General features: G+C 36.0%; 1 protein-coding gene across 1 annotated transcript; it reads left to right on the top strand.

Moving 5' to 3' along the window:
- Positions 1 to 20,138: 20,138 nt before the first annotated feature.
- LOC111043476 (tubulin alpha-4 chain-like) lies at positions 20,139 to 36,028 on the top strand. The gene is made up of 7 exons (XM_039435031.1): positions 20,139 to 20,374; positions 21,397 to 21,625; positions 23,730 to 24,031; positions 24,974 to 25,103; positions 27,995 to 28,251; positions 31,968 to 32,165; positions 34,552 to 36,028. The coding sequence occupies exons 1-7, from the start codon at positions 20,372 to 20,374 to the stop codon at positions 34,780 to 34,782; spliced, it is 1,350 nt and encodes a 449-aa protein (XP_039290965.1). The 5' UTR covers positions 20,139 to 20,371; the 3' UTR covers positions 34,783 to 36,028.
- The last annotated feature ends 30,539 nt before the right edge of the window (positions 36,029 to 66,567 follow it).

Here is a 66,567-nt window from a genome sequence, read left to right as displayed (position 1 = left end):
AAATTAATTATTTAATCATCGAGTAATATATTATTTTTCTGACGATAAAATACAATAATTAATTTCAACAAGAATGACAATATTAATCTGACTATGAAGATTTATTATCCTATCATCAAATAATTATTAATTTTCTTTACGGTTAAAATACAGTAGACTGAATTAATTTTAACAAGAATGAACAAAAATTGATATCACATCATCTGTATATTACAACAGCTATCATATGTAGAAGGCAGTGTCAAGGCAGAGAATTATCAACATTGTACTTCTATCCTTCTCAACTGCCATTATAACGTGGACCTCACAATACATCACCCCTATTCTAACATCCCTTATGATCAAAATTTCCAGGGACACCTTACTTGTCTTGAAAACCGAGTCCTCCTAATCTAAGTGTATAGCCAACCTGTCATGTCATTTCCTCCTACTCCTTAACAACAGAATCCTCCTCCTACCCCTCCTCATACTATTCTCCCTTCTCCTCCTTGTCCTTCTACTCCTCCTCCCCCACCTCTTCCACCTACACTTCCTCTTTCTCTCTCACCTCCTTCACAAACTCCTACTCCTTCACAACAGCTTCTACCTTCACCTGCTCCTCTTCCTCCTTCTCACCCTCCTCGCCCTCTTTTTACTCCTCCTCCCCCTCATCCTCCTCCTTCTCCTATAAATCATTCTTCTCCACCTCCTCCTCCTCCTCATCCTCCTCCTTCTCCTTTAAATCATTCTTCTCCACCTCCTCCTCCTCATCTTCCTCCTCCTTCTTCGTCTTTCTCTTCCTTCTTCTGTCACCTCCTCAACCAACTCCTACTCATTCAAAAAAGCCTCCTCCCTCACTTCCTTCCTCCTTTTCCTCCTTCTCCTTCTTCTCCTCCTCCTTTTCATCCTCCTCATCCTCTTCATCCACCTCCACCTCCTCCTCATTCTCCTGATCCTCTTCCTCTTTCTCCTCCCCCTTCTACTTCTCCTCTTCCGTTTCCTTCTCCTCTACCTTCTTTTCCTCCGCCTCCTCCTTATTCTTCTTCTTCTCATCCTCCTCCTCCTCCTTCTACGCCTTATCATCCTCCTCACACCCCAATACTTCTCCCATTCTTACCCCTCCACCAACTCCTCCACCATCACCTCCTTCAATCCTCCTCCTCCTTCTCCTTATTCTTCTTCTTCTCATCCTCCTCTTCCCCCTCCTACTCCTCATCTTCTTCCTCACACCCCAATACTCCTCCCATTCTTCCCCCTTCATCGACTCCTCCACCATCACCTCCTTCTCATCTTCATCCTTATTCTTTTTTCACCTCCTTAAACCTCTAACCAGTCACGATCAACCCTCATGGAGGCTCACCCTTGCTATAAAGTGAGTTTCATTTAAAATTGTCATCATCTCGACCAATTCAACATCACCTTGCTTCCATTCATCCATGCTGACAGTAAGGAGTGAATACCACTAGACTATAGGGACCCTATCGATCAAAACCCTGTTAAAATGCTATATCCGCATGCTTCCATGTTGGCTTGCTCTGAGGTGTCTCTCAGGTTCTTTTACCTTGTTCCCACCCTAACATTTCTCTCTCCACCAACTTTATCACTTCTTTTTCTTCATCTCTATCTTTTCTCTGCCTTTCTCCATATCGTTTTTCTTATTCTCTTCCTGCTTACATCAACATCCTCATACTAAACATTGACATTCTCTCCTCTAACATTCCTACCAAACCCATTTTTTTCATCTTGACCTTGACCTTTGAACTTTGGGAATTCTGGCGCAAAGTGCGATAAAAGTGGAAAATTATATGAATAAAATGAATGAATAAATGAATAAAATGTTTATTTCCCAAAAAAACTAAAACAACAACATCAATTACACAAAATATTGTATAAATTACAATATTACATACAATAGTTAGTTACAAAAATTCTTATGTGTCCTCTACTTGTTTAGATTTTTCTGTGTGGAAATTGACCTACTCCACTATGGCGTACCATGTTCTAGAGTAGGTTTTGTTAGTTTTTTTGTGCGTATTATTAATTGGTTAGTGTTTAGTAAGTCATTAGGTGGTTAGTTGTTATTTGAAATAATGTTTTCTATGTTCTGCCTTCCTTTGCTCATCAACCAATTGTGTACTATTGTTTTGAACTTCCTAGGATGATTAATCTATTTAAAGTTTGCAGGGAGTAGATTATATAATTTAATTCATCTATAATATATCCATAATATAATTGGATCCATCACATCAAACTCATTGAACAGCTGGTCTGATGAATAGCGTGGAGGCTTCTGGTTGATGACCCTCATGATCAGCTTCTGTACCCTGAGGAGCGGTTCGATGTGCAAGAAGCTTGCACCCCCCATCCCACAATCCCATACAGCATGAGGTACCGTGCTAGAGAGAAGTAGATAACCCTTAGACATCCCTTGTCGACCAGTGTCCTCAGAATCCTGAATCTGTAGATGGTCTTCCTCAGTCTCCCGCATAGTTCATTGAGATGATGATCCCAGCGCAGAAAAGAGTCCATAGTAACTCCCAGGTGACTGTTTCCTGTGAACTGTGTATGAAGTGTTATTCCGTTGATTCTCGATTACAATCTCATCTCCTGTTGGCTATCTACTTACTTTCTTTCTTCGTTCAACCTCAAATCATAAAGTAATCGAAAGTAAAACACTTTTCACTTGCATGAGGCCTCAGTTTCTCCTTCTTCTCCCAATTTGATTTGTTTTCCATTCTCTCTCCTTGAATTACTTTGATCACTCTTGATTAACTCGTAATTTACCGTGTATTTCGATTTTGCAGTAACTCTGCATTTGGCTAGTTCGTGGGCAAATGAAATGATTATATCCACTGTGATCACTCCACATCAATACCTCTCTCTCTATTTTGCTACATCTCGCTCACTCTCTTTTTCTCCGTTCTCTACTTTCAATCACATCCTTCCTATTCATTCCTCCCTATGTGTTCTACATTCCTCTTTTCCTATGAAGTTGTATTCCCTCTTTGTACTCAATTTTTTACGTATCTCCCTCTCCATTCAACTTTCAAATTATAGCTCATTCTCTGATCACATCTCTCTTCTCAACCTGTTTTCCTCCTCTTTCATTGCTGATTTCATCTTTCTATTCACGCTTAAATCCTCTCCATCCTCTTTTCCTATTATACACTTCTCCTGTTCCACATCCTCCTCATATTTTCAACTTTTTCTCACTCTTCCATCCTTCAAGAAGAACTATCGTTCTTTCCTCAAGAAGGACTCGAGTTGAACTACTTGAGTTCACTTCCTTCTCACTCTCCTAATTCTCTTTCTCCTCAATAATCTGTTCATTCTTTAATCGCTTCTCCTCCTCGTCTACCTTTTCTTCCTTCTCCTTCTCCTCCTACTCCTTTTCCTCTTCCTCACCCTCCTCCTTCACCTCCGTCACCTCTTTCAAGTGTATCTGTTCTGTTATTTCCTCCTACTTCTTACCAACAGCGTACTCATTTTCCCCTTTCCTTCTATTTCTCCTTCTCCCCCTCCTTCTTCTCCTCCTTCTCCAACCACTTTCCACCCTACTCCTCCCAACATCCTCCTCCACCACCACCTACTCGCTGAGTCACGCGCCCTGGTCCATTCAGTCACGTACGACGTGGCCTATTTGAGTCCAGATTTCCCTCTCTTTCTGTTGCCATTCTGGTCCAGATTTCCCTCTCTTTCTGCTGCCATTCGGAACAAATGACTGTTACCTGTATTGTGCGTTACGATTTGTGCTTCCGGTCATCCACTTTTAAGAGGTCATTTTTGAGAGGAAGTGATATTGTTACAGAAAGTATTGTGAGAGAGGGATCGTTATGCTACCGTTCGCTAGATATTTATCATACGTCATACTTGACATGTGTTACTGTTCCTTGTTCAAATCATCAGGAAATTCATGATTTTAGAGACTTATTTTTACCTTCAAAATTATTGTTTCTAAGAATTCTATAAGTCAATTTTATTTTATTTATTCATTCAACTAGTAGTTCTGTGAACAGTAGACCTCGCGCAGTTATAACGACGTCCCAAACCATAAGCACATCCACACTGATACACTAACTTTTTTTGATCAGATCATGCTTACACAAGATTTAATTATCATTTTATGAAGCTTTCCGGAATTTAGCGCGAGAAAACCAGAAGACATCTAGGCGCCCAGACGAGCTGTTATAAATTCTTTGCATCCTATTCAATAGTGCATAAAAATTGTATTCAATGAGGCATGCAATTTATAGTCCACACAGATGCTAATATTGTTTTGCATGCGTCATAGCATGCAATTTATAGTCAACTCGACAGTTGATTTATGATGAATCATTCTATAGTCTGATTTTCACTCTAATATTGACGTCTGAAGGAGGCTCCTTTTTCCTTTTATATTATCCTTGAAATGCAAAATTTCCAAAAACCTTGTATATACGTCGACGCGCAATTTAAAAAGGAACATACCTGTCAAATTTCATGAAAATCTATCACCGCGTTTCGCCGTAAATGCGCAACATATAAACATAAAATTCAAACATTTAAACATTCAAACATTCAAACATTCAAACATTCAAACATTCAAACATTCAAACATTCAACATTCAATATTCAAACATTCAAACATTCAAAAATTCAAACATTCAAACATTCAAACATTCAAACATTCAAACATTCAAACATTCAAACATTCAAACACTCAAACATCCAAACACTCAAACGTTCAAACATTTAAACATTCAAACATTTAAACATTAAGAGAAATGCCAAAACGTCTACTTGAATCTCACTTCGCTCGGTCAACAATGACAGAACAACTCAATCATAAAATGATTGGAAACTGAAAAAAGGCTTATAGCCGCCCTTACTATTCCATTCCTGAATTTTGATTGCATGCATTATTAGTACAAGGAAGGACTTCAGGAGTCTATAGAGAAAATCAATATTGATTTAAAGAAATGAATGTCATCGTCCCTTGTTTCAAGGATATCTTCACATTTGGCTACGCTACGCTGAAATACGTATTCGGAAGAAGTAGCCGTGCAACCTCCCAATATTGAAAGCTACGCCACGCTGATGTGAACGGGACAAATTCGTAGATTAGATTTAACATTGGTAAATACGACGTATTTCAGCGTAACATAGCGTAGCCAAATGTGAAGATACGTGAAATTATCAGAAAATCTATATGAGCCTCATTTTGAACACTATATGTTTCAAAGGAATCTAATTTGAAAGTCCTATAATAGAGGGAAAGGAGTCGCACATTAAAGTGTGCTAAGAAAAAAAATTATTTATTTTTTCTTATTGATAGAGCAGTTTAAGATAATTGAGTTGACTGAATGAGCTTTGTGCTTATTTCATATGTCAAGTGTGCAGTAGCCTTTTTCCTATATCTCATGACGTATATATCTCACACAAAAAAAAGTATGAGAAAAATACTGAGAAAACAATGAAACCAATGACGTGAAATGATCGTTCAAGTTTTCAAGTATATTTGAGTTTTAAGTTTTTAAATACACTGGAGATGTCACTATAGGTGTTGAAAATGTTATGCTCTTCCCCCCAAAAAACTTAAGCCACTGTAGACAACTAACATCTTCGCATTCTCATATCTGTTCAATTTTTAGTGTACTAATAGCCTGACAAGCAATACACCTATCACCTAACTCCAATGTCAAGTGACCCATTTTTTAAACTATAACCAGAAAATGTTTTGATAATTTGAGAAGAAAAATATTCTCGACGAAACGTCCACTTAACAAACTAAAGTGAACTTTACAGCCAGCAACAAATTGAGAAATTAGACCACCCACCAGATAGCCAGTGTTGTGATCTATCCAAAATCCAGACATTCGGACTAATACAACATTTATCTGTGTTGTGTGACGTCATCAGCATTTACCCTCTCACTCTGATCAGTACATTGGACTATCCCCCCTCTCACTCTGATCAGTACATCAGACTATCTCCCTCTCACTCTAGATGCTGCAAAGTGTCACAGAAAATGAAATTTTGTGCAGTTGTTCCTAACAGTGAGTGTAGCTGCTAAAAGCTTAATGAAGTTGGGAGGAACGTTGTCAAGATGTAAGAAAAGAAAAAGTAAGATGAAGAAGAAAAGGTTAGGAAAAAGAAGAAAGTTATGATTTTATGATAGAATTAATAATATGTAGAAACAGATGAATGAATAAAGAGAACAAAAATCTGGTGTGGCGCAAATCACACAACTTTCCTTGCCGTTATGAAAATTGATCACCTGACGCTAGTGTACTCGCGCATCTCAAGTCTACTATTCAAAGATATGAGACAGCTGGTGATAGGTCAATAACGCTGGAAACACACGAGGTCTGCTATCTCTTCGTAGTGAATGATTTAATAGAACCAACAGTTGCCAACAGTTTGCAATTTAATAATCACATTTTCTCGGATTTAAAGCTTATTTTCAATTTCAGGTGGAAATGTTACTGGACATTGCAGAGATTTTCATGCTCAATCTTTTCCACTTGAAATTTTATGTTTGAATTGTATATGGATGCTGATAATTGAGAATCTAAAATCAAACTTTGCATAGATGGGGCAAAGCTCCTGGAATTTCTACAGATATAGGACTTGTTGCAGTTGATAAAGCATATCAATGACTATTCCAGGTATGAATTTGATCAAAATCGTTGGAGCCGTTTTCGAGAAAATCGCGAAAAACCCTGTTTTTGACAATATCTTCGCCATTTTAGCCGCCATCTTGGATTGCATTTGATCGATATTGTTCGTGTCGGATCCTTATAGTGTAAGGACCTCAAGTTTCAAATTTCCACACACTGAAATTTTTGTAGAAAATCGCGAAAAACCCTATTTTAGCTGCCACCTTGAATCGCATTTGATCGAAATTGTTCGTGTTGGATCCTTATAGTGTAAGGACCTTAAGTTCCAAATTTCAAGTCATTCCGTTAATTGGGAGATGAGATATCGTGTATACAGATGCACATACACTCATACACACACACACACACAACACACACACACATACAGACCAATACCCAAAAACCACTTTTTCGGACTCAGGGTACCCTTGAAACGTATAGAAATTTAGAAATTGGGGTACCTTAATTTTTTTCGGAAATCAATACATTTCTTACCCATGGTAAAAGGGCAAGGAAAGTAAAAAAGTGTGTAAACAGTGAAAGAGGATACGACGGAACATTATGAAGGAGCAAGAGATTGGTATAGGAGATTCAAAGTATCTAAATCAATACTGAATTGATAGTGGTAATGATAGTAAGGAGATGACAATAATAGGCAGAAGATGATATATTTCATGCTGTGTTCTCCCTTTCACCCTTTTAGTATTGGAGAAGAGCTCTCTCACTTCTAGAGCTCACTTGCTGTATGGAATTCGAGGCATGCACAGAACATGAACGGGGCATGTTCTCCCGCAAAAGTTAGTGAGTGTATTTCGAGTGACTAATTTCTCATCTGTATGTTCACCAGTTTATAACTCGGTCCTCCCAGTCTGTAAGAGTTACCCCCTCTTCCAGATAGTAACTGGATAGAATTTGTGTATAGCATAATTATTCTATCAGTAATTTTATGTGAAAGTAAAGGATGTGAATACTATTAGACAAAAAAATCTGGTGTGGTACACTCACACAACTTTCCTTGCTCATATTTGAAACTACGATCAAACTTCTGTATATGTGTAAATATAATTATTGTTTTCAGAGTACTTTTCCCTTAGTGTAAATTGTGAAATTCGATTATTTTTTCTAGTCGTAATTTTTTTAAAGTCGTCAAAACAGCTGTTCTACAGATGAAATAAATCGACTATGTGTTATTTTTATGAACTGCGCTACCTACCTACCTCATGCACGAGAAGGAGGTTACTAAGACCATTTCTCAAGGATGGGGTGGACCCCCCATTAGTTTGCCAGAGAGGAGAATCATGCCAGTTGATAGAGCTGATAAAAAGCTATCCATTTAATAAATTTGAAGAAAATCGTTAGAGCGGTTTTCGAGAAAACCGTGAAAAGCATGGTTTTTTAGTGATTATCCGCCGTTTTTCTCAAAAATATTACGGAGCTCCTGCAATTTTCCCAGAAATGAGACTCATGTCAGTTGATAGGGCTTGCAAATAGCTATCCATGGTATAAATTTGAAGAAAATCGTTTGAGCCGTTTTCGAGAAAACCGTGAAAAACATTGTTTTTTAGTATTTATCCGCCATTTTTTCCGCCATTTTGGACTGAATTTTATTGAATTTCTTGTTGTCGGATCCTCGTCGTATAAGGACCTTAAGATTAGAATTTCAAGTCAATCGGTTAATTAGGAATGGAGATATCGTGTTCACAGACATACACACATACACACACACACACACACACATACACACACACAGAACAATACCCAAAAACCATGTTTTTGGACTCAGGGGACCTTGAAACGTATAGAAAACTTGAAATAAGCGTACCTTAATTTTTTTTTGGAAAATAATACTTTCCTTACCTATGGTAATAGGACAAGGAAAGTAAAAATACTAAGATAAATTAATAACAATGGAAAGAATGTGAGTATGACAGGTGAGAGATAGGCAAACTATCATCTTCTACATGAACCTATTAGGAGGGTAATGTTATGATAGGATAGTTCTTCTTACAAGAAAACAACAATATTATACGATGATAGGACAAAATCATTACATTTCGTTGTGGTAATTGAACAACCTAGGAGACCGCCGAAAACCTGTATGGGTATCATCTCCAAGGATATGAGGACGACGAATTTAGAGCCTGAATTGATCCAACAACTCTCAGAATGGCGGAAAAGGAATAGGAAAGCTGACCCCAAGAGAAAATTGGACATAGGCTCGGGAAAAGAAGGAGATGATAGGATAAGACATGATCGAAATGAAGGGCATAAAGAAGTTTAAAGATGGAGAGAAATGATGTAGGAGCACGTTCACGATGGATATAAAGAGGTTATTGCAAAAAAATAAGCAAGGAAGACAGTAAGAGGGGAAAAATGAAACAAACCAAAGAGAAACCAAAGAATAGGATTGAAACAAGTTGAGGACATTGATAGAGAACAGATGTATTAGGTAAAACAGAGAAGAAAGAAAGAAAGAAGAAAACAGAGAAAAGGACCGACATCAGACGTTGCCACAGACGTCGAGATGAAAAATCGCGACGCGATGTCGTAGGGTGGGGGGAGGTTCATCGAGAGGAGGTGCAGGAAGATGAGGAGGATTAGGAGAAGGAGGAGGAGGAGGCATCTCAAGCGTCTGTTGACAACTGCTAAAAGCTTTTTCAGATATTTTCAAGAAGAGTGAGTGAGCTAAACTTATGCTCTGGACTGTGACGTCACGGGAGATGAGAGTGAGTGACATAGAAGGGAAGAGAGAGAGGTTGAGAGAGAGTGATAGGGATAGACTGTGAGAGAGAGAGTGAAAGAAAGAGTAATAGGGAGAGACTGTGTGAGGGAGTGTGAGGAGGAGTGATAGGGAGAGACTGTGAGAGAGAGAGTGAAAGAAAGAGTAATAGGGAGAGACTGTTAGAGAGAGAGAGAGTGACAGACGAAATAAGTAAGAGAGAGCCAGTGTGAAGGAGTGACATTGTGAGGATGAGAGAGAAGTGGAGATTGTGAGGAATTCCAGAGAGAGTGAGTAATAAAAGAGAGAGAGTTAGAGTGAGAGTGGAAATAGGAGAAAGATTAGCAGATAGTGAGAATGAGAGATTGGATTAGCTTTTCAAGAGTGAGAAAGAGAGTGAGTGAGTGAGTAAGGGTAACTCTCCTAGAGCTAGAGTGCTAGAGCAACGACATCACCACACACTAACACACAAACGTCAGAGACGCAAACACAGGTACGCACAAACACACGCACGTTTGTGTGACAGTAGCCTCATTTTAACTTGTGGTGGCTTTTAGTTGGGTTGAGAGGATGAGGAAGAAGAGGAAAAAGGAGGAAGAGAAAGAGAGGATGAAGGGAAAAAGGTGAACGAGGAAGGTGATTGAGAAGGAAGAGATGATGTAGGAGCAGGGGGTGGAAGAGATTGAGGGAGAGGAAGAAAAGGAGTAGAAGGAGTAGAAGGAGAATAAAATAGAATAGAAAAGCTGCCTTTATTTTCACCTAAGAAGGTGAAGGAGTAGGGAGAGTGGTGGAGGAGGATGAGGAGGAAGAGAACAAGGATGATGAGGAGGTGATGAAAAGAGGGGGTGGGGCAGGAGAAAATAAGTGTGTGAAGTGTGTAAGGTAAGAACTACACTTAAGAGGGTGAGATGTGAGATTGTAGGGGCATTTTTGAAAGTAGGTGGAGAAGCCTAGGAAGTAGCATGTGTGGATGACAGTGAGAGAAGGAGGAAAGAAGAAGAAGGAGGAAAAGAAGAAGAAGAAGAGGAAGAAGAAGAAGAAGAAGAAGAAGAAGAAGAAAAATAAAAAAAACAAGGAGACGAACATGATGATGATGGAAGAAAAAGAAAGAAAAAGGTGTTGAAGCAATGAAAAGATTGAATGGAAGTTTAAAATAAATATTTAGACTGGAAAAGTCTTCAGTTGAATGTGGGTGCTTTAAAGACTAGTGGAATCATTAAATCAGATCTCCCCTTCATCTGAATTGGTGGAAATTTTGTTCATCATTTAATCATTCATCCACTTTTGATAAGGAGAGATGATACAGAGAATGCGAATAAGAAGTGATTGAAAATATTGTAACAGTCTCTTTTAACATGAAAAATAAGTATCCAACGAAAATGAACTTCATTGGGAGAAAAATCAATTGAGAATCTGGAAGAATAATTTCAACAATAGGTAAATAGGTAAATAGGTAAATAGGTAAATAAATCACGGTACCATAGAACAAGACAGACAACAAGAAGAACAAGATGTACACCATTGTCTCGTGGTGATTAGACCCTCAACCTGACATTTACAGCTCCATTGAGATCACCACATATCTACTCTATCCAACACACATACACCCAAATTCCTCATCAAGCTACCTACAGTAAAATTCACTCCAATCTGACAGTATTCCCTATGAATAACAACAATACTTTCAATTCAACCAATTCTGACAGAATAAAGTGAATACTACTGTATCTAAGACTCTTTTCAAACAGTCAGTAACCCTTATAAATAGCATCAACGCTTCCCATTTAACCAATACTGACATAATATACTGAGACTTCTTTCTGTCAACATTCCTTATATGAACATCATAATCATCTCTGCTCCCCATTTAAATAATGCTGACAGTTTAAAGTGAATCTCATCCTAAAGCCCGCATATTTTGCACTGACAACCTCAGCTACAGCCAATAATGCAGGATTGTCAGAGAAATTCTCTTCTGTCAGCACTGGTTAAATGGAAAGCATTGATGTCTCATCTATGACGAATGCTGTCAGATTAAAGTGAATCGGCTCTACCGTAGAGTACCAGTGTATAGTGGCCTTATACTACTTCATTCACAGACAGCCTGCTTTGTTATCAGCCGCTGTTAAGACCGTCTACACCGTGTGTACCTTACATGTCTGTGTTTTGGGATGAAATGTGTTCATATACCGTCTGCAGTCTGCACATTGCATGTATTCCGGGATGAAAGATTCATGCCGCTGTTATGATGTGTTGAGACCGTCTGCTCGTTGCATGTATTCTGGGATGAAGGGTTATAGGTACCTTGACATATTTGGGTCTTATGCCATTGTTTTATGACGTGGATGTGATGACGGTATGTCCTTGTACACCTAATAATTGTGTTCCGATGGACGAGATGATTAATTTAGGGAAGAGGATTTGAATTCGATGAGTGATTATAAGATTTGTGAATTTTGATAAAATTAAAGTTATATGAAGCTTGAAAATCTTGTAGAACATGATTCTGGGAATAAACCCACTCCACATTCAATCAATTAGAACGTGAAGTCCACGTTATAATGGCAGCACTTGATTGATAATAGTGTTGCTATCCATGTCTATCATACGGCAAAGCAGATAGCGGGTCGTTGTCAAACGAGGCCACCGACAGAAGAGGCCTACTACAGTCGAGGTCTGCGACATTTGAGGCCAGCGATCGTAGAGGACTCCTGAAAAAGAGTCCTCAATTGTCGCCTGCGCCAGGCGACAAGAGAGGACTAATAGATTTTTTTACAGGCCCGACTGTTGAGACCTGGGACCGTGGAGGACTGAAATTCAGTCCTCTACGGTCGCAGGCCTCGACTGTCACGCCCCCCAGATAGCGCCATCGTTTTCTAGCTCTGTAACATCGCCAGTTGATGTTTTATTCATTGTAGAAATATAATCAATTTATAAAATATTCAATCTCAATTATTAAACCTTATTATTCCACAATCATTGATACATAGATTTTATTGAAGATTAAAATATACTGTAATTGATCATTTGAACCATGCATTAAGAATAGATAAACATCTCACAATAATCAGTGTACATTATAGATAAATAATGAGAGTCTTAACTTACATAGTCACTATTTGACCTCACTTCAATAAATAAGATCAACCTCTTTGAATTCAGCATGACTTACCTGGAACAAAAAACAAACCAAAACATCAGTTGAAATTGTCATAAACCAGGCAAGAATGATTAGGAAATTATAAATTTATAAATGTAAATCACACTACTTTCAAAAGTAACATGATTTCACTAGCTACTTCACCTATATCTTGATTTTACCTCAAAATTAAAACTTTCACAATATCATAAATTGTATGAAAACTCCTAGAGATTATTATTTTGTTGATGTAACATACACTCTTGAGTTTGTGCCTGATAATGTGGAGAAGAGTGATAGAAAATAGATGCTAGGTCGAATTGAAAATAAAACATATCAGATTGGAGTTGAGACACTCTAGACTAGACAGACTAGCCAAATGTAATCATTGTTTTCGATAATACCGTTTATGAAGGGATCATTGCAAGCACATTCCCTGCATTTGACTCATACTAAGAATAAAACCAGCCTCAGTCATATTATACAGTCACAAACAGTCGGTGAGGATTAAATCGTAGTGGAGGGTGCAAATGACATGTACGTGACACATTAGTAATAATGAAGTGTGACTAGACATATTCCATCTCCTTCCAAACATGTTCCATCCTTTATAATGTGGATGTTTCAAATGTTGAAGGGAGAGACGAGCTAACGATACAGTGTGGTGAACAGAAGTATAAACAAAAACAGTGTGTTCAAACTTTATACAAATTGATATACTTTCAATCTCATTGACGAAGTATTTCTAGGATAGAATCAATGAATTATCGAGTATTCATAATCCAAGATACACGCCTCTGAATTTCCCAAGATTTTAATAGATCTTTTTTTGAAGTTTTTCCAACTTCTTCAAAGGTTTTCAAGGTATCATCACAACCATACTAGTAGTTCTGTGAACAGTAGACCTCACGCAGTATTCTAATCCACAAGTACCTGATTGAAACTATAGACCTTATGGAAATACAGCAATAGACTGGCTTCTCCACACATCTGTGTAATCACTTGTCAGCTGATTTATGATGAATAATTCTCTAGTCTGATTTTTACTCTAATAATGGCGTATGAAGGAGGCTCCTTATTCCTTCCATATTATCCTTGAAATGCAAAATTTCCAAAAAACCTTGTATATACGTTGACGCGAAATTTAAGAAGGAACATACCTGTCAAATTTCATGAAAATCTATTACCGCGTTTCGCCGTAAATGCGCAACATAAAAACATATAAACATTTAAACATTAAGAGAAATGCCAAAACGTCGACTTGAATCTTAGACCTCACTTCGCTCGGTCAATTATATTATTCATCAATAATTCAATAATAATAACTTGATAATACTGAGGGTGATGCCCACATAAGCTCTTGGGCTTGTGCGTGGATAATGAATGAGAGGATTGATGATGAGAGAAGACCACTACTTTTTAGGTAGCTGGTACCGACGATATATTATCGTCTCGTCCGAAAGACGGGGTGGCCGTATTTATGTGACTGTGGTGTGTTCAAAAACTTTTGCCCCAGTCGAGATTCGAACTCGGGCTCTCTTGATTATTATTAGACCGGCGCGTTATCAATTATATTTTAAACAATCATACAGCTAATTTCTCACACTTCAGCATCCAATTTCCTTTGTTATCAACCTTTTCTTTGAGGAAATCCTTAGAGGGTATTTTATTCTGATTATTTGAAGTTCTGTTTCACAGTACAATTATCCCAGAGATTCCCTGATTGCAGAAACCTATAATAATTGTTGTCTTCTACTTAAATTCCCAGGAAAACTAGATGATATTCCTGGTTATCTTCACAACAACCACTATTTTGATGATATTCCTGGTTATCTCCCCAACTACTGTACCACTGTCTACCCTTCCAGTCTACATTACGCGACAGATGGCTTACTTAGCAGGGGCTTAATCCCGAAAGGTGGGGCTCCAAACCTGTGCTGCCCGGGGGTAGGTTAGTTTTGATAGCCCGAGGCTGAATTCAACCCTCAAAATCTTCAACCCTCAATCTAGTTTCAATACAAATTCGAACAGAAGGTACACCTTTCAAGTGAGCTCTTCCGAAAGATATCCGTCGAGGTTTGAAAGTAGTAAGCGTGCCAGAGGGCTTTAGAAATTTTAACCATGCGCCACCGGTGTATATATATTTACCCTCTCCTACAAACCTTCTCCTTTTTAGAGTATATCCAACCTTCCCTGGAACCCTCTAGGGTAGACCTACCCAACCCTAGAACCCTCCAGAGTAGATCCTCCCTCCTGAGCGAGAAGGAGAGGGTGACAGGAGAACAATATTCATTGTTCTTGGGCACAAACTCGGTTGAACAAAGCATGGTTTCCTGCTTACCTGTCTGGAACAGCTTATGACGGGTTCGACAATTGATTTAATTTCTTGTAGATTGAACACATGTCATGGACTACGCTATTCACCTTTGATGTAGCCTCAATCAGTTAACAAGGGGGTAAAGAGTGAGGATCGGAGCTTATGCAATTAGAGAGGAGTTGCATGCATACATCAATAAATTAGAATCTTACATGAGACACAGATAATTATCTTTTTTTTTCTTCATTGTTATGATATCACCTAGTTATAAGGTGATGATTTTCCCTCTTCTTTCATTGTAATTTTTCAAAATTCATCTTTTCTGTACTCTTACTATGTATAATGAACTATTGTAATTGTGTTGTTTTGGAAGCAATTTTTGGGAGAAATCCTGTATGCTTCCATGTTTTTCATAAATGAATAAATGAATGATATTTCAATTTTTTTATGATATTTTAAATATATTTTAATATTATAAACATGATATTTTCACAATTATCAATGACGATTGTCTCAACATATTGTATGTTTTATGGCAATAAACGATGATTTTATTTGATTTGATATAAGTGAACACAGATGACACTAAAAATAAGTCTGTGAGGTGATAGAGACTATTTTTTTCTTCTTTGGTCAACATTTGTTGGGCTGGTTGGCAGCAACTCTCCTCGCCTCTCTGTCATCCGCCATCTTTTTGAGGGAAGAATATGAGACTAATTAGCTATTCTATTTTGACTTGAATTGATATGTTGAAGAAATATATTGAATAATATGTTGTGTTATCTAAATTTGGGAGAGGAACGGCACAAGGTTTCCTTATTTTTCCTCTCCCTATCATTTTGATAATGTACTCATTGTATAAATGAATGAAGAATGAAGAATTACTTAAGAACAAGGTGAAAATAATTAATATGATATTGTCGGTTTCATTGTGATTCATTTGACCATGGTTATTAACTTTTCATGGTTAGGATTCCACATCAATTAAAATTGATGATCTCATTTAATCATTATTCATCAATTCTCTCACAATCCTTCATCAAAGATGAACAAATTTCCTATTGATGAATTTAGAATACTTATATGCAGTTTGTCGATACATTGCACTCTCAAAATGTAATTCCGACGAATTTGAGATTTATCTTACTCCTTAATGTGTAGAAACATGGTGTAGCGGCGAAAGTAATTTTATTTTTAACTAGCCGTCAGGCTCGCTTCGCTCGCCATATCCGTCTAGCCAGGGGGCTCCGCCCCCTGGACCCCCGACTGGATCGTCCAAGAATGAGATCAGCAGCTGCATTTTTCATTTGAGCATTTTTATCATATGTTAGGACAATCCAGTCGGGGGTCCAGACTAAACGTCTGGCTAAACGGATATGGCGAGCGAAGCGAGCCTGACGGCTAGTAACATAATATTCCCAGGAATAGCTCTGATTGAAGTAGCAGTGCCCAATCAATTTTTCCGCGATAAATGCATTTCAATCTTCAGCTGCCAACCTAACAAAGTCAACTCAACTTAATGCCAACCTGACAAAATTATTAATTTAGTTGCCAGTTAACAACAACTGTTTCGAAGAGGTACTATCTCTATCTAGATTATAGTTCTGTAGTAACATATGATATGGACATTTCAGTTATAATTAAGAGATTGGGAGAAGAAGAATATACATGCTAAAAGACGAACTTTAAACCCTTAGAGTTAAAATATTGCCAAAAGATTTCTTATTAGTGCGCCTCTAAAGGGCCAACTGGACATACCTAACAAATTTGAACGTTTTTGGTCCGGTAGATTTTTAGTTCTGCGAGTGAGTGAATGTGTGAGTGAGTGAGTCAGTCAGTCAGTCAGTCAGTCAGTCAGTGAGTGAGTGCCATTTCGCTTTTATATATAGATACATGCCTTACTTACGTCCTCACATACATTTCACATACGTCCAACACTCTAAATCTTGAAGCTGCCTTTGTCGCTTTATCACGATTCCACTTTTTGCCGTTGTTTTGCTACAATTACAGTGTAATATTTACACGTAACAACTACAAAAAGAGAAAAAAAAACTTGAGTACCAGAGTTAATCACACAGCAAACGATCGGCATCGCATCGCTGTAGTTACATAATACCATAGAATGAAGATAAGGTTTAATTTATTTATTTGTCTCAATTGATTAACCCAACTGAATTAACCTAAAAATTTATTAATGATTAACTAACCTATTTATTTGTCTCTGATACTACACGTTGCCAATGCTACTTTTTTCCAATATATCCGTCGCACGTATCTCAGGTAACGCATGCGCTCTGCGTGAAAACAAAAAATGAAATCTTCTATTTTGGTGTGAACGGACCTCAACTTGCGCTTGATGACGTCACGCAAGCTAGGCTACGGCGATGTAAAACGGCCTCTATAGTGTGGTCTACGTAATAATGACAGTATTTGATCTACTTTGGTTTTGCTATCCTTGTCTATCATTCCACAAAGCAGGTGATACTATCCTTTTCTAGCTCCGCAACGATGCCAATTATGTTTTTCACAGTTTAGAAATATAATTAATTAATGCAGAGAATCGGCATCGCTATTCTCCTATCTTTATCCGAAAGGTAAACCAAAGGGCAGATGGTCGCCGAGATTAGTGAAAACCTTTCTATTATTATTTGCTTGGAACGCGTGGCAGACGCGAGCCTACCTAACATAACCGCTCTGGATATGATTTCTCACGAAACAAACAATACACGTCTCCCTTTGACGCTGGATGGTTCCCTCTAACACCACACTCACTCTTTCTCTCTCTCTGACTTGGGGTGATTAGCTCTTATCCTCTCTCTCTGACTTGGGGTGATTCCCTCTTATCCTCTCTCTCTGACGTTGGGTGATTCCCTCTATTCCCTCTTGGAGTGATCTCATCACAACCTCTCACTCTGACTAAGGGTGATTCCCTATCTCCCTCTCTCTCACTCTGACAGGGAGGCAGATGGCTCTCGAACAATTGGACCCAGGTCTCGATCTCAGGTGACCACCCCAGACAGCAATTCACCCCAGCATTCATTTATTCACTATTCATTCCCTATATTGTTATCTGCACCTAGTCAAACGGTGTGCGATTCACAAATGAATTGCAAACGATAATAAAAGTTACGCTCAGTTGGGTTGCACTATGCATAGGAGAATAAATAGATATACGGGTACCGTATGTAAGGGTTTGATTATGATTAGATATAGGGGTAAAAATATAACTATAGAGTTATAATTTAACTATATACAGTCGAATCTCTGTATAACGAAGTCGATTATCCCGACAAAAAATTTGCTGCAGAGAGGTATTCGTTATTGAGAGGTTGTTCTGTCAAGAAAAATTCCACGATCTGATGGATCGTGTGAATCATATCACGGCGGTAAATAAATGAATATGAAACATACATTTATTTCCAGAAAGCTTGATTTGTACTATTAGTTGAGTGTAATCAAAGTAACTCAGTAGCAATATTTTTCAATTTCATTCACCAAAGTTATTTTACTAATTTTTACACTACTATGAAATTGAACACAAGAAACGGTAATTTTGTCAATAACTTCACTATAAATACTATAATAACTCAACTCTCCTATTCTTAATGTTTTATTTGAGAAAGTGAGTAATTTTCGGTTGAATTTTGCATTTGAATAAAACATCATGATCAATAAACGACTCACATCTATTTAAACAGTCGAACATGTTGTCTGGTACACTATTTTTCAGTTTTAATCCTTGCCTGATAATTTTGAAAGCTTCTAGAACTTCTTGATCTGACGGATTCTTCTCCTCAGGCTCGTCACAGCCATCATCATAGTCAGTTCAAAGAATTGAAATGTGTGACAAAATCAAGAATGGGAAAGTCCAGTCGTTCACCTGCCTGGTCTACAAATGACAAGTTCTTTGAATTCAATTTCCAACATGTGTTTCAACCTCTATTGATTGTCTACCACCCTATCTTCTTCCTACCTGAATTGCCATTATTTCTAGTCTATTGACCTTTCTGCTGAAACTAAACAATTCCTTGAAAATGACCGTCTGCTTCCTATACACACTACATTTTGTATGTTGGAGTCTAGAGAAAACTTTGTTGTTAAGAGGTCCGAAATTCGTTAAATAGAGGTAAATAAGCAACCAGAACTCTAAAATGTCATGGGACCAGGTAAAAATTCGTTGTGTAGAGGATTTCGTTAAGTGGAGGTTCGTTATAGAGAGGTTCGACTGTAGTATGTTTGGGGTGAGAGTTGATGTTTTTGACCGAATAAAAGATGTAAATAAACGACTATACTATATAATATTATATAATATACTATATTATAATATTATATATTACAACGACTAGTTGAAAACATTCAACTTGGAAATGACCTATGGTCGAAACTAGTCGTTAAAATATTTTAAATAATAAAGGGCACTTCAAGTTTCAATATTGCTTTATTAATTTATAAAAGTAGCTCATTCAAGAGAAGTATTTTCATAGTTGAAGGTATAATATGGTTTGGAGTGAACTAGGTATAGGGTTATGATTATAAATATAAATATTTATTGTGTAAATCGATGGGTAGTATGTTTAGCGATACGGCAGGATGTTTTTGGCCGGGTAAAAGTTGTGAATAAACGATTAGCAATGCAATTATAGAAGAGAAATTATTTTGTATTGATAAAAAAATTATGGTGGGGAAAGGATCAAAAAGAACTTTCAATAATGAAATTACCAACAATTTATTGTACCTTGAATAAGGTGTAATATCCCATTAAGAAGGTTTGTGCTATTATGCACAAAGAAATTTCAAGCTTTAGTTTGGCACAGTGAGAGTGTGGACCTATTGTGGTTATCCAGTTATAGAAAGTCAATAATTCAAATTTGTCAAAGTTACAGAATTCTACGCAAATGAATGATTTGATCTTAAAGGTTTATTCTCTTTGAACTTCCTCCAAGAGATAGAGATTTCAAGGTTTAGAGTTTGAAACTGAAGAAGGATATTGTAGAGAACAGAGATCAATGTCGAATTTCTGAAAAACTCAAATCTAAAATAGTGGATAATATAGTATATCAGATTCCTTATAGTAGTGAGTCTACTATAGTAGATTGAGTCAGGAGACTCATGTGATGATGTGATGAGTCTATTGTAATTGACAATTGACAGTAAATTACTAGAATTCGTAACTGGAAACATCGAACTTGAAAAAAATATAATATAAGAAACTGAGTTTGAATAAAGGTCACAGCCATCTCTATCATTAATTATCTGATTATCTAGAGTTTGCTGTGAAGATTTTGTATATTCTATTGATAAGATAAAATGAAGAAGAAGAAGAAAAAAACATCCAATTAACACCTCTCTATCAAAATTCAAACATATGATGATGACTTTCTAAATTCAAATCTACTTTGGAAACGTTGAAAAATTTTCTTATCAAAATTATCGACAAAATTTACAGCAATTCACAAATAACTATCTATCAAGGTTTCAAAATTCTTCATCCACTTACCTACAATTCAAGCTTGTTTTTTCCAAACTTAAAAAGATCCATCAAATTTTTAATATACACCAGAGATTTACTGCGTATCAATATGGTGAGTAGATAACACTTGTAAACAGATTTTGTTAGCTGTTAGATTATTCTCTTTTGATATTGAGAATAAATTATCAATGGATCAGAATTTGATCGTTGACGGCCAATGACAGTAGAGCTCGATGTTCATTGGTCAACAGCTAATGACCAAAAACAATAAAAGTTTTGTTGTAAAAGTGATGTGCTGGATATTCATATTGAATGAAAACAACAATAATAATCTTGATCCAATAGTTTAGTTTTATCTTATCTAAGAATGTTTCAGGTAATAATCTTCATTTGTTTTTGGAGAAAGTTCTGGTGACCATATTTAGAATACTAGTGTCTAGTCTCGGCCAATGACAGTAGAGCTCGACGTTCATTGGTCAACAGCTAATGACAAATCGTATGGCTTCGCTTACACTATAGGTGTCTCTGCTGCTCAATGTTTAAGCTTTTGGATTACTAGAGATTGATAATAGTCTAGCAACAAAACAATTTTCAAGTTTGTTTAAATTATTCGTTGGTATTATCGGAGATGGACGAAATCTAAATAGTTCTCGTTCCCAATTGATAATAGTGTAACAACGGAAACAATTAGCTAGTTTGTTTGAATTATTCGTTCGTATTATCGAGATCTGAAATAGTTCTCGTTGCTTTATGGTATTATTAACAATAATAATGTTCTAATAAATGAGTAAATTTGACAATATCAAGCTGATCTCATCCAACATAATACTTCAACTGAAGTAGTAATCATCCACTCATAATCATAATCATACACTTTTCAAGCTATAATATCACAAAGAAAAGAAGAATACACTGACAAAGTAAGAAACCATACAATCAAACAATATTACGCTTATGAATATTTAGAATTCTATCTGCTAACTCTATTACAATATTATAAATATTCAGAAATTCATCTGCTAACTATATTACAAGTAGTATAAATGTATAGAAATCTATCTGCCAATTATATTACAATTTTGAACATTTATAAATTCATCTACTAATCTATTTTCCAATTTCTATAAATTTCAGAGAGAATGTGTGTCAGTACATATAGGTCAGGCTGGAGTACAGATGGGCAATGCCATTTGGGACCTATTCTGTCTGGAGCATCAGATCGACCAAGATGGTAAACCAGCAAATCCAGAGTCGAAACCTCCATTCACAGAGGATCATGAACTGAACGCATTCTTCCAGAAGACTGCCAAGGATAAATTAGTTCCAAGGGCTATATTTGTTGATCTAGAGCCGAGTGTTATAGGTAATTGGACAATTTCTAGTATCATCGGAATTCTCAAACCAATTTATTGGAGAAGTAGTTGGATGGAATTTTAACGATTTAAGTATGACCTTGTGACTAGAAACGTAGGTTTAATGGTTATTTGTTGGGAGAGTAACCGCTAACTATCAATTAATTTCAATTTATTAAAAACACACAAAACAAGAAAGACAAAATAACAAGAATAACAGAACAAATAGAATAGTATAAAACGATACAAATATAAAAAACATGGGCTTTATGGTTGGGTGTGCTGGAGAAGAGAAATAAAAGAAGGAAGATACTTAAAGTATCAACTACTGAATTATTCAGTCTATATTTTTTGTGGACCTCACATTTCCTCATCAGAACAATCTTGTTTCAAAATGTATTCTAAGCTCAACTTCCTACTAACTTGTTTTCATTATCTCAAGAAAAGGTCGAAATAGGCACTTGATAAACTGAGATCTTGACAAACTGAGACCTTTTCCCTCCAGTATAATTTCTCTTCGTTATATTTCTTTACACTCTTCATGAATTTATATATCCAAGCTAATGCATTATTTGCTATTTCATTTAATTCATACTTCTCAACGGTATTTCAAGGAATAATCAAGGTTTAGGCACTTGAAGAAATTATATCTTGAGAAACTGAAACCCTACCCTTACAGTAGATTTCCCTCTCGTTATATTCTTGACTAGCCTATATTTGTTTATTATCTTTATTATCATTATCATCAAAGTTCATGCATGATTTCATTTACAAATTCATAATTCTCAACTCGTCTCAGTATCTCAAGAATTTGTCAATATAACCAATATATTGGTTATATAGAAGAACTTATATCTTGAGGATCTGAGACCCTTACAGTATATTTCCTCCTCGTTACATCTTCAATGATATTTGTCCATTCTGTCTATGAATTATATTAAAGCTCATGCATAATATTCTAATGCATTTACAACAAATTTATATTTTTCAACTTGTCCCAGTATTTCAGTAAATGGTCAAAATAGGTAATTATTGAAGAACTGAAAACATGACGAATAAATTGAGACCCTCACCTTACAATATATTTCCTCGCTTTTGAATTTTGAACAATACTTGTTCATACTCTCTATCAATTGAAGTGAAGAGCTATAAGACTTAACCAATTTCGGACAATGTGTAACCTTATCCAAATTTGGGAGAGGAATAGCACAAGGTTGCCTTATTTTTCCTCTACCCATCATTTTAATGACGTACTTATTGTATGCATAAATGGGGAATGAAGAATTATTATATCACAGTTTATGTATGATAAAATGCTATATCTACGTCAACCTTCAAAATTCAAAATTTTGAAATAATTATTATTCCTGGACCAAAATTCAAGTGACGAAGCAGTGTGTGATTACTTCAACATTAAGTTTTGGACAACATTAACATTTTATTGAAGTTTTTGGAGAGAAATAGTACAGGCTCAGCCTAGTTTTTCCTCCAGTGTCATAATTCTATATTAGGATTAGGCACTTGCTATGGTTGTCTCACACTGGCGCACAAGGAATCTTCCTTTTGCCGGTGTTTTTGCCTCACCTACTGTACTTATGCATGTGGACATAAATTGAATCTTCATTTTATAACTATTATTCATAATATAAAGGATATCATTTCGTTATTATATCTAATTAAATAAATGTATGTATCTTGGTTTAAGTGCAGTAGCATGAACTTATATTTATTTCTGTAAAGTTTTTTTGTATTTTGTTTTTGGCAAATAAAATTCATTCATTAATTCCATTCATAGTGTTTCATACAATAGATGAAATGAAATGGATGAATAAATATGCTATCATGTATCGTTTTTCAAATTGTAGGTATTGCTCATTGTGCGTTATGAGGGAAATGATGGGATGTAGTTCCTGGTGACCTCAAATATCTATCTTTTTAAAAAAGTTAATATTTCATTCACAAATTCATAGATTTTCTTCAAATTTTTCACTAGATTCAATCCGCACTGGTCCCCAAAAACGCCTCTTCAACCGCAACTGGTCAAACATGCATATTCTCAAAAAAATAAATATTCCATTCACAAATTTATCAATTTTTCTTGAATTTCTCCCTTAGATTCAATCCGCACTGGACCCCAAAAACGGCTCTTCAACAGCAACTGGTTACTCTCAGGCAGTGAAGACGCAGCCAACAATTTCGCTCGCGGCTTCCGCACAGTCGGCTCCAGCATGTTGCACCAACTTTGCAACAAGTTGCGGCGCATAACGGAGTGTTGCAACAGTTTGCAGGGGTTTGTTGTGTATCACAGCTTTGGTGGAGGGACGGGGTCGGGGTTGACTGCATCACTTATGGAGGAGTTAGCGGCAGAATTTGGGAAGAAAAGCAAGTATCAGTTTTCCGTGTATCCGGCGCCCACTGTGAGTTCAGAAATAATTCAAAATAATATTCATAATTACGAATTTCATAATTGATGAGAGTTTATCAATTTAATCGATGGATACTCTGGTACGTAGTATTTTGAAATATATTTATAGAGTCAGGAACAGATTGACATACTGTATTTGAAATAATTATTGAATTATCGAAGCAATCTTTCATTGACTGGATACGATATTTTTATAAATTCTTTTATAGTGAGGTTCGCATTATAAGTCAGCACCAGAATAAAATTGGTTCGCCATCCTTGTATGTCATTATACAAAGCAGATAGCTCTAGCATTTCCGAACTACGCACTGTTGTCAAATTGGAGAATATAATGTACCGGATATAAAAATAAAAAACTACAAGATATAAAAAATAAAAACTACCAGAATATCAAATCTCAATTCATCAACAACTCATGGATACCTATAATTATTATGTTCTTAGATAATAGAATATATTTGAGATGAAATTGATCATTGATTACAAGAATGAACAATCAAATACCGTATTGGTTTATCAGGAATGCCGGGATGAATAAAGCTATGCAACATAGAAGGCAAAAGTAGTGGCAGCAATGCTATCCCCATCATTCCCTCCAACTCTATACCACTAAGTAATTTAAATCATTTAATATTAAATGTCACTATTGGAAAAATACACTCAAATTTAGAATAATTTTGGAAATATGCTGGCAGACTCACAGTAGAAACAAGTCTAAATGAGGATTTCAAAATGGGAAGTACGTTTTAGAGAAAGTGTGTTCATAGTCTTCAGGATTCCTGAATGCAATAGAAAAGAGGTAGAACAACGTTCCAGTTTGGATCACCACTCGAACCCAACTGGCTCGAGGTTTTAGTACATAATTTTTATCAATTAATAAATTGAATAACTACAGAGAATTCAGCCATCAATGAATCCATAAATGATTTTACAGGTTTCAACATCTGTGGTAGAGCCCTATAATGCTCTGCTTACAACACACTTCTCAATAGCCAATTCAAATTGTGGATTCCTAGTGGATAACGAAGCCATCTACGATATTTGCAGGAAGAAGCTTGATATCGGTGGGTAATGAATTGATCAGAAACTTCACATTCTTTCTAAGAATATTCTAGTTACCAAAATATCTCATGCCTTCTTTTCTTTAAGTAAAAAATAAAACTGAAAAGTTCTGAAGGAGATTTATAACTATCAGTTGGTTTCACAGATATTCATAGGTACTACAAATATCTGTAATAATTTATCTTTATTTCATAAATAGACTTACAATGTTTATGCATCACTTTATTTCCCTATAGCGTAGGAACTACTAGTAGTTCTGTGAACAGTAGACCTCACGCAGTTTCCTCATCTACAAGTATCTGATATCACTTGTTTGAAATGTTCACAAACTCAGTTCACGTTTGAATTTGTATTCCATATGATAATAATCATCCAGTTCCGTGATAATCTTTCCATCTGATAAAAATATTTCTCAAATATTTGAAAATGGATTTTTTTTCAATCAAAAATATTATAATTTCTCCAGCATTATTCAGTTCATTTAATTATTTTTAATCACCTATTAAATTTGTTTCCTCAAATTAGTGAGACCATTGATACTGATAGGCACGCATCATAATACCATGAATAATTCAAAACAAATATTAAAACCATAGACCTTATAGAAATAGACACGGCTTCTCTAGACATCTGTGGAATGAATTCAATGAATAATTCACTTATCAGCTGATTTATTATGAATAATTTTATAGTCTGATTAATCCTATCTTCAGAGTAGATGATATATAAATAGTGATATCGGAGTATTGAGGAATTCCTTTTCTTTTCATATTATACTTAAAATGCAAAATTTCAAAAAACCTTGTGTATACATCGACGCGCAGTTGAAATGGGAATATTCTATCAAATCTCATCGAATTCTATCAATGCGTTTGGCCGTGAATGCGTTCCATACATACATACATACATACAGACAGACAAAAAGAATCCGAGTTAAAACAGACCTCACTACGCTCGGTCAACAAAAATAATTGGAGACTAAACGATTCTAGCTTAAGAACTCCAACGATTCTAAAAGAACTGGAAGTTGCATTCACTTGGATGCCTCTTAGAGTTATATATCTTTTAAATATAAAGTACTATTTCCAAAATAATACATTATAGGCGTCTCTTCATTCCCCTAAAACTTAGAAACCACTTATTACTTGTAGTAAATAACTCAGAAGATACTAAAATAAGCGAAAGTTGCATGTTCCATTCACTTTGAAGAGGAAATGCGATTAATTGATTTCAAATATTAAGTTCATTTCCTAAATAATAATATTATTTATACATCTATTATTTATTATTTATTATTATCTAATATCTATTATCTATTTATATCTATTATTTATTTATTTATAATATTATTTATTTATGATGCATAGTGGGTGTCACTTAATTTTCCTACAGCTAGGAACTCCAACGCATCTGAAATAGCTATTAGTTTGATAGCATTTTAGAGTATCTACCACTAAAATCTTTCCTAAATATTAATTAGACTACATATTTTCTAATTAATATATTGTAGAGTCTCTCTATATCCCTATAACTCAGAAACTAGGTACTACTGGTACTAAAGAACTCCGAAGATTCTGAAATAACCACAAGTTGCATTAACTTTGAAACATTTTAGAGTACAGTATCTACCACTAATATATCTTTTAAATATTGCTAATTAGACTGGATATTTCATAAATAAAACATTTTAGGGTCTCTCTATTTCTCTATAATTCAAAAACTACTTACTACTAGTACTAAAGAACTCCAAAAGTTCTGAAATAACCACAAGTTGCATTCACTTTTAAGCATTTCAGAGAAACTATCAATAATTTTAGAGCAGTGGCGTGCAGTTTTGACAAATGGTTTTCTGGGTTGGCGGCAACCGTTGGGAATTGCCCGTGCAACATTAAATATAACGCGTTATTTAGTTTTGACACCTGACCGTGCTGTCAACTTTCTCATTCTCTCACTCTGTTTTTCTGTCTCGTTTTCTCTCTATCTTTCTCTGTCTATTCGTATCACTGTATCACACTCTCTCCCACTTTCTTTCCTTCTTTCTTTCTTGAGGCGCCTCCTCAGTGACAGACTACGCACCTATTGCCAGATTAACAGAAATAACTCAGAGCGCTCCTATAGAGAGAGAGAAGTGAGCAGAGAGAAAGGGAGAGTGCGAGAGAGAAGGGAGGTCAGAAATGAAAGAGTGAGCGAAGAGATAGGACAGATAGATGAATACTGACTGGTAGGAAAGAAATGAATACGGCTGAAGAGAGAATAAGTCAAGAAACAATAGTGAGTAGGTTTTTGATTCTGTATTCATATTTTTTTAATAAGTGCAATATTTCTTAAGTTTTTAATTTATTGTGATACATTCTGTGATTTATTTAGAGTATGAAGTCAACCTTCAAAATTCCTGAAATCAGTTTCCTTCAATCATTCCTGAACCGAAAATCAAGTGACGAAGCAGTGTGAGATCTTTTGGACAACATTAACACTTTATCAACATTTTTGGAGAGAAATAGTACAGGATCAGCCTAGTTTTTCCTCAAATGTCATAATTGTATTACGATTATAGTATTTTATACAATAAATGAATAAATAAATAGGGAGAAGGTACCTGGAAGAGAGAGAGAGAGGAAAAAGTTAGGAGAGAGCGAGATAGAAGGTTGAAACAGTGTGTGATGAAGAGGTGAGTAGCCTAGTGAGATCAAACTTATTTCCATATAGGCCAACATCAAGAAATATACATTCCAGAACTTCCTCACTATCTACACAGAGAAGAAGAGTAAATCTTCTAGAAAGTAAATCTTCTACTTTGTGCTATCTACTGTTTTTCCTCAAAATAAACATAATTTCAGATTACTTTCTTTTTGATTATTCTCTCTAATATTTTACTTGTATAATTTTTCCGTAGATCGCCCCCACTACACCAACCTCAACCAGCTAGTCAGCCAGATAGTAAGTTCAATGACAGCCAGCCTCCGTTACGGTGATTCCCCGCTCAACGTAGACTTGTGCGAGCTGCAGACCAACCTGGTTCCCTTTCCACGCATCCACTTCCCCCTAGTCAGCTACGCCCCCTTTGTGGCCCAGGAGTGTGCCTATCACCAGAATGTCTCCACGCAAGATATGACTGCCGCCTGTTTCAGGGAGGAGAGTCAGATGGTCAAGGTGAGTCAAGGTCGAATACTTAATTCAAGGTTATTGTATTCCAAAGTCAACGTAATTCAAGGTTAAAATAATCTATGTCAACGTGAGTCAGATGGTCAAGGTGAGTCAAGGTCAATTACTTAATTCAAGGTCAACTTAATTCAAGGTAATTGTATTCCAAAGTCAACGTAATTCAAGGTCAAAATAAACCATGTCAACATGATTCAAGGTCATGGAAATGGATTCACTTCAATCTGTCAGTATAGCATTAGATGTAGAAATATGAATTCACTTTAATTTGACAGTAGAGAATTTTTCCCTCTCAAAGAGATTTTTTTCCCTCATCTAGCATTCACCTCAATCTGTCAGTATAGCATTAGATGTAGAAATATGGATTCACTTCAATCTGTCACTATAGAGAGGGAATTTTTCCTCCTAAAAGGGAATTTTTTTTCCCTCACCTGGGGAAGGGGAAGGGGAGAGAGAGAGAGAGAGATATCTCTTTTCATCCCCCTCACCAACACTGGGCAAGGGGAAGGGGAAATCTATTTTTAGAAAGAGAGAGAGAGAAAGATATATCTCTCTCTCTTTTCATCCCCCTCACCACCACTGGGCAAGGGGAAGGGGAGAGAGAGAAAGAGAGAGAGAAAGATATATCTCTCTCTTTTCAACCCCCTCACCACCACTGGACAGGGGGAAGGGGAAATCTATTTTTAGAACACCCTCCACCCTACAGGCGGGGGGAAGGGGAGGAGGGATGGACGAGGGGGGAGAGGGGGGAGGGGATTTCAAGCAAAAAAGTCAGTCTATCCCCACAATCTCACTCTACTCAAGGTCAATTACTTAATTCAAGGTCAACTCAATTCAAGGCTATTGTATTCCAAAGTCAACGTAATTCAAGGTCAAAATAATCTATGTCAACGTGAGTCAGATGGTCAAGGTGAGTCAAGGTCAATTACTTAATTCAAGGTCAACTTAATTCAAGGTAATTGTATTCCAAAGTCAACGTAATTCAAGGTCAAAATAAACCATGTCAACGTGATTCAAGGTCAATGTCACCACTGTAGATATGACTGCTACCTCCTTCAAGGAGGAGAGTCAGATGGTCAAGGTGAGTCAAGGTCGTGAATAATTATGGTCAAGGTCAGATGTGATATGAATATAGTTCAAGGTCAAGAGGTTGAAGGTGAATGATTGTGAGGGTGGCCACCAACGACAGGACAAGTGTGTTGAACATGTGTGTACACACAAGCTCATCATGCATGTTGTGTCATCAGCGAGAGGCTTCAAACAAAAAACAGTTGTATGACACCTGCATTTAACATTAAATAAACAACTAATAACAATCCTAACAAATCAAATCAAATTTATTAATCCTCAATGATGGTTACAAAGCTAGAAACTTGGAGTATAAAATACATAACATAATAGTTAGTTATACAGTAGGTAGTATAAGTAAGATATATAATATATAAGGAGGGTCCCTGCAAGGTTAAGAAAACCTGAGGGTATCTTAAGAAAACTTGCTCTGTAGAGTATCGTATGGGTTTAATTAAAATTATTTTTATTAGGGTTCTCTGAGTGACAACAAGAGGCCGCATTGTTAAAAAACGATCTGGCAACATTGCAAAAGTAGAAAAGGAGAGCGGTATCTGCTTATATCTGCTTTGTTGAATGATAGACAAGGATAGCAACACCAATGTTATTCAAATACTGCCATTATAACGTGGACCTCACAATAATCCACTAATAATAAACCACTGGAAAATTATAATGATACTAAGATACTTTTGAACCTCAAATAGAGCAGCAATCCACTAATAATAAACCACTGGAAAATTATAATGATACTAAGATACTTTTGAACCTCAAATAGAGCAGCAATCCACTAATAATAAACCACTGGAAAATTATAATGATACTAAGATACTTTTGAACCTCAAATAGAGCAGCAATCCACTAATAATAAACCACTGGAAAATTATAATGATACTAAGATAATTAAACCTCAAATAGAGATGCAATGAAAAAATTAACAACAAAAATCAAAGATACAAAAACTTGACATATTGTTTGTTGAAGCCTTTCGCTGTGTGACACAACAATGTTTGACAACATATGTGTACCGTACACAAGATTATCATGCATGTCCTGACGCTATTGGCCAGCCCTAGTCAATGATAATCAAGGTCGAGATAAAACTAAGATAAGTGAGGGTAAGTCAGGATCAATATTTTGAGAAGAATGTGAATGAAGATCGAGTAATGTCAAATTCTTGGTGACTCAAACATAAGGTGAAGATAACTGTGAGATTACAGGTCATGGTGAATCAAAGTCAAGGTTAAATGTTAGGTAGATAAGAGTCATGATCAAGGTCTAGGTAGAGGTGAATCAGGGTTGAAAATGTAAGGTCAACTAGACTGTCGGTCAAGGATAGTCGAAGGTAAGTTCGAAAAAAGTCAAGGTCATTATTTTTAGTCGTTGGTGATGGGCGAGGTCAACTGGTTTTGATTTCTCTGTGAGTTCAAAGCAACAATACATAATACATAATAAATAATTATTCATGCAGCTGAATGACATCGATACGTGATTAGACACTACCTCCGTAAACAAAGCCGTAGTGCGTTCGTGTGACGTCAGCACAGGTAGGGCTCCTAGACCAATAGAAACACTATAGTGAGGTCCACGTTATAATGACAGTATTTGATCAACTTTGATTTTGCTATCCGTGTCTATCATTCGACAAAGCCAGTGGTACTATCCATTTCTAGGTCCAAAACGATGCCAATTATGTTTTCGACAGTGTAGAAATATAATTAATTACTTCAGAGATCGGCATCGCTATTTTTCTATCTTTATCCACTGCCATTATAACGTGGACCTCACTATAGCTGATATAGATCAGCTGAAATCAATGAATTGCTATTGGTGTAGGAGCCCTACCTGTGCTGACGTCACACAAATGCACTACGGCTTTGTTTACGGAGGTAGTGGAATAGATCAGCTTTGTTGATATTAACTCTGAAACACATTAGGCTCACATACACATGCATATCATCTATGTTTCTCGCTGATCTACGATTACAAGAGGATATGGCCGGATTTATTATAATGTGTATCAGTCCTAGTTAAAACCAATAGCTGATTTCTGTTTAAACCAAGATGATGCCCATCCAATTTCAATTTTTTAGTAGGTCCTTAACCAGCGCTTATTTCACTCCAGAATAGATCAGCTTTTCTGGTTTTAACTCTGAATGCCCACATTAAGGTGCGTACAGACTTTCGCTCTGCTCCGCAACCGAACGTCACTCGAGCAGAGCGATTGATGATCGACCGAGGAGCAACAGTGGAACGCGAGAAGAGCTAACATCTCCCGTAACGTTCATGATCGGTGCGACTGCAGAGCGGGGGCGGAGCGACTGCGGAGCGATGGAGGAACGAGGGCGGAGCTTGTGCGGAGCGGGTTGGAGGCGCGTATATCTGTACGCAGCTTTAGGCTCACATGCACTATCTACTTTCTCGCTGGTCTACGATTACGATAAACTGTGGCCGGATTTATTATAATGTATATAAGTCCTAGTTAAAACCAATAGCTGATTTCTGTTTAAACCAAGATGATGCCCATCCAATTTCAATATTTCCAGTAGGTCCTGAACCAGCGCTAATTTCACTTCCTGTTTCCATTATCAATTTTCATTTCTACTTTTCCAAAAACATACTTCATTTTGAATTTTCAGTGCAACCAGAGCAGTGGCAAGTACATGGCGTGTTGCATGCTCTACAGAGGAGACGTGATGCCAGGTGACGTCAATGAGGCGATCGTACGCATCAAAAATCTGCAAAATGTGCAATTCGTCGACTGGTCCCCCACCGGCTTCAAAGTGGGCATCAACTATCAACCACCTGTCACCATGCCTGGTGGTAATTGTGCAAAGGTTTGCATTTTTTACTTCAGTTTACACTCATATTCTATTCGCAAGAAGTATAAATTTTGGTGTTTGCAAATCTCAATATTCAATTCCTCACAATATTCCTTACAAACCTTACTCCTCCATATTGAATGAAAAAGACTAAGAAATTGTCAGAAAACCACTGATGTATTGATAATTAGAAAGACCGGTTTCGGTTATTACACCATTGTCAATCTCTGATAAAGATATAAGAGTTTATAGTTTATCAGAGATTGACAATGGTGTAATAACCGAAACCGGTCTTTTTAATTATCAATAAATCAGTGGTTTTTTGACAATCTCTTAGTCTTTTTCATTCAATATGAATAATTACCACAATATCAACTTCTCAACTACACTCCTCCATATCTTTAACTTCAGTTCCATGCTGATTCTATTTTCAACCATATCTTGATGTTTTCCAATTCTATACTTAATCGCACACTAACGTCACTGACAATAGGCCACCAATCCTTTCAAATAATCTTTTACACATTGTGATTTTAACCTTCACACTGATGATCTCTTGAAACGTTTTCTACTTATTTGTTTTTATAAAAATCTGGTGTGGTGCACTCACACAACTTTCCTTGCCGTCATGAAAATTGATCAACTGACGCTAGTGTTCCCACGCATCTCAAGTCTACTATTCAAAGATTTGAGCCAGCTGGTGACAGGGCAATAACGCTGGAGACACACATGAGGTCTGCTATCTCTTCATAGTGAATTATTTAATAGAATCAACAATAATTTGCAATTGAATAATCACATTTTCTCGAATTTAAAGCTTATTTTCAATTTTAGGTGAAAATGTTACTGAACATTAATTGTAGAGATTTTCATGCTTAATCTACTCCACTTGATTTTTTTCGTTTCAATTGTATCTGAAGCCTGATAATTGGGAATCTATCTGCATTGATGGGGCGAAGCTCCTGAAATTTTTACAGATATGGGACTTGTTGCAGTTGATAGAGCTTATCGATGACTATTTTAGGTATGAATTTGATCAAAATCGTTGGAGCCGTTTTCGAGAAAATTGCAAAAAACCCTGTTTTTGACAACATTTTCGCCATTTTGAATTGCATCAGATCGAAATTGTTCGTGTCGGATCCTTATAGTGTAAGGACGTTAAGTTCCAAATTTCAAGTCATTCCGTTAATTGGGAGATGAGATATCGTGTACACAGACGCACACACACACACACACATACAGACCAATACCCAAAAACCACTTTTTTGGACCCAGGGGACCTTGAAACGTATAGAAATTTAGAAATTGGGGTACCTTAATTTTTTTCGGAAAGCAATACTTTCCTTACCTATGGTAATAGGGCAAGGAAAGTAAAAATGCTCACAGTCATCTAGAATATTCATAACTATGGAAATAATCTATCAACAATGTGGATTTACCTTTCCAAGCCCCATACACATAATTACACAGGAAACTATGGCACACCGTGTCATTGTTTTATCTTTCACCTTATCAAAATTCCTTACAAATTCTTCTCACGTTAAGTTCCGTTTGCACAAGGTGAGTTTGAACAGATTCTTAGTTGAAACTGGATCGAATCATAGAGAAAGATATCCCATGGTATAGGGAATTTATGTCGCAACTTTTACTGTTATCTCAAGCCGATTACTCTTGATTATTGTCGAATTTTACTGTTCTGTTGGGGTGAGAGTGTATGAACGGCACAATATGAGGGACTACCAGCGTCATTAAGCTTCACAGGAAAGAACTACGTGGACTATCAGCTTGAGATAACAGTAAAAGTTGCGACATTAACGCCCTATACCATGGGATATCTACTTATTCTATTGTTTCTCTATGATCAAATCCAAATTTTATGTCTCATTTTGAGATTAAACCTGAAGCTGATACAAATTCAGTTCTAACTTTCGCAAACGTCCCCAAAATAACATTAGTTTTCAATGTTTTGATAAGTAATGTGAACCTCCCATACTGAACATCAAATCCAAATTAGTGACACATTCAAAAGTTCCTCAACGGTAGACTTATTACAGTTTAGCCTACCAAATACTAGATTAATCCACTTATCACTAGATTATCTACTCTGATTTCATTCGATATATTTCCTAGGTAAACCATGCCCTTAGTTTGTACAGCTCTCGCCCATAATTACAGTTTACTTATTACTAGATTATTTACATTAATTCCAAGTTAATATCTTCATAGGTTAACCAATTCCAATACTAGATTAATCCACTTATCACTATTTATTATCTACATTGATTTCAATTGATATATTTCCTAGTTAAACCATGCCCTTAGTTTGTACAGTTCTCGCCTATAATTACAGTTTACTTATTACTAGATTATTTACATTAATTCCAAGTTTATATCTTCATAGGTTAACCGCGCCCTCTGCATGTTGAGTAACACAACAGCTATAGTGGAGGCATGGGAAAGTTTGAGTCGCAAGTTTAGAATGATGTACTCGAAAAAGGCATTTGTCCATTGGTTCCTGGCGGAAGGCATGGAGGATTCAGAGTTCATGGATGCCCAGGAAGACATGTATGTTTTGGAAGCAGATTACCGACTTTTGAATGAAACTGAGAATGAGATTCAAACAGAAATCTAGAAAAAAAGACAGAATATATTTTTCGGTGCTTGAAGAAATCATTTAAGAAGCTTGTTGTAATAATGGATGGCCAATGATGATATTCAATGAAGATATTGACAGAATCATAATAACACATAACCATCAAAACCTTTGAATACAGAAAGCTCCTCAAGGAATTTAAAACAATCACACTTCAGTGGTGGATTAAAATAATTAACACATCCACTTATTTTAAGAATATAATAATATTATAATAAATGTATTATATTTTGGAATTGGAAAAAATCATGGTTTGAAAATATTCTTTTATGAGTCTTGTAGAGGACTAATTTCAAGAAATTGATGAAAATTAAGGAGTTAATTTAATTTTCCCAATCAAATTCTAGATCAACCGTCAAAGGATTGAAACAACTTTAAAATGTACTTTTGAAAATTGTAAAAGAATTCAAGAAATGAGAAAATATCAGATCCAGCCAGTCACTGTAAATTTGTTCTTCAATTCTCTGGAATGTTTGACAAAAAATTCAATGAAGAATGTGAAGAAGTGAGGATGGTTGTCTCGCAGTAGGGAAGCGGCGGAAATATGGAAGAAAATGAAAAAGAAAAGAGCGAAAAATAATAAAAGATAGTTTGAGAGAGAGTGAGAAAGAGAGAGAGAGGATGAGTGAGAAAGAGAGAGAGAGAGAAGTGGCAGATCACGACCTGCGGGGTCATACTTCAGCATCAGTAGCATCTTAGAGGGTGATTTCTACAGTATTTCAGTGATAATTGCTCTCCCTGTTTGCAAGATAAAGAGCCGTCTTACGAGATGATGGCTTGTCAGCAGCCGAAGATTAGAAAGAGGTATAAATCTGTTCGAAATCAACTTGAATAAGTTTGAGTTGACAGAAAAATCATGTCAAATTCTACGACTGTGGTGAATCAAGAGGATAAACAACTACACCCCTCAAATAATATACAAATTTACAACAGCAGTCTTGCTTCATGAACAATGTTCCATCATTTCTGAATAATTCTTTTCCATCCTTGATAAATTAAAGTAATAATTTTGAATTACCTGTCTTGATTATAATAATAATTCTTTTCCATCCTTGATAAATTAAAGTAATAATTTTGAATTACCTGTCTTGATATAGAAATAAATGTTCTGCCATGAGTGAAATTGATTTACAGTAACTGTAAATGTCCTGTGTCAATTCTATTTGTGATGTCTCAAATTTGGTACATGTTTTTTGTGTTGTCCAATTAAATTATTGAACACTAATTTATGTCATATTAATTCATTTAATTTATAACCACAACATCGAAACAAAGGTTGGAAGACAAACAACAAAATTGTTCCAACACTTTTCACAAATAATGTGTTAATTTACCTTTCTTCAAGAAGAACAGTTGATGATTTCCAATATCTATGGAACATGACATTAATTGGATATGGTATTTCACCTTGAAGCTCCAAGAAATACTCTTATTCATTATTTCCTAACACTGCCTACTCTTCAATGATAGATTTATTCAATAGTTTATCGATACGTAGTTTCAAATTCTGCCACTAGATGGTAGCCGTTACTGGGTGATGTACAACTGCTCAGACCGCCCAACATCAAGCCCCGCCTACTTTCTCCTTATTGGTCAATTCTCATTGGCTCAAAAATTCTGAGGAGTTCTGGTGTATTGCAGTAGCTACTGAGCCAAATGGAGCTTTCAAACACATCTCTCAGCTTCACTAACTTTCTCCTGATTGGTCAACAATAGAACGATATTTAGTTCACTGGGTGAAAACCAATTCCGCAAATAACAATGACTTTCTATTCATGATTTGTCGACTCAGTACGTAGTTCCAAATTGTCCCACTAGATGCCAGGAGTGACTGGGACATGTTTATACAACTTTTCAGACAGCATATCATCAATTAGCATTCCATACCGCATTACTGGTAATAGCCATTTTTTGGATATTTTCAAACAACTCTAAACCAGCCTCTCCACTGCAACTAATAACAATAACTTAAAACAGCAGTACTGTTTTTCAACGATTTAATAGTTAATAGTATATTTCGCACCTAGGGCCGAAAATGAGATATTTCCGGCTCGAAATCGGTTTTTAAGTCCGAGGCCGTAGGCCGAGGACTAGAAAAGATTGAGAGCCGGAAATACATTTTTGCCCATGGTGCGAACGCTATTTTTCGCCACACCAAAAAAAACTTCCCAATATATAAGAATTAAAAAATAAATAAAATTCAAACAGCCTATTTTGATAGTTTGAATCTTGGTTATGACAACTTTCACTGTCAATTAATTTCATATTACTAATTAATAATTTACAATAGTGACAATATTTTTATACTATTAATATTTCGAATAATTATTTGAATTTTATAGCTCACGCTTTGCGCCTGGTGCAATATCTCATGGATAGATGGATGAATAGAATTTTCATTACTATATTGAAATAATGTGATTAAAAAATTGATATAATTGCATATTTCACAGTTTTGTCTCAAAATATATCTAAAAAATTGATTGAAATTTAAATTATGGTAACTAATATAAAAAATAGCTAATAAAAGTCGAAATTCATCGACAAAAAAAATGTCACTGACCGAGGTTCGAACCTAGATCATGTTTGTAATTCACTAAGCTTTGAGTTCTGATGTACTACGCCTTTACGCTCTCGGCCATTGTATAATTTTGATCAAAGAGGCCTGTAAGTCAAGTAACGTATGTAGGCTACTATAATATAGTGTAGGCCTATAGCGGCAAACTTGAAGCCGGTTTGCTGGCATTTTCACAACAAAATATTGCTCTGAAAATAGTTAAATCATAGAGAAAACATTCGAAGATTCAATCTTGAGTGGGCCTAATGTTTTCTCTATATGGTTTGATATTGAAGAAAAATTATCTAAAAGTTTTAATAATGAATTACGGAAAAATTACTAGGAATTTTTCAGTCAAGGCTGAGTTTCACCAGTAGGCTTACCTTAAACTTTAGATCTCTGCTGTATTTTCCTATTATTATTGTTGATTGTATCGCATTAAGAAGTGGAATTCGATAATAAAAAAGAAACAATTATTACTCTACCTCACTTTTAAATATTGATACAATTATTGTACTTTGATTTCAAATTCGATTCTTCACTTTTAAAGACTTGCGATACTTACCTTTCTGACAATGGACAATGCAGCCAACATTATATTGTTGAGGCTATGGAGATATCATCGTATTCTATTGTTTGATATCAAAAACACAATAATAAATATTAAATTATGAAACAGTAATTCATAAAATATATTATAGACATGATACCGTGATTCACGATACATAATTATATAGATTATTACAGTCGTTATGAGATTATCTCTATGATTTTTGTGAGATCCGTCACGATCAGCTGTTATTCAAGGTCATTTTACAGCCCTAGGGCCGTAAAGTTTTACCGGCCTGGTCGGAAAACAATCACTTTCGGCCTCCATATGACGCACGTAAACCAGCTCATTACATCCAAGTATGGCGAAAAAATTATTTCATTCACTAATATAACAGTCATTTTGTACTCAAAATTGGACAAAAATCATGAAGTGTAAACATAACCTATTTTTGGACAATTTCTATCTAAATTTTTTAAGAATGATATTGTATGTATCAATGTTTAAAAAAATGGATAAATAATAGTAAATTTCGCACCTAGGGCCGAAAATGAGACTTTTCCGGCTCGAAATCGGTTTTCAAGTCCGAGGCCGTAGGACGAGGACTAGAAAAGATTGAGAGCCGGAAAAACATTTTTGCTTGTGGTGTGAATGCTATTTTTCGCCACACAGAAAAATAGACAATATATATATATATATATATATATATATATATATATTATATATATATATATATTATATATATATATATATATATATATATATATATATATGAGAATAATTGTTTTTTAGCAGAAGTGGAAGGCCATAGCTCTAGCAAATCTGAGGTAATCTGAATAGCAGAAAATTGTCCAAGTATTTTTATTTTTTATTCTGATTTGTCTAAATAACCTAGAAGATTATGTTCAATAATTTGGGAGGTTGAGTTTATACTTTTTTTATTCTTTGAAATGACAATAAGATGATATTTTTATAAATGTTCTAATTATCGAATAATAAACTCAAATAATGAAAAGTTTTTTGATCAGCTGATTTAGCACACTTGAAATTTAGCGGCCGGAAAGGTACTCTTTTAGCCGGAAAGAAACCTGTTCTGACGTCAGACGAGAGTCGTCTGCAAACAATGTCTTTCAGATCTACGTAGGGACTGGAAAACAGCTGCTTTCTGTGCAGTGTGGCGAAAATGAATAAACAGTATAACATTTACAATACCTGGCTGATAATAAATTATATATTTTCTTCAATTACAATCACCCTCTCACATCATACATCATTTTCACATACTCATATATATCATTTTCTATCCTCTTTATTCTATTTTCCATGAATTGCAGATGGAATAGTCTCAATTTTTCTCAAAAACCTGAGTGATTTCAAAATTTGGGTCAATCTGTCCAAAATCACCGATGTGTTGACGAAGTCATCTCATGTTTTTCTGTCCTTGTCAGACCTTGATTCTTTTAGAATTACGAGACAAACAATACTGCTGCCAATTTTATTATTATTCAACACTTATAAATTCAACAAACTGGATAGAAAGAGTTGGTGAGAGAGGGAGAAAGAGTGAGTTAGTGTGTGTGAATGAGGGAGAGAGTGAGTGAGAGTGTGAGAAAGAGAGGGTGTAAGAGAGAGAGAGAATTTGTGAGAAATCGATCCATTGTTCTAGTTTCTAGAATTATTGTTCCTATTTCACTTCTCACTCTATTATTATAAAGTCCGTCTGTGTGTCTGAAGGTCACACAAGGTATTTTATTCTAAAAAAAATATACAGTGATCATGCCTCAAGTTTCTAGTATGTTGTCTACTCCAATTTACAAGTGAAAAATCATCACAGAACATACAATATTTTACAGAAATATATACACTTCAGAGTGCACGATAGAGTTTCTCATGAATTGTATAGAGTAGAGACTGTATTGAGTAACAAAATAGAAGGAATTCTTTCTCTTTCTTCTCTCTGGGATTGAGTATAAGTATGAACAAATCATGGAAGTATAATGTACTATTTATCTGTACTCTATGGAATAGCTGGTACCATAGATACTAGTAGTTCTGTGAACAGTAGACCTCGCGCTCAGTAAGTTACTCACTATGAACGAAATTCATACCTGTTGTTATGTTTTCTCAAAAATTAATAAATAATTTATCAATTTAAAATGTCTAGAAAAAATTCTAAATAAACATAAAGCTTTCTGTCCTTTCGTACCGTGACGTGTCATCCCAGAATGTGAGTGTGAGCGCTGTTATCATGTCTGGCTGCAACTGTCTACTAACGTTGATGGGAAGATACATTTTTAAGATGTTCGATGTTTTTGAATGGGTAACTATTATAGTCAACTGTCTACAACGATGATGGAAATATACATTTTCAAGATGTTCGATGTTTTTGAGGGTAGTATTATAGTCAACTGTCCACTAACGTTAATGGAAAGATACATTTTCAAGATGTTCGATGCTTTTGAACGGGTAGTATTATAATCCACTAGACAGATGAATAATTCTAAAGTCTGATTTTTACAATAATATTGGAGTTCAAATGAGACTCCTTTTCCTTTTGTATTATCCTTAAAATGCAAAATTTCGAAAAACCGTACGTTGACGCGAAATTCAAAAAGGAACATACCTGTCAAATTTTATGAAAATCTATTGCTGCGTTTCGCTGTAAATGCGGAACATAAGAACATAAATATAAACATAGAGAGAAATGCAAAACCGTCGACTTGAATCTTAGACCTCATTTCGCTCGGTCAATTATGAACCTGTAACGTATGAGTGAATTGTAAAATTCAAACTCAATATATAATCTCAGAAAAAGTGTCTAAAAAAGTAACATGTAGTCTACAGAACAAAACTCAGCTTTAGAAATGTAGTTTGATAAAATTAATCTTCAAGAAAGCTACATTTTTAGTGTAGATATTTCCCAATGACAGCTTCAAAAGCCAAATATTCAGAACTCTATTCGATGTACAAAATGTAAAATATTACAAAATCAGAATGATCCCAATAATAGTTAGTTCAGTGCATGATTTTCAAGAAATAATTTGACGTTTATATGAAAGCTGTATTTGTGACTCTCTGTGATTTCAGTCAGATTCCAGTAAATTTATATCCATTTCATAACACTGGCTGCAGTTCACAATGCAATAAAGATGAATTTACAGTGCATCCAATTACACAATGCACACATATATTTCGGAAACATTTCTCAACGGACAACACAAGAACTGTCAAATCGAATGAAATCATAAATTAGGCACACAAAGACCCAGATACACTTTGGTTGATCAAATTGTACAGATAAAATGAAGCGGAATAATAGAAAGTGAGACACGAGACAACTTGAGAAGTAAGTGGACTGAAGAAATGACATGGTTTTATTTTATGATGAGAATAGTTGACATGGGAATGAATTATTGTGCTACTGTATGAAAATTGAAATATCGCATTTGTTCCAATTTCTCTAAAATAACCAATTTATCTGACTATCTATGTGACTAAAATATTGGAGAATACCAACTATTAACCATTTATGTGAATAAAAAACCACTTACACTCACATCGATTCTTTGTATTGATTTATTTATACATTGATGAATGCAATAATCATCAATTATGGTGTATTTTAAATATTGAAATCACTTTTTAAACGCCTGTCATTCTTCATGACCACCTTTTCAAGATTGTCAATAATTCAACTCAATCTGAAATGGGATGACTTTCTTTAGATCTATCTATAGTAGGCTGTGGAAATGGTCGAATTCAATAAATGCGATTCCATCTGGATTTGAATAATGTGTAGCTCAGGCATGCCAATTAATTTTCAAATGCCTATCATCTCTCGAAATGAATGAGTTGCAAAATTCCAAAGTAATGGATGAAAATGAGAGAACCTAGATGATCAAAGATAAATCAGATCTATGATATGAGACATCAAGTTTACAAAGTAGAATTGGATCGTGTCACACCTAAAGATAAAAGGTCATTCTTCCACTGAAAATCACTTTTAATTATTTTCATATACATATTCATTCATTAGATCATAAAAACCTAATTGAAGAATTCCAATGACGCATTGAATCATTCATTATTTGATACTTAAGTACACATACTTACTTACTCCTCAGCTCTACAGGTCGCTACAACCCTTGGCCTCCCTCACAAACCTCTCCATCTCTCCCGATCGACTGCCTGCCTTTTCCAGTCTCGTACTCCAAGCGTTCTCAAATCCCGCTCTACGTCATCTGTCCATGTATTGCTTGGCCTTCCTTTTCTTCTTCTATCATATATTCTTTCACTCACATCGATTTTTGGAATTGATTTATTTATTTATTTATACATTGATGGATACAATTATGGAGTATTTTGAATATTAAATTCAATTCAATTCAATTCAATTCATTTTATTCAAAAACGTTATACATTACATAGTATGTAGAAACAAAGTAAAGACGATACATTAGTTTGTAACATTAATATGAAAAACAAGTAAAAAGTAAATGAATAACTCCCCATGCTTGGACGACAAGTCCGTGTGCATGGAGGAAAATTTTTAAACATTTACTTAATTTAATTCAATTTTTTAAACATTGATTAATTTAATTTTTAATCATTGAGGAAGTCACTTTTTAAACATTTGGCAATCCTTTCATCACCCATTCTCACCAAGTGCCCCATCCATCATACAAGTTTATACATCAAGGAAGAAACAAAACTATAGAATCTATAATCATTTTACTAACAGCTATCACATTTTTCAAAATCTACAGAACCAAAACACACCACTAACTGAGCATAGCCCCCTATTTCTTTCACGAAGAATTATCGCTGTATCCAACAACAGTTGTTATAAAGACCGATATTCATTGACAAAACGAATGGCCTAAATCTGTTTCAACCCCTTGTGATTGGGGAGGAAGTAAGCCCCCCCTGATCAGACAGGGTGAGAAGCCCCCCAACACTGCAGCTTAGGGTTTGTTTCATTCCCCCACAGACTGAGTGCTGGGGTTTCCCCTGATACACTATTAATCATCAGGCCCTTCGGAAAAGGCAAGTTCGGAATGGGAGGGGATTTCGGGGATTTCTCAGGGTTTCGTGGAAAGAGGGGATTTCTCAGAGGAGGTGTGAAGGGAAAAGGGAAGTTTTCTAAGGGATGAAGGGGAAAAGGGAAGTTTTCTTAGGGAGGGAAGGGAAGAGGGAAGATTTCTTGAAGGGGGTTTGAAGGGAGAAGGGTTATTTTGGGGGTCCTGACCTTGTCAAACCATGTAACAACTATCTTATTCTGGATTTCTCACCGTATTTAGAGAGAATTTCCGCTACTAATATCAAGTACAACGTCTGTTAGTTCCTTGTGGGAGTGAATTAAACTTGTCGGATATTCTGGACCGTAATGAAGTGGGTATTTTTGTGAGCTATATACTACCATAGAGAAACTAGCTACATGTGGTACTATGGAGTTAGCATAGTAGACTTTTGAAATTGAAATTTATTCACAGCACTGACATGTTTTACAAATATTTTTTGTCATAGTCATTCAATTTCAGCTGTTTTACATCCATGAAATCAAGCCGGTAAACAGCTGATTGTAGAACAGATGAACATATGATTCTCATTACAGCATACTATACTGTAATAAAATCATATGTTTTCTTTACAGTCGAGTATGTTTCCTAATTCTGAATTTGGAACAGCAAACTGGTGAAAAAGCCGCCTTTTAGCGCTCCAGGTGGAAGTTTTGTCAACTACTATCAAGAAATTCCTGATTCGAAACTTGTAAACTAGGTTATGTTTATAGAATGCATGTAGTAATGTCAGCACAAGCAGGTAATGTTTTCAGTTTCTGAATTATTCCTTACTAGATTATTATGACAAAAAATAGTGTAAGTTACTTGGACGTGGATGTCTTTTGGAGTGCTCGAATGAAACATCATTCTCGCCTGCAAAACGGCCCCACAATGCAATCACAATGCAATTATTATAAGAACAGTATCATAAGGGGAAAAAAGAAAAGAACTTCAGTAGCTTAACAGCTGTGGTTGAAGTTCTACACTATTGTTATTGTACATAATAATATGAACGATACAATTGTACTAAATTGTAGACTAAATTGTACTAAATAGTTAGCATACAACCTAGCTCAAAAGCTAGGTCTAAAATAAAGGCAGTCATCCTATTCTTTTCTATTCTATTCTAGCTTGTCAGCTTTACGACAGAGAGAAGATAGCATAAAAATATATCTCACGGTATAGGTATTTTATGTTCCTAACTTCAAGCCATTTTTTTGTTAACTCAAGCTGACAACTGTCTATTGATACTGTTTTGTTGGGGTGAGAGTGTAAGAACGTCACAGTATGAGAGACTACCAGAGTTACATACAGCTTCATGAAAAATAACTACTAGGACTATTGGCTTGAGTTAACATTGAAAATTGGAACCTGAACGCCCTATACCATGGGATATCTTCTTGTTCTATCTTCTCTCTATGGTTTTACTATATGGTATGGAAACTTTGTAACATCAACTCCGTCAGGAGACATGATGTAACAGAACACTTCTCCATAGAAAAAAGAAGAAATATTTTTTCGACATTGAAGTGGAACAAGAACAGAAGTCGCCTATCTATAGTTAAGGACAGAGGTGTGTGATAGAGACGAGGAGAGTGAGTGTTCAAAAGAGAAAGAAAGAGAGAAAACCAAAACTGAGTTACTGTGGAGTGGGATTTGGTAGGAGAGACAACACAAATTTCAGTTAAGAGAGAATCAAAAGACGTCTGGTTGATTCAAGGATGCTGTGTTCTGTTGTGGTGTTGTTGATGGGTGGGGAGTAGGAGAAAGTTCTCACTAGTTTAAGTGGGGGTGGAGGGAAAAAGGGAAATTTAGGTCTTGTGGGTGTTGGGGTTGGAGGGAAAAAGGGAAATTCAGGTCTTGTGGGTGTTGGGGTGGGAGAGAAAAATCACACCAGTCATGTTTCAGTGGATGCTGGGGTGTAGGGGGAATGAGGTGAATTCAGGTCTTGGTGGTGTGAGGGTGTAGGGGAGGGGTGGTTTGAATTGAGTAAGGTGAGAGAGTCTGATGTCAGAATCGACCTCATAGCAGGTGTTAATTTGACGGAAACTACATTGCTTCTCAACAGGAAGAAGACAGAAGCACTCTGTACCACGCGTCTTGCAGGGAAGAAGCTGAAGAAGAAGAAGAAAGCAGGAGAAGAAGAAGAAGAAGAAAGAACAACAACAACAAAAAGAGGAAGAATGAAAGGACAAATGAGAAGAAGAAACAAAACAAGAAGGTGGAGAATGAAAAGAGGGAGAAGTTCAAGATGGAATAAAGATGAAAAGGGGAAGAAGTAAGAAATGAAGTGAGAGAAGAAGAAGAAATAGCAGAGAAAGCAGAATCATGAGGAGAAGGGAATAACTAAAAAAATAACAACTATGGACAAGAACGCAGCAATGGAGAGCCTTGGAGGAAAAAAGGAAAGATTGAATAGAAGAGAAAGAAGAGGGAAGTAGGTGAAGAAGACTCAGAGGAGAAGAAGGTGGAGAGAATGAAGATAGTGTGAAGGTAAGGAGGAAGAAAACAAGGAAAACGAAAGATTGAGAAGGAAAAAAGAACAGGGCAGTATGTAGGATACGGAGAATGGAGAAGAGGCTGTTGGAGCAGAGCAGCGATCGATTGAGTAGGGATAAGAGAGGAAAATAAGAAAATGAGAGAATAAAGAGAAGATTGAAAAAAGAGAAAAGAGGAAAAAGAAATGGAGAGGGAGAATATGAAAGCAATGGAGAATAAGGAGAAGGAGGAAACCAACAGTGCAAAAGGAGAAGAAGGCGATGATTGAGAAAGTGATACCTATCAAAATAGTAAGTGCACGATTAAAAATAAGTAGAACAACAAAAACAGACGGTGAAAAGAAGAAGAACAAGGGGTAAACGACAAGTCAAAGAGAACAAGAAGAGATAGAAGAACCAGAAGAGAAGGAAAAGGGATGAAATAGAAGAAACTGAAGAAGGAAAAAAATAAAAAGATAGAACTAGGAAATTAGAACAGAATAACAAGAACAATACAAATGATCAAAAGAAAAATAACGAACTACAATACTCGAGATTGTTGGAGTAGAAGAACGTCAAAGAATTGAGGGTGATAAATTGACGCCTGGAGGTAAGAGGTACAAAGGAGGGAAGGTCTGCAGCATACACCACCCCCAGGTTAGAGGTTGGTAAGGTGTGATTTAACGTGGTATGGGCCATTTTGCGGGGGTGTATAGGTGTTGGCTGAGGAGGTGAGGAGATGATTGGTGAGGAGGAGGAAGAGAAGGAGGAGGTGGAGAAGGAGGTGGTGATGAGGAGGAGGAGTGTGTGGTGGTGGAGGAGATGAGGAGAAGGAGAAAGAGGGGGCGGTTGAGAAGGAAGAAGAGGTGATAAGGTGAGGACTGAGGATGAGGTGAGGAAAGGTGCTTGAACGGAAATGAGAATATTGGAATGTCAGGAGCAAACTTGGCCTTATTGTCATGTCTGCAAATTAGTTCGGTCGCGTTCTTGGCTTGATGGTTCCTCCCACCACACTATCTCTCTCACTCCTCAATTCTCCCAATGTTATTCTCTCTGTTTTTTCTTGAATTTTTTATCATTTTCCTCTTTGATTCACCGTGTTTTTGAACGTCACTCATGTTTGAAAATGAGGTAGATATCTGGAGCAACTATTATTGTTTGTAATTTTTTTAGATACCCTATCTTTGGAGATGGTATAATTCTACAGTATGTTTGGTTTCAATATATAATATTAAACCCATTATATTGGTTTGTATACGATAATTGACCGAGCGAAGTGAGGTCTAAGATTCAAGTCTTACGACGGTTTGGCATTTCTCTTAATGTATATATGTTGCGCATTTACGGCGAAACGCGGTGATAGATTTTCATGAAATTTGACAGGTATGTTCCTTTTTAAATTGCGCGTCGACGTATATACAAGGTTTTTGGAAATTTTGAATCTCAATGATAATATAAAAGGAAAAAGGAGCCTCCTTCATACGCCAATATTAGAGTGAAAATCAGACTATAGAATTATTCATCATAAATCAGCTGACAAGTGATTACACAGATGTGTGGAGAAGCCAGTCTATTACTGTATTTCCATGAGGTTTATAGTTTCAATCATGTACTTGTGGATGAGAATACTGCGTGAGGTCTACTGTTCACAGAACTACTAGTAGTATGAATCAATGAAGAATAAAATATAGAGGCTGGAGTCCTTGTCCCCTTGTGGGTTTGTGGGTTTGTATGTTAGACGATCATTTTTAAATGCTTTCATCAATCAACTTCGAATCTTAAACACACAACTCTTCGAACGCCATATACAAATCGAGTTCGTTACAAAATACAAATACAAATTGACTTGCTCCTAAATATTTTTTGATGAGGATATAACAGTATAACTTTGAGAATGTTCATAATAAAACAATGTATGATGTAGTAGTTTATCATTACAAATCAGAAGTCAGCTGTCTACTGGAATACTCAATGCAACTATAGTCAACAGCACGAGGATAGCCTGAAGTTGCTACAGATGAGAGCAACGTTGCCAAATGAAAGTTGTTCAACGTTGTCACGTTGTCCACAGTTGGCTGGTTTTAAATGAAAATTGATAAGTTGCTACAGATGAGTGCAACGTTGCCAAATAAAAGTTGTTCAACGTTGTCACGTTGTCCCAACTGGTTTTAAATGAGAATTATCGATTAATATTTTCATAATACACCTGAAGAATTGGCAACGTCTATGAGTGCTGAGGGGTGAGAGGGTCTGTTCAAATTTCCATCGTAATATTTCCGTGACTTTAGAAATATTTCCCCTAGATTTTAACTAAATATGACAGAATGTCAGCTGCATTTTCAGCGAGTTCTCCAGCCAGGAAGACTTATTAATTATTAGAAATCAATGCGCATATAGATTCAATTGGATTTAGAACTTAACGCTCAAAATAAATTCACATTGAAATTTCCTTCCACAATATTACATTTACTTCCAATTTCGAACTCTCAAATCCATTTCAGGTTATTGATTAGTACTAACAGCCCATACTGCAACACCTACTTAGCAGCTGATCCAGGATTAATTCAACGAAAAGATCCAACTCACAATAGATCTCTCTCAAGTACCCTCAACAAGTACCACTTGAAAACATAGATCCTCTAAGCACCCTCAAACATCAGTTACTGTATTCGATATCCAGACAATCGAGGTCTGATACATCGATCTTTGTTAGTCTCGATTGGGGCGGGAGATTTAAATGTGTTCTTTTGTATCTTTTCGAGATGAGGCTACTTAAGATGGCAGCCAATCGGAATGGAGTAGATAGCTGGGAGCATGACAGATGACAGTGGGGTTACAGATGGACTATTCCTGGCACCCTTTACACTACAGTTATACAATACATTATTATATACAATATGATCCAGTATATTACAGTAGAGTGAATTAGAATCTTCCATAATAAAGTACAATGAAATTTAGTGCAGAAACAAAAAGAAACTGTTCGAAATCTGTTTGTCAAAACTTCAAGTCGAATTATTTTTTGATAATTATTATGCAATGAAAGCTATATAAATAGAACCAAGGGGTTCTGCTACTACAGATATTGACCGAGGAACTAAATAGCAGAAGTAAATTTGAAAAATGAAACTGTCCAAGAACTGTGTCCGGACCGGGAATCGTACCCGGAGATGTAACGGGCTCGATTCCCGGTCCGGGCACAGTTTTTGGACAGTTTAATTATCAAATTTCTTTCTTCTGTTTAGTTCTCCGGTCAATATTCGCAGTAGCAGAAGTCCTTTGTTATAATTTTATGAAGCTTGCTGTTGGTTGACTGAAATCTCTAATAAATCTTCCATCTTTCAAGTCAAATCTTGAAACACAATGAAGAATTGGAGAATACTCATATATTTCACTTTCCATGACGAACTGCTAGTTAATAAAAATAATTATTCTTTTCTCAACTACTTTTGACCAATTGTTAATTTCTCATCTATTGTATTCTTGTACTAACAATGGAGAATTTGAGGCTCAATCTGATTCTGATAATTATTACTGATTGATGATCATTGATAATCGATCATCGATTATCACTTATTGCATATATGGATTGACAATTATTATGGGATGGTGAGACTTCCTCTTCGAAATCAATGATTGTTGGAAGTCAAAACAAAAATTTGAGTTGAAAAATCGCATTGAGTCTTACATTTCTACTTCTCAAAATTGGTAAGATGTGACTTATTTTGAAATGAAATGAAATTGCTTTATTGTCTCTTCAAAATAGATACATAATTTACATACACTATATTATTATCGACAATAAAGTTAATAACAACCTGCAAAGGAGATCCTTAGTGCAGGTGTGAATCAATTGTAATTACATGATACAAAATAAAATCACAATAGTAATAAAGAAAAGAAAGAATACAAAACAAAAACAAAAATATTAAATCATATCCTCAACATCCTAGAATTTAGACATACACGAATGTATCTCAGACTCTTATTCATTAGATTAATTTAAAGTAGATGTTCCTGTCAATCCATTCCTGTATAATTCTATTTAAATTCCCAGTTATATTCCTGTTAACAAAATCTAGTGGTATTTTATTGATTAAATAATTGCAATAGTATTGAAGTTGATGTCTGCATATAGTAAGCTTTATGAGATGTATGTTAAATGTATTTGTACTGTTTGCCCGTATGTTATAGGGAGTTGTATGAATTTGAAACTGATTTCTATGTTTGTTTATGTAACGAATTACTCTTTTAATGTAGGTCTGTCTCAGAGTCGGGACATTAAGTTCGATGAAAATTTCTCTACTGGAATAAAGTCGTGGTCTTCCAAGAGCTGCTCTTATAATGTGTTTTTGCAAAATAGAAAATTGTGTCAAAGGCGGCGCCCCAGACCTATATTACATATTGAAATAATGAGTGGGTGTATGCATAATATACTTTCCAAATTATATCCAATTTTTTTTGTATTTTGTAGAAGATGTGTATCACCTACTTTAGTTTTGAACATAAATATTCTATGTGTTTGTTCCACTTGAGGTGTTGGTCAACTAATATGCCTAGGTATTTCATAGTTTGCACTCTTTCAAGTGATTTTATCTCTTGCTCTTCATTCATAGTATTGGTTTTATTGGTATTCATTCTTAAATCCAGAGATATTGGTGGTTGCCCGGTTATGTTGGGTGAGAAAGTGATATATTTGGTTTTATCGGTATTTAAGGTGAGAATGTGGTCCTGAAGCCATTTTTGCACTATTTTCAAACTGTTTTTTGCATTATTAGAGAGCTCCTCCCAGCTATTTCCACTAAAAACGAGCGTTGTATCATCTGCAAATGACAATGTAGTACAATTTCTGAGATTTAGCTTCAACAGATCGTTAACATAGATTAGGAACAATATTGGGGATAAAACCGAACCTTGAGGCAAACCAAAATGTGAAGTAGATTGGATATCCGTTTGACCATTTAAAGTTAAATATTGTTTCCTATCCGACAAGTAGCTTGAAAAAAGTTTGTTTTCTGAGCCTCTCATTCCAGATTCATCCAGCTTATTTAAAAGTATATTAAGTGAGATTGTATCGAAAGCCTTTGATAAATCCATGAAGACGGCTAGAGATTTTTTGTTTTCATTAGAATTGTCATATACAATTTTATTCAAATGAATGACCGCGTCGTTGGTTGACTTTTTAGCTTGAAACCCATATTGGTTATCACTGATTATATTCTCTTTTTCTAAAAAGCTCATCAATCTCAATTTTAAAATCTTTTCTAGTATTTTGGATGAATTGCTTTAAGGACTTATTGGTCTGTAATTTTCAGGTTTGCTGAGATCTCCGGATTTGGGTATAGGTATGATTTTTGCTTCTTTAAATTTCTTGGGAAAATATCGACTGCTCAGACATTTATTGAATATAAATTCCAAAGGTGCTGTAATAAAGTGTGATATTTGTTTTATAAATGCTCCAGTAAAATTATCGGCTCCAGGTATTGCTTTATTTTTTAATTGATCAATATTTTTTTGTATTTCGGTGGCGTTAGTAGGACTGAGGAAGATACTTTTATCACATGGGTTAGTTTGAGATTGAATGGGTATATTATTTATGTCATCAGAAATTTTCCTGGCAAAAGTCTCTCCTACCTCGGCAAAGTATTTGTTAAGTACTTTGGCCTCTATATTGATTGATTTGGTATTTTTCTAGTATCTAAGAGTTCTTTGATATATTGCCAAGTTTTTTGGAATTATTTTTGTGTTCGTCAAATTTTATTGAGTAATCGGTTTTGGATTGTTTTATTAATTATTTTACTCGATTGTACCACTATAGAGTATTGGTTCTCATAGTATAGCCTGTATCATCTCCCTGGAAAAGATTCTGTACAAATTTGAAACGCAGGGAGTTTTGTAACTCAAACTAAACATTTTGGAACTCAAACGGAACATTTTCCAACTAAAAACATTCAAACTACTACGATAAGCAAACACGTTTCAAATTTCCGAACAAGCCACAACATTTTTGAGGATCCGGTCATAATTCAAGATTATCAGAGTAGATAAAAGTGTCAATAAATTATTGCCCTGATAAACTTTCTGAAGCAATATATAAAATTCTGTCGGACAGGAGCGATATCGTCTCACAGACCCGTGGAGAAGTTTCTGTTATATCTAAGGGTGTTAATTTGTGTGGAGGGTGAGGATTGAAGGAGAAGGAGAGGTGGAAGAAGGAAAGAGAGGGGATGGGATATAATGTGAGAAGAACTGGAATATGATAAGAAGAAGGAGAAAGAGGTTATGCTATAGTGAGGTCCACGTTGTAATGACAGTGGATAAAGATAGAAGAATAGCGATGCCGATTCTCTGCATTAATTAATCATATTTCTACACTGTCAAAAACATAATTGGCACTGTTGTGGATCTAGAAAAGGGTAGTACCACCGGCTTTGTCGAATGATAGACAAGGATAGCAAAACCAAAGTTGATCAAATACTGCCATTATAAAGTGGACCTCACTATAAAAAGGTCAACAGATAAATGAGGAGGAAAATAATTAGTCATGTGAAAGGTGGGGAATATAGATAAGGGGAGAAAAAGTGAGGGAATAGAGAAGTGGAGGATATGGGGAAAAACAAGAATATGATAAGAAAAAGAGAGAAAGTGTTATGTTGAAAAGGATAGATCTACAGAGAAATGAGGTGAAGAAGAGGAAGTCAGTGTAGTGGGTGGAGATTGAAGGAGGAATGAAGGGGAAGAGAGAGATAGGGAATAGAGTTAGTAGTGGAGGATATCACAAAGAACCAGAAAATTATAAGAAAAAGGAGAAAGATGTTTTGTTGGAGTGGATAGGTCAACAGAGAAATAAGAAGAGAAAGTATGAAATGTGGAGATTGAAAAAGGAGAGGAGGAACGACGGAGTAAGAGAGGGAAAATGAACGGAGAATATGGGAAAGAACAAAAATAAAATAAGAAGAAGGAGAAAGAGTTTATGTTGAAGAGGATAGGTCAACAGTGGAATGAGGAGTGAGTTAGTTAGTTTGGAGGGTGGAGATTATTCAAGGAGTGGGAGGAGTGAAGAGGGAGAGTGAGAGAAAAGAGAGAGAGAGAGAGGGTTGAAAGCGAAGAATATGAGAATCTGTCAATATCCTTTTCTATGATAGTGCAGTAGTGACTACCCCTGTAGTGGTTGCTTGCTGGAGATAAGAAAGTCTCAGTTGCTCTGTTAAGTGGTTGGTTGTCAAGGGTAAATGGGTGATAAACCGGAGGAGGGAGAGCTGTGGGAGGAGTGAGAAAAGGAAGAAGAAGAAGGGAAAGAAAAAGATGAAGGTGAATAAGAATAAGAAGAAGAAGAAGAAGAAGGAGGAGAGGAAGAAGAAGAAGAAGAATTAAAGTGTCAGGTTGAAACAGAAAAAGGATGCAAGAAGAAAATGAGGAAGGATTAGGAGATGAGAGAAAGAGGAGGAGGAGAATGAAGAGATGTAGGGAGGGAGCAGATGGAGGATTAGGAGAAACAACAGAGAAAGGAGATAAATGACGACAGAGGATAGAGAATGAAGTGAACAGAGGAGAGAATCGATAGATGACGAAAGAGGACATAGGATGGAACATGAGAATGAGAACAGATAAATAAAAGTGTCGAAGAGGAACGATGAGAGAGGAAGAGATTGGAAGGAGATGAGGAAAAAGGGGTGAAAACGAAATGCGGTAATGGAGAAAAGATGAAGAGAGAAGAGGAAAGAGATTTAAGAAAAGGAAGAAGAAAGTGGAGAGAGATAGTAGATGAACGAGGAGAGGAGGAGAGAATGAATAAGAGAGAAGAGGGAATAGAGCGAGGGAAGAAGACAAAATGAGGATAAAAAAATAGAAGAAAGGAGGAACAGAAGGGAAGAGTGATGAGAGGGAAGAGGAGAGGGATAGAGAAGAGGGAAGATACAGGAGTGACGAGTTAAGGGGATGGAGAAGAGAGAGGATATCGTACAAGAGGGGAGAGAAGAAACAAGAAAGGAACGAAAGAAGGAAAGGAAAAGACAGAGAAGTCGAAAGAGATACAGGACGTGTTAACAGTAGACGTCAATCTAGAAAGCAGTGGATTGTATGACCCGTCTAAAGTCGGAACGTGTGTTATCTGGATGGGCTTACGATCGAACAGGCTGTGAAAATGCCAATGAAAATTGTTGACGATCTATTGGGCAGAAGTGTTGGTATCTTCTCAAAACGCCTATCATTGGAGAGTGATATGATATGGTCTATCTAGTCAACAAATATCGTCTACAAAGGTTTCATCCTTCTCACTTTATTGAGCTGGATTCTAGAGAAATCATTGTCCAATATCAATAACAATGGGCCATATGAATAAAGTTGAGCATTTGCTTATACTTCTAAAATAAGAAGCATTTGCTTAATTTTCTATGAATAAACTTGAGCAAAACCTTTTGCTCATGCTCATCAAAGAAAATAGTTTGAGAATTAGCTCAAAATTGAAAGCTTTTGCTCAAAATCTTATGAATCAACTAGAGCATTTGCTCAACTTTTGAAGCAAATGCTTCAAAAAAGTTGAGTCTAGTCTAGAGCAGCTTATCCCCTTTTGCTCATAGTAAAATGGCTCAACTAATTCGTATGAGGAAGAGGAAACTATATCAGATATACGATCACAACTAATAGTTGTGAACTATAAAACTCTTTTCAAATTCAACCATGATATATATCACCATTATCCCTACAAAAGAATAAATACAAAAGATAGCTGATATAAAGATAGCCATCACAAAATGGAAAATAGGCATTTAAGAATATGAGAGTGTAGAAGATTATAAGAAGGCTATTGATATTATAAGAATATGCTGAAGATTATTATAGAGATGACACTTTTTCACGCTATTATTTCAAAATTCTAAACTCAACTAACCTAAAACTCTATTCATAAATAGTAAACAGAGCAGACGACGCAAACACAAGCGGTGCACCCTACTTGCATATTTAGCGCTTCCGTGAGCTATAAAAACAAAGTAAGGCTACAAAAGCGAATCAGCTGATGAAAAATCTTTAAAATACGTGAGCATTTGCTCCAGAGTTCAGGAGCATAAGGTAGAGCTTATTCATATAAAAATGGGCGAATGCTTTTGCTTCTACCTTTTGCTCATGAGCAAAACCTTATGCTCCATGCTCTTGCTCATGAGCATTTGCTTCGGTTTTATTCATATGGGCCATTGTGAGGGTTGTGAATATCGTTAAAAGTCTTCAACCTTCTCATACTGGGTTGGGTTTTGAAGAAACCACTGGTATCTTCTCATTTTTGAGAAAAAATGAGGTTATGTTTCCACTTTTCACTTTCAAGTGTTCATACATCATGAGGCTCCATCTGCCTTCAAGGGAATAATTTTATTGAGTTTACAAATTCGGCTTTGTGAACATTCTTCTTCAATAACCAAATTCAGTTTCAATACTTTCTATAAAAATGACATCATAGCTCAGAGTTCGTGCTGTTATCCTAGTTTTGAAATTATCCTATTTAGAGATCTTTAAACACCATTTTCGGTCGGTATACTTTCGCCTGTAATGACATCATAGGCTTCGATTCGTATCAAATGTTCCAAACTTTCACACTTCGTAAGCAATTGAAGCAACATCTTTCCGAAACAATGGAGGCTCATCATCAATTAAATATCCTATTCAAATTTAATGATTCTCAGAAGGAAGATAATTGTTAAATTTTGTACAATGAAAGTTTTCTTAGAAGGAGTTGGATGATATAATTTTCTATGATTTCAATACGAATAATAATTTTTTCTAAATATAACTGTCATATTCTTCCATAGATTCAATTAACGTTTGTATGAATTCGATTCTATTTTCAACAAAGAATCAATCATATAGTTAAAACTTGTTGATACCATATCAGAGATTCAAATTGCATATGAAGGATCTAAAATCATGACGTAATGAATGTATTATTGAAAATCTGGTGTGGTAAACTCACACAACTTTCCTTGCTCATTGATCTATAAGCCTCATTAACGAGGATAATTTAGGGAATAACATTATGCCGATTGGCGGCTAAATAATTAAAACTACGATTATACTATTGTGATTGTGTTCAGAGTACATTTTTCTTTGTTTGAATTATGGAATTTGAGGATTTTTTAAAAGTTGTCAAAACAGCTGTTCTACAAATAAAATATCGATATGTGTTATTTTGAATAAACTGCTCTACCTACCTACCTCACGCACGAGAAGGAGGTTACAAAGTAAATTTCTCAAGGATGGGGTGGACCCCCTGTTAATTTCTCAGGGAGGAGACTCAGGCCAGTTAATAGAGCTGATATATAAACTATACAGAGTATGAATTTGAAAAAAATCGGTCAAGTCATTTTTGAGAAAATCGTGATAGAAATTTAACAAAATTCATTCCTTTCAGGAATATTACGGAGCTCCTGCAATTTTCCCAGAAATGAGACGCATGTCAGTTAATAGGGCTTATAAATAGCTATCTAGGGTATAAATTTGAAGAAAATCGTTAGAGCCATTTTTGAGAAAACCGTGAAAAATATGGTTTTTAGCCATTATCCGCCATTTTCTCCGCCATTTTGAATTGAATTTCTTATTGTCGGATCCTCATGATATAACGACCTTAAGTTTAAAATTCCAAGTCAATCGGTTAATTGGGAATGGAGTTATCGTGTTCACAGACACACAAACACCAACACACACAGACCAACACCAAAAAATCATGTTTTTGGACTCAGGGGACCTTGAAACGTATAGAAAACATGAAATTAGGGTATCTTAAATTGTTTTGGAGAGCAATACTTTCCTTACATATGGTGATAGGGCAAGGAAAGTAAAAATGTTAGTCACACCTCTTATCCATTTTATTGAAAATGATAATTATTGGACAATAATGCTGCATTGTTCAAGAACGTGGTGTGATTTGATAGTTCTAATTTCTGATTAAGAATATTATACTTAAACCGAATCAAGTTTCAAGTTTCAGTTGAATAAGGTGAATTATAGATCATATTTTGTCTTTCATAATATTGATTCCAACGCAATATAACAAGGCTAACACCAAATATACTGATAGTTCAAAGTCTATGTTGTAGTTTATCATCGTCACCGGTGCAAGATTTATAGCTTGGATATTTCTTTCCTCTATGAATATGACAGAATAACTTCTGTCTGTATCTAATCAGACATTTGATTCATTTCATGTCTTTTTAATCCTGGAGAATCTATTTAGAGTTAGAAATAGACCTGGATAAAAACACGTGTGTCTTATCTAGAGTCTTATCTCTACGAATGATATATCATCTATGGACCTAATTAAAGAGAGGGAAAAGTGATGTCAAAGCTGGGAAGCTATTTTAGACTTTCCTGATCAGAACAAATGAAAGGAGATATGAAAAGAAGGTAGAGGAGAATGATGAGAGGAGAAGGAAAAGATGAGAAGAGGCGCGAAGAAGAAAATTAAGAGAAAGAGTTGAGCAGGGAAGAAGAATTGAAAAAAGCTATATGAATAAGGGAAGTAGGATAAGTGGATGACCATCGGAAAGACGAGAAAACTGAGAAGTGAGAAGACGAAGACAAAATTCGAAGGGAATGAAGAAGGAGAAGGAGAAAAAAGAAGAAGGAGAACGAGTACACTGTAGAATTTTTCACAAAAATAATATACAATCTAGAGAACGAAAAAATAAAAAGATGAATTAGCAGTATATGAAATATTGAAAAGCAGCAGGAGCGTACGAGGTATGAAGGGTACGAGAAAAAGAAGGAGACGAAAGAAGAAGGAGGAAGAGGAGAAGCGGGTGAAAAGGAGGAGAAGAGGACAAGGAGAGAAACGTACAAACCTATTCGCTTCGGGGGGCTCGAAGGCAGGAAGAAGTGGTTAGTTTCACCTTTCACCCCTGGGGAATCTAAATCAAAATCAGTGTTGTTTTCGTGTACAAGGGAGGAAAAGAGAGAGATCTTTAGTGGAAGAGAGAGAGCGATAAATACAGCTACAGAAAGAGAGAGGGAGTGAAAGAGTGTGAGAGGGTGAGAAATAGAAACAGATATAGAAGGAGAGAGAGAGAGAGAGTGATAAAGAGGTAGAAATAGAGCCAGATACAGAAGAAGAGAGGGAGTGAGAGAGAGTGAGAGAGAAATATATTCAGATACAGAGAAAGAGTGTTTGTGTGTGAGAGGGTTCGAAAGAGGATAAGTGAGAAATGGAGACGGATACAGAAAGAGAGACAGAGAGAGAAATAGATACATATGCAGAGACAGAGAGAGAGAGAAATATATACAGGTACAGAGCCAGAAAGAGAGGAAGAGTATTTGTGTGTGAGATAGAGATTGATTGAGTACTTTATTTATGTAGATTACAATATATACTGGCTTATACAATAGCTTACAATACAGCAAAGTTTTAGATGAATTCACATAACATAAACTAAGAAAATAATTATTGAACTGTATATGATATGAAAAAAACAATTTGTAATAACTATAGATAATTATATTGTTATGCATCTACATAAATTGGCGGAGCTTTGGACATATCAATGTCCATTCTTTGGAAAGAATATTCGAAGTATTCTTCCCAATATCTCTCCACCAAAACAGAGAGAGAGAGAGAGAATATATACAGATACAGAGCCAGAAAGAGAGGGAGAGTATTCGTGTGTAAGATAGATAGATAGATAGAGAGAGAGAGAGAGAGAGTGAGAGAGAGAGTGAGAGAGAAAGATAGTGAAAGATAGAGTTCAACAGAGGATAAGTGAGAAGAAACTACTCTTAACCTAACCCGGGACAGGCTAGAGTGAGAAGGAAATGTCTTGGACTGTGAGAAGCTTATCTACTGATAAGACTACTGGAGGGAAGAAAAGGGGCTAGATACCTCTTGAAGGTCCAGAAGGGGAGTGAAGGGGAACCAACTGAGTGAGGTCATCACTGAGGTTAACCTTTCGGAAGTCCCCTCAGGATACGAAGCCAGTCTAGTTTAGTTGAATTCGGGAATTAACTATCTCCACACACATTTGACCCGCCAAGATTGGTGTGCCAGGGTTATCCTCCAGTGTGGGGTTGGATTTTGACATGATTTATTGTGGTGGAAATTGAAAAATATCTTCAGGATATATGGAACATAAGTTGGTTATCGTAGTGTTATCTTGAAATGATTTTTTCGATTTGTAGACGTTGAAAAATATCGACAGTATATGAATCATAATAAAGTGATATTAATGTAGTCTTGAAATGAATTTGTTGAGTTTTATACTAGTGGTAGTCTGTGTAATCCATTAAAGCATAGAGAAACGATAGCATAAGTAAATATCCCATGGTATAGGACGATTATGTCGCAACTTTTACTGTTATCTCAAGCCGATAGTCCACGTAGTTCTTTCCCATGAAGCTGTGTGACACTGGTAGTCTATCAAATTGTGCCGTTTATACACTCTCACCCCAACAAAACAGTGAAATTCGACAATAATCAACAGTAATCGGCTTGAGATAACAGTAAAAGTTGCGACATAAACGTCCTATACCATGGGATATCTACTTACACTATTGTTTCTCTATGATTGAAGCTTCAAGAAATAAAACTGATTCAGGTCATTAACGAAATAAAATGTTAACAATAATTCTGTATTTTCGGTTTGTCGTTTGTGTGTACCTTGTTTGATTTCAAGGTAACGAGAACAGATTCAAAGCGATCTATTCCACATACTTGAAAAATGTAAGAAATGAAGTATATATTGAGAAAATATATGAAATACAAATATGAAAATATTCGTACTAAATTGGAATGATATGCAAGGCAATATACGGTAATGAGGGTAATGAGAATTTATTGAGAGTATTGTGAAACTGGTTTATCATCATTACTTGAACTAATTGATTAGAACTTCACTTGTAAACATCGTGAACTTGAACGTTTCTCAATGTCAAGGTTGTAAGCTCATGCTAAATTTTAGGGAACGCGACTAGGTGCAACCCCGACTACTTGACACCCTGTCAACCTGTCCCCTTTTAAAACCGGTTTTCAGGGGACAAGTTGACGTGAGCCATCCCCGTCTACGAGTCTCCTTTCTAAGGAGGTCGGGGGGACACTCTGACGCGAGGGTGCGAGGTGTCAAGTTGTCGTTTACGGTCATGACTAGTTGGCACCTCCGGTCCAGTAGGTGACAAGTAGTCGGGGGACAACTTGACGGCAATGGTATATTTTTACGAGGGAACAAGTAGTCGCACATGGCCAAAATGACCAGGGGCCTATTTCACAAAGGTACAAGTATTGTTACCAACCATGGTTACGAACAAGTACTTGTAGTTAGTTACAAGTCTACAAGTACTTCAATAGTAAACATAACCTATTTTCATGATAATTTCCTTTTTTCATCCTTTATAAAGGTTACTTGTACTTTTCAATAATTTCTTTGAAAATATTTGAAAGCAATATAATGTTTTTTGAACAGTCTACTTCTTTTATTGCTGAATTTGTAACCTACACAGTATATGTACTCTGTATATATATAGTTGATGTACTATATATATATTATACTGTGTATATATACTATAGTACACATAACCTATGAGGTAACACATTAATAACTATTTTGGAAATTTATTAAATTCAATTTCCTGATGCATATATTTCCAAAATAATAAATTTTAGAGGAATATATGGCAGTTTTGATTATTATAAATATTTATTGAATATTTAAAATCATTTTAATGATCACTTGTAAATCCTTTACATAGCTTTCCGCTTCGGTAGAAATTCCATAGTTACGAACAACAAGTAATTTCGACAAAAATTGTTGGCTACAATGAAAATCTTTGTGAAACACTTGTTCGTAACAAGCAAATCACTTGTAAACTTGTAGAAATTCATTGTAACTACAAGTTTACAATTCCGCTTTTGTGAAACGCTAGTAATCAGCTGTTCTCCAAAACCATGGTTGGCAACAAGACTTGTAACCTACTTGTACCTTTGTGAAACGGGCCCCTGGTGTCAGGTAGTCGAGGTGACACCTAGACGGCGACCCAAATTTTAAAACAAAATCGTATTGTAATTCTTCTCAGTACATAACATTGTAATGCAAATACATGAGCTCAACTGTATTCTATATTGTGGAAAAAAACAGAATTTCATGTGTATTCTAGCTTGAGTACAGATTATTCAATACATCAATTCATTCTCTATTAATCTTCAATCACTTGAGAAACACAAGCAGGTCGAATTATTACAAATCGAAACTTGGAGGACGAAGCAATTGGAAAATCCAAAACTATTAGAATATCTGAATCTCAATTCTAATTATCAGTTCAAAGTAGAAGACTTGAGACTCATATCGATTGTGCCAGGATTATTATAGGGAATGAAACATAATACAGATACATTAAATAGTAGGGGTGGATTGGAATCAACTGATGCTGGGAAAATTGAAAATGGACTGATAAAAAAAATCGATTGTTGGTGGAAGCACGGAGTAAAGAACACTTACGTTATTACACAATCATATTGTAATGAATATCACACTCATTGTTATCTATTCTGTAGTGGAAGTGATGAAATTAGGCATTGTACTTAAATTTCTCCAGAACAGGATACAGAGACATAAAATAATGGAAGATTGAAATATTTTAATGCTAGAAAAATTGAAATGTTCAATGGCCAGATAAAAGAAAAACTGGGAGAAAATAGAATCGCGTTGGTGAAGACTGAAAAAGCAGACAGGTGTAGTGTTGGTTTTAAGTACATCGTCAGAATCATGTTGGCCTACCTACTTTCCTTATATAAGATGCCCTGGTTATGGCATGCATTGTAGAGTCTCAGGAGGGATTTTATCATGAGGTAAGGAGATTTCCAAGGTAGAAGGGGTGCATTACCCCCTCTCAAGAAAAAAGTAGTATTTTCTCTTTTTTTCCTCTTCCTCCTTTTCCCACGAAAGAGAGAGGGATTGTTCGTTTCCTCTAACCCTCCTTTTTTGAGGGTAGAGTGGTAATTTCTATTCTCTTCATCCTTCTTTTCTCAGGGAAAAAAAGGGATTTTTCCCTCTTCGTTTCCTCGTCCAAGGAGAAGAGTTGCTACTCTCTTTCCCTTGTTCTCTCAGGGAAGAGAGGGATTGTTCTCTCACCGTTCCCTCATGTAGGGAGAAGGGCTGCTCCCTTTCCTTCCCTCTTTCTCTAGTGGGAAATCGCATTGTTCCCTCCTCTTCTACTCATCTCTAAAGAACTTGAGCAATTGCTCCTTGTTCTTCTCTCTTTTTTTGAAAAAACGGGAGAGGATTTTCCCCTCTCTTCTTCTAAAGAAACAAGTGATTGTTCTCTCTCCTTTCCCTCTTTTTCTAAGGAACAAAAGGGATTTCCCCCTCTCTTTCTATGAAGAAACAGGAGATTGTTCCCTCTTCTTTTTCTCTCTTTTGAAGGTAAAGAAGAGAGAAAGAGAAGGCCTGTTGTGTGCTAAGCAGCTGCCATTCAGACCATACTACGCCTACTTGAAAATCATTTCGCGAAGTCAGCAAATATTGAACTTGCAGATCAAGTCCTCTCTCACCTTTTCTACCCCTCCTTCCGTTCCCTTATTCTTATCACATCCCCCTCTTCCATTCAACTATTCAGCTTTCAATTTTTTCCACAAATCTTCCTCCGCTCCACAAATTCTATCATAGAATTGAAATTGAAGATTCTCAACTTATTCTGAAATTAATCTAGTTTGCAGTAGAGAGGATTATCTTGAATCAGTAGATCTTTAACGCAGTGGTACATGGATATTAATGTTCACTTTCTTGTTCTTGGCTACTTGAATTTTCACTTAGAAATAACTTTGAAGCTGAAACTTGCTGTGGATAATAGAAAATACTGTATATTATTTATTCAATCATTCAGAATTACACAACTTACAGAAAAGTACCACAGTCTTATAAGCCCAAAACGGTTCCAATTCTAATTTATACAACAATCCAAATGTAGCTATGTTATGTGTCACTTCAACATTCTTCAGTTACATACTAAATCGACAATTCAAAACACACAAAAATCATGTTTAAATTTAAAAAATACTTCCAAATTGAATTAAATTGGTTACAAATATTCAGAAGAAATTATAATGAAAAAGGGTAGAGATTTTTCTGTTTTTTTGTGAAAAAGGGTCACATCTACTCATTAATTATCTATCAATTATCAATCATGTCTTCTTATCATTGCACTGATTGTGAATTGAAATCGATAGACCCAGGTAAAACCAGGAATTCAACATCTACAATCCACATACTCTGCTAATACATAGTGAATTGTACACAGTGGAATACACTTGATGATTAGAAATGAATGTTAGATAACTCTATGATAAATTTATTCAATTATCACAGTGAAATACACTCTATGGTTGAAAATGAAACATGACTCCACGATCAAAATTTCTTAGCAATACTGCACTATGAGATAGCTAACACTACAGATGGAAATTACTGAGATGATGAATTAATGAATTAATTATCATTATTGAACGAAAATCCAAATTAAATGCTGTAATTCACCCCGAAGACTTCTGCTACTGTAAATCAGTGGAGTGATCCGTGGCCTGGATAGAGTGCCTGCGTAGCAGCATAGAGATCCCGGGTTCAAACCCTCTCAATACCAAACGTTTTTTAACCAGATCTCTCCCGTGTTATCGGATGGGCACGTTAAATTGTCGGTCCCGGCTGAAGTATGACAGTCGTAAGGCCCAATGACGGCTTAAATTATATATTCAGGCGGTGGGACCTTCCCGCAAGGGACTCCTCACCAACAAAAGCCATACGAATTTACTTTTTACTGTAAATCAGTTCCCGATCTGGCAAATAATTTTTGAATAGTAGCGCTCAACGAATTTCCATCGAGCTGTTTTACCCTGTTGTCAATATTTGCAGTAGCAGAAGTCTTCGGGGTAAATTACAGCATTTAATTTGGATTTTCGTTTAATAATAATAAATAGCCAACAATTTGTTTCTTGAGAAATTTATTTGCTGTAGAGAGAATAACAATGTAGTCTGTTGAGTCTAGAGTGATTTGTAAGGTGAAAGATGTTCTGATATACAGTTACTGTTATTTTATCAAGAACTGCATTCTGATATAGATATTCTTACATTGATCAGATGTTTGTTTGTTCTGATATACACTTACTCTCATTTTATTAAGAACTGCTCAACTGCATTCTTGTTTAAATTAATATTCCAACATTGATATGTTGTTTGTTTTCTGAGTTGCTAGATATTTCTATCATTAACACAGTTGTGGAGATGGAGTGTGGGGATGGAGAGTGGTGATGGGAGGGATGTTGTTTTGACGAAAATATTGTTCTCAATGCTGTTGTTGTTGTTGTTGTTGTTATTGTTGTTGTTGCTGTTGTTATAGATGGTGAGTGATTATGACGAGAAAAATATTTCAATTATTCAGACAATAGAAAACGCTTTCTTCAACAGGACATGGAGAATGAGAGAGAGAGAGAGATATGGTGAGAGGGATTGAGCGAGAGAGAAAAAGATTTAGGAAGAGAAAAGAATGAGGGAATCTCTTGAATTTAGATGAATATCGAATCTGGGAGTGATTCTGCTTATCAGATAAGGGAATGACAGATGCTGACTAAGATCATTTGGAGAGACGGAGATAGAGAGAATGAGAAGGTGAAAGAGGAGAAGAAGGTGGATGTAGAGGAGCATGAGAAGATGCAGGAGATGACGAAAAAGGATGGGAAGGACGTGGTTGGGGAGGAGGAAAACAGGAGGATGAGGTGGATGAAGAGGTCAAGGTACTTTAGTACTTAAGTACTTTATTTATGTAGATTACAATATATACTGGCTTATACACTTATATACAATAGCTTACAATACAGCAAAATTATAGATGAATTTACATAATATAGACTAAGAAAATAATTGTTTAACTGTATATGATATAAAAAGGCAATTTGTAATATAATAACTATATATAATTATATTGTTATGCATCTACACAAATTGGCGGAGCTTTGGACATATCAATGTCCATTCTTCGGAAAGAATATTAAAAATATCCTTCCTACTAACTCTCTTCCAAATGAGGGTTAGACTCTAACTACTTTGGTAGAGGGTTAACTCTCTACCAAACAAGGTAGAGACAGAGAGAAAAGTTGGAGGCTGGAGGAATGAAGGAAGGAGACAAGGAGCAACGTAAGAGAAACGAGAGATAGAGAAGAGGTAGAGTGAGAAGGAATAGATTAAGAAGTCTGGAATACGATAATTGATGAGAGAAAATGATATGAATCATAGGGCAAGGAGGAAACTATAATATGACGGAAGAAGCTTGAAGTGCTTCAGGATTAGAATGGGAAAAGTGGAAAACGGAAAAAGATTATGGAGAATCAGAGAGAAAAGGATTGAGATAACATGAAAACTATGTGAATGATAAGGAGGGAAAAAACAAAAGGTAAAAGACAAAGTAGACAACTGCTGATATGAGGGAGGAAGTAGGTTGAGCGTGGAGGGATCATGATTGTGTTGAAGAAGTGTTGAAAGGGAAAATCCAAATAATAAATCGCGGAAGATGGGGAAGAAACTAAAATTTGAATAAAAACGTATAATGAAGATGAAGTGGTTGAATAAGAGAAAGAGCAAAATATGAAACACAAACAAAGAGAGGAAAATGTAGGGGAATTCAAAATGTACAATAAGTAAAAACGTCATAGATAGAACACAACATGAACAATAAAAGGGGAATAATAAGTGGAATCGAATAAAGAACAAGTTAGAGAAGAAGTAGAAAATAATAATAAATGAGATAGAAGTAGAACACAACATGCGAACAATAAGAGGGGAATAATAAGTGGAATCCAAAATACAGAACAAGGTAGAGAAGTAGAAAAAATCCAAGATGCCCAAGTCCAGTGGCGTCTTTGGGGGGGTGAGGAGGGTCATCGTGGCGCCAAAATCTGTTCTTTCCCCCCCCTCCCAACAGGAATCACCCTTACTGGAAACCACCCCTTGAGTTACATTCCCCCCACCACAATAGGCTACCAACAGTCACCCATAGCAATCGATCGTTTCATAGAGGCTTGTCTCTCTTTTCTTCAACTTTTCTTCTTCTTCCTCCTCACCACTCCTCCTCCTCCTTTTAATTCTCCCATCCTCTACCAATTCTTCCACCTCATCCTCCTCCTACTCCTTCTCTTCCCCTCTTCCTCTCATGATCTTCTTTTCTCTCATATTCTTCTTCTTTTTCATCATGGGCACTTGCGTAACCCAAGATCTAGACGTCTGACTCCCAATGTCCGTCTCTTTTTTTCACCTTCACTTCCACCTCCTCCTCCTCCTCCTCCTTCTATTTCCTGTACTACTTCTCCTCTTCCTGATCCTCTCCTTGATTTTTTTGTTTCTCATATTTCTCTCCCTTTTCATCCTGTGGCAGGACTTCCGTATCCAAAGGTAGACGTCTGACTCCCAATGTCCGTCTCTTTTCTTTACCTTCACTTTCTCCTCCTTCTTCTCCTCCTCTTTCTACTCATCCACCTCCTCTCCCTCACACAGTACTACTTCTACTCTTCTCATCCTTTCCTTGAACTTCTTCTCCTCATCTTTCTTTTCCTTCTCACCCTGTGGACATCCGTAACTCAAAATCTAGACGTCTGACTCCCAATGTCTGTCTCTTTTTTCACCTCCACTTCCACCTCCTCCCCCTTCTTCTTCTCCATCTCCTCCTTCTTCTCCTCTATCACCCCCTCTCCCTCTCTCACCGTACTACTTCTCCTCTTCCTCTAATTTTCCTTCTCCTTCTTACCCTGTGGACATCCGTAACTCAAAATCTAGACGTCTGACTCCCAATGTCTGTCTCTTTTTTCTTCATCTTCACTTCCTTCTCCTACTCCTCCTCTTCATCCCTCTCCTCCTCCTCCTTCCCCCTACCCTTTTCTTCCATCACCTCGTCCTCTCGCTCCTCTTCCTCCACCAACTCTTTATTCTTTCCTTATTATTTTCTTGTTCTATCCTTATTCTTATCCTCCATCTCCTCCTCCTACTCCTCCTCCACCAACTCCTTCTGCTCCTTTTCTTTCATCACCTCCCCCTCTTCCTCCTCGTCATCTTTCTTGCTCCTTCAACTCCTTCCTCTCTCACTCCTGCCTCTCCTTCTACAACCCCCTTGCTTCCG

The sequence above is a fragment of the Nilaparvata lugens genome, chromosome 8 (assembly GCF_014356525.2).
Source record: "Nilaparvata lugens isolate BPH chromosome 8, ASM1435652v1, whole genome shotgun sequence".
Taxonomy (NCBI): Eukaryota; Metazoa; Arthropoda; class Insecta; order Hemiptera; family Delphacidae; genus Nilaparvata; species Nilaparvata lugens.
Note: the sequence above shows the minus strand (reverse complement) of the source record. Positions and strands in the feature narration are given on the sequence as shown.

Coding starts and splice junctions, on each gene's coding strand:
- LOC111043476 (XM_039435031.1), top strand. Junction 21,626..23,729: donor TCTAGAGCCGAGTGTTATAG/GTAATTGGACAA, acceptor TTTCTCCCTTAG/ATTCAATCCGCACTGGACCC. Junction 32,166..34,551: donor CTGGTGGTAATTGTGCAAAG/GTTTGCATTTTT, acceptor ATATCTTCATAG/GTTAACCGCGCCCTCTGCAT.